We start from the raw sequence: 70,616 nt of genomic DNA on the forward strand, positions 1-70,616 counted from the left end.
TTAAGGCTACGGAGGTAGAAATCAAGAAGGAGCATCAAGTGTTGATGGTTAACAAGACCACTAGTTTCAAGAAAAAGGGCAAGGGAAAGAAAGAGAACTTCAAGAAGAATGGCAATCAAGTTGCCACTCCGGGGAAGAAGCCCAAAGCTGGACCCAAGCCTGAAACTGAGTGCTTCTACTTCAAAGGGACTGGTCACTGGAAGCGGAACTGCCCCAAGTATTTGGCGGATAAGAAGGATGGCAAAGTGAACAAAGGTATATTTGATATACATGTTATTGATGTGTGTACCTTACTAATGCTCGTAGTAGCGCCTGGGTATTTGATACTGGTTCGGTTGCTCATTTTTGTAACTCGAAACAGGAGCTACGGATTAAACGAAGATTGGCTAAGGACGAGGTGACGATGCGCGTCGGGAATGGTTCCAAGGTCGATGTGATCGCCGTCGGCACGCTACCTCTACATCTACCTTCGGGATTAGTTTTAGACCTGAATAATTGTTATTTGGTGCCAGCGTTGAGCATGACCATTATATCTGGATCTTGTTTATTGCGAGCCGGTTATTCATTTAAGTCAGAGAATAATGGTTGGTCTATTTATATGAATAATATCTTTTATGTTCATGCACCCTTGTAGAGTGGTCTATTTTTGTTGAATCTCGATTGTGGTGATACAGATATTCATAATATTGATGCCAAAATATGCAAAGTTGATAATGATAGTGCAACATATTTGTGGCACTGCCGTTTAGGTCATATTGATGTAAAGCGCATGAAGAAACTCCATGCAGATGGGCTTTTGGAATCACTTGATTTATGAATCTTTTGATACTTGTGAACCATGCCTCATGGGCAAGATGACTAAAACTCCGTTCTCCGGAACAATGGAGCGAGCCAATGACTTATTGGAAATAATACATACCGATGTATGCAGTCCGATGAGTGTTGAGGCACGCGGCGGGTATCGTTATTTTCTGACATTCACAGATGATTTGAGCAGTTATGGGTATATCTACTTAATGAAAACATTTGAAAAGTTCAAAGAATTTCAGAGTGAAGTGGAGAATCATCGTAACAAGAAAATAAAGTTTCTACGATCTGATCGTGGAGGCGAATATTTGAGTTATGAGTTTGGCCTTCATTTAAAAAATGTGGAAATGTTTCACAACTCACGCCACCTGGAACACCACAGCGTAACGGTGTGTCCGAACAACGTAACCGTACTTTATTAGATATGGTGCGATCTATGATGTCTCTTACCGATTTACAACTATCGTTTTGGCCTTATGCATTAGAGATAGATGCATTCAAGGTAAATAGGGCACCGTCTAAATCCGTTGAGATGACACCGTATGAACTGTGGTTTGGCAAGAAACCTAAGTTGTCGTTTCTTAAAGTTTGGGGTTGCGAAACTTATGTCAAAAGGCTTCAGCCTGATAAGCTCGAACCCAAATCGGGGAAGTGCGTCTTCATAGGATACCCTAAGGAAACAATTGGTACACCTTCTACCATAGATCTGAAGGCAAGGTCTTTGTTGCCAAGAATGAGACCTTTCTAGAGGAGGAGTTTCTCTCGAAAGAAGTGAGTGGGAGGAAAGTAGAACTTGATGAGGTAATTGTACCTTCTCTTGAATTGGAAAGTAGCACATCTTAGAAATTTGTTCCCCTGATGCGTACACCAACTAGAGAGGAAGCAAATGATAATGATCAAGAAATTTCAGATCAAGTTGCTACTGAACCTCGTAGGTCAACCAGAGTATGATCCGCACCAGAGTGGTACGCTAATCTTGTTCTAGAAGTCATGTTACTAGACCATGGCAAACTATGAACTATGAAGAAGCTATGATGAGCCCAGATTCCGACAGATGGCTTGAGGCCATGAAATTTGAGATAGGATTCATGTATGAGAACAAAGTGTGGACTTTGGTGGACTTGCCCGATGATCGACAAGCCATAGAGAATAAATGGATCTTTAAGAAGAAGACTGACGTTGATGGTAATGTTACTGTCTACAAAGCTCGACTTGTCACAAAAGGTTTTCGCCAAGTTCAAGGGGTTGACTACGATGAGACTTTCTTGCCCGTAGTGATGCTTAAGTCCGTCCGAATCATGTTAGCGATTGCTGCATTTTATGATTATGAAATCTGGCAAATGGACGTCAAAACTGCATTCCTTAATGGCTTTCTTAAAGAAGAGTTGTATATGATGCAACCAGAAGGTTTTGTCGATCCTAAAGGTGTTAACAAAGTGTGCAAGCTCCAGCGATCCATCTATGGACTGGTGCAAGCATCTCGGAGTTGGAATATACGCTTTGATGAGGTGATCAAAGCATATGGTTTTATACAGACTTTCGGTGAAGCCTGTATTTACAAGAAAGTGAGTGGGTGCTCTGTAGCATTTCTAATATTATATGTGGATGACATACTGTTGATTGGAAATGATATAGAAATTTCTGGATGGCATAAAAGGATACTTGAATAAGAATTTTTCGATGAAAGACCTCGGTGAAGCTGCTTATATATTAGGCATCAAGATCTATAGGGATAGATCGAGACGCTTAATAGGACTTTCACAAAGCACATACCTTGATAAAGTTTTGAAGAAGTTCAAAATGGATCAGTCAAAGAAAGGGTTCTTGCCTGTGTTACAAGGTGTGAAGTTGAGTCAGACTCAATGCCCGACCACTACAGAAGATAGAAAGAAAATGAAAGTCATTCCCTATGCCTCAGCCATAGGTTCTATCATGTATGCTATGATGTGTAGTAGACCTGATGTGTGCCTTGCCATAAGTTTGGCAGGGAGGTACCAAAGTAATCCAGGAGTGGATCACTGGACAGCGGTCAAGAACATCCTAAAGTACCTTAAAAGGACCAAGGATATATTTCTCATTTATGGAGGTGACAAAGAGCTCGTCGTAAATGGTTACGTCGATTCTAGCTTTCATACTGATCCGGATGACTCTAAGTCACAAACCGGATACGTATTTATATTGAATGGTGGAGCTGTCAGTTGGTGCAGTTCCAAGCAGAGCGTCGTGGCGGGATCTATGTGTGAAGCGGAGTACATAGCTGCTTCGGAAGCAGCAAATGAAGGAGTCTGGATGAAGCAGTTCATATCCGATCTGGGTGTAATACCTAGTGCATCGGGTCCAATGAAAATCTTTTGTGACAACACTGGAGCAATTGCCTTGGCAAAAGAATCCAGGTTTCACAAGAGAACCAAACACATCAAGAGACACTTCAACTCCATTCGTGAACAAGTCAAGGATGGAGACATAGAAATTTGCAAGATACATACGGATCTGAATGTAACAGACCCATTAACTAAGCCTCTTCCACGAGCAAAACATGATCAACACCAAGACTCCATGGGTGTTACATTCATTACAATGTAATCTAGATTATTGACTCTAGTGCAAGTGGGAGACCGGAGGAAATATGCCCTAGAGGCAATAATAAAGTTGTTATTTTATATTTCTTTATTCATGATAAAGGTTTATTATTCATGATAGAATTGTATTGATCGGAAACCTAAATACATGTGTGAATACATAAACAAACACTGTGTCCCTAGTGAGCCTCTACTTGACTAGCTCGTTGATCAAAGATGGTTAAGGTTTCCTGACCATGGACATGAGTTGTCATTTGATAACGGGATCACATCATTAGGAGAATGATGTGATGGATAAGACCCACCCATTAGCTTAGCATAATGATCGTTCAGTTTTATTGCTATTGCTTTCTTCATGTCAAATACATATTCCTTCGACTATGAGATTATGCAACTCCCGGATACTAGAGGAATGCCTTGTGTGATATCAAACGTCACAACATAACTGGGTGATTATAAAGATGCTCTAGAGGTATCTCTGAAGGTGTATGTTGAGTTGGCATAGATCGACATTAGGATTTGTCACTCCAAGTATTGGAGAGGTATCTCTGAGCCCTCTCGGTAATACACATCATAAGCGTGCAAGCAAATGACTAAGGAGTTGGTCACAAGGTGATGTATTACGGAACGAGTAAAGAGACTTGCCGGTAATGAGATTGAACTAGGTATGAAGATACCGACGATCGAATCTTGGGCAAGTAACATACCGATGGACAAAGGGAATTACGTATGTTGTCATAACGGTTCGACCGATAAAGATCTTCGTAGAATATGTAGGAGCCAATATGAGCATCTAGGTTCCGCTATTGGTTATTGACCAGAGAGATGTCTCAGTCATGTCTACATAGTTCTCGAACCCGTAGGGTCCGCACGCTTAACGTTCGATGACGATATAGTATTATATGAGTTATGTGATTTGGTGACCGAATGTTGTTTGGAGTCCCGGATGAGATCACGGACATGACGAGGAGTCTCGAAATGGTCAAGAGGTAAAGATTGATATATAGGACGATGGTATTCGGACATCGGAAGTGTTCCGGAGGGTACCGGGTACATATCGGGTCACTGGAAGGGGTTCCGGGCACCCCCGGCAAAAGATATGGGCCTTATGGGCCAAGAGGGGAAACGCACCAGCCACCAGGGACTGGTGCACCCCCATATGGGCCGAACCAGGGGTAGAAGGAAAGAGGGGAAGAGAAAGGAATCCTTCCCTTTCTCCCCTCCTCTTTCCTTCCCCCTCCGACACTTATGGCAGGGGGGCGCGGCCAAGGAGGAACCCAAGTAGGATTCGGTCCTACTTGGGGTGCCTCCTGGCCTCTCCTCTCCCCCTCCCACATATATATATATATGTGGGGGGCCTAGCACACCCAGACAATTGCCTAGCCGTGTGCGGCGCCCCCCTCCACCGTTTACTACCTGGGTCATTTTTTCGTAGTGCTTAGGCGAAGCCCTCGGAGGTCACTTCACCATCACCGTCACCACACCGTCGTACTGACGGAACTCATCTACTACCTCGATGTCTTGCTCCATCAAGAAGGCGAGGGATGTCACCGAGCTGAACGTGTGCAAAACTCGGAGGTGTCGTACGTTCGGTACTCGATCGGTGGAGCGCGAAGAAAGTTTGACTACATCAACCGCGTTGTGAAACGCTTCCGCTTACGGTCTATGAGGGTACGTAGACACACTCTCCCCCTTGTTGCTATGCATCTCCATGGATAGATCATTGCGTGTGTGTAGAAGTTTTTTTGTTTTCCATGCAACGATTCCCAACACACACCAGCCCACAAGGGGCTGGTGCACCCCTATAGAGGCCGACCCTATGAGGAGGAGAAGGAAAGAGGGGAGGGAAAGGAAAGTGTGGAGTAGGACTCCCCCTTCCTTCCCTCTCCCCCCCCCTCTTTCCTCCCCCTCGTTTATATATGGCAGGGGGGCACGGCTTGGGAGGGACTCCAAGTAGGATTCCTCCTACTTGGGTGCCTCCTTTGGCTGCTCCTCCCTCCCTCCCACCTATATATATGTGGGAGGGGGGTGCCTAGCACACAACAGACAATTGTCTAGCCGTGTGTTGCCCCCCTCCACCGTTTACACCCCCGGCCATATTTTTGTAGTGCTTAGGCGAAGCCCTGCGGAGATAACTTCACCGTCACCACGCCGTCGTGTTGTCGGAACTCATCCACTACCTCGCCGTCTTGCTGGATCAAGAAGGCGCGGACGTCACCGAGTTGAACATGTGCTGAACGTGGGTGTTGTACGTTCGGTACTCGATTGGTTGGATCGCGAAGAAAGATCTACTACATCAATCACGTTGTGAAACGCTTCCGCTTACGATCTACGAGGGTACGTAGACACACTCTTCCCCCTCATTGCTATGCATCTCCATGGATGGATCATTGCGTGTGCGTAGAATTTTTTTTGTTTTCCATGCAACGTTCCCCAACAGTTGCTCTTACTACTCCTCTAGTCCATTTTAGTCAAGTTATCCTTGGTTAGGATCATCCTCGGCATAAGAACCAAACAAAAAACTTTAATCTTGATGGCACTTCTGATTTTCAAAGCCATTTTTTTACAAGTGGAGTGATCTTATACATGCCTACCCCAACTTGTTTGTTACTAAAGGCTTTGTTGTTGTTGTTGTTGTTGTTGTTGTTTAGTGATCTTATCCATCATCGCATCATGCATAGACTTGACAAAGACATGTCATTCTGATGTAAGTGCCACATGGACACATTCCTCTCGTGAGGTTTCAATATGTAACAAGCTAGATTCAATTGGTGAATAGCCAAGATATATTTCTTCCACATGATGTGATCTTAAGAAGGCTTGGTGATCCACTTGGACAACATGGTGGTTGTTGGGGGGAGACTTGTATGAGATCTCACATTTAGGTGAAATCGTGAGATCAACCCCAAAAATCGATATCTGAAATTATTTGACGATATCCATGTGGGGTATGTCTACAACTCCAAAAAAATAGCTCAAAACTTGATGTACATTTACAGATTCAAAAAAGACAAATTTGAATGTAAATAGTGGTAGATTTAGGTGAATAGTACTTTGACACTATTCACATCTGGTTTTGTCTTTTCTATTTCTATTAATGCAAGTCGAATTAGGAGCTGAAACTTTTTGAGTTGTACATCAAACATTGATGTATGTCTATAAATTTTTTGAGAATGTTTGAACATGTATTTTTTTCAAAAAAACCGATCTCATTGATCTCATCTAATGTGATATCTCACACAAGTCCTGCCTGGTTATCGAGGTTATGAAAAGAGCGAACTATATTGGAGCTACTACTGCTATTTTTTTATGATTGCTATCACCTGTTGTGTGATTTTCCTCGAGCTTTGTATGAGCATTGTCCTAGAGAGGCAAATAATGTAGCCCATGAGCTAGCTAGATTAGAAAAATTTACTATTCCTAGTGTTTGGATGGATGAGCCACCTAATGGCATTATTACAAAAAATTTGGATATCATCATTTTGTTCTGACTAGCAAGATGCCTGTGCATTGCACGGAACACCAAGATGCATTATTTTACAAAAAATCTATTGTGATTGACCCATGCGGGAGTAATCTCATGTGTAAAAACTAACGACATCTGCAGGTTTACATAATTCAACATGTACACCGCTGATGCAGATCCTCTCCGACACTGACCTTCGCAAGCACGCCGACGCCGCCGCCCGTGTCCCAACAGCTCAGACTGAGCGGAGTAGGAGAGACGAGAAAGAGGAGAGATAATGTGAGGAGGAGTGGGGCATGGTGGTGGTAGGTAGTCGAACTGAGCGGAGGCACGCATGGGGATGGACGACGCCGGCAGCAGCCACCATGCCAGATTGTTCTGAAGGTTTCCTTTTTTAATTGCTCAACAATGAGGTTGTGGGAGATAAGGATGAACGAGGGAAGGCCTTATATGCAATTGTGAAGAGAGATGTGGGTATATTTTTTCAAAATTGCTATAGTTTGCTTTCTATCCGCTAGATATAGATCAAACGGTCTATATTGTAGGATGACAGACATACCATCATCACCAATTCGTTTTTTTATAAGAGTAGAGATGCTTACCAAGTGACCTTTTGTGTTTCCTATCTGGAAATTTCTCGCTGCACTTGTATAGTTGTGTATGCGAGGACAGAGCGTTGAAAATGACCTCTTTAACAGAAGTGTGCAGACTAACCTGTTACGATATCTTTAACAGAAGTCACGTGCTTGTGTTATTTTTCAATGCAGATCACTGGGTGGAAGTGGGCTTTTTATTTCCACATTTGATGCAAGTTGAGGTTACTGATGATAGGCTTATTGCTAATGAATTTGCAATGTTGATTGTCGATTGACCTACTATTGACATCTGCCAAATAGTTGTTACTCATTACGAGTAGTTAACTGAAAGGAGGATAAGAAGTGAGACGGGTGGTTTGTTTCTCGAGTTAGGGACGTGTGATGCAAAGTGAGACGGGTGCTTTGTTCCTCTCAAATTAGGGGCGTGTTATTTTATTTTCTTACTTTGCAACGCGGGATATTTGCTAGTGGTACTCTCAGACTAGCAGCTCCGTTCACCGATCCAGGTCGCCACCGGGCGAAGCCCGTGTGTGGACGGCGGCGGCGAGGCGTCCTCCCTCCATGGTGGCGATGGGTACACCCTCCAGCGTTGGCTCGTGGGTTAAATACGGGCTGCGGAGGGATCCGGTGAAGCCGGTGGCTCAACATCGACGATGGACGGAGGGATCCGGCGCTCTTGGCTGGGATGTTGTGGTCGTTGCAGCCACGCGCTGCGAGCCGATGGGCTCGGGCGGGCCTGTGGAGCACCGGTTGTAGCGGCTGGCGGCGCGGCGGTGGTGGTTCCCTGCTGCTGCGTGATTGCATGGTGGTGGCGGCAGGCAGCCAGGCGACGGCGGCTGGACCCTTTCATCTAGTCTCCGTCAGAGAAGGCGGCAATCCGTGCACAAGACGCTTGAAGGAGATTCTTCGAACTGATCTGGATGAAATTCTGCTCTTGGCTAGCTGGCAAGGCCGGCGACGGCGACGCTCTTCAGTGTCGTTACCTAAGGCATCGCCGTTGAGAAGTTCCAGACCACTACTATTTACTAGTAGAAAAAGGGCTTTGGTTCAGCCAGAAAAGAGCATTAATACCGGTTGCATTACGAACCGGGACTAATGTAAGCATTAGTCCCAGTTCGAGCGGCGAGGGCACTGTACATGCATTACTCCCGGTTCAAATGGGACCTTTAGTCCCGGTTGGTGCCACGAACTGGTACTAAAGGGTGCGGTGCCCATTAGTATCGGTTCGTGGCACGAACCGGTACTAAAGGTCGTGCCACGAACCGGTACTAATGGTGCAATTTTCAAATCCTACCCCCTGTATCGCCTTTTCAGTTTTGTAAAAAGCAAAAGAAAATGATAAAAATTTCAAAAGTTAAAATCCTTCGAGATGTAGTTATGTTACCACATCTACTAGTTAGGAAAATTTAAAAACTTAAATTTGGACATGTTTTGCAAAAAGTGTAGGAAAAATGTAAAACGGCTATAACTTTTGCATACGATGTCAGAAAAAAAAACGTATAATATATCAAAATGTTCAGCACGAAAATGCGCATCCGATTTTGACGGCCTATGGCCTGTTTGCAAATTTTTAGAATCCTCAAATTCCAAAAGGAAAAAAAGTTATGCTCAAATTTCAGTTTAAAAAAAATCATTAAATCTGGTCAAACTACTTATTCAAGAAGCATTAGTGTTACTAAATAATTATTCAAGAATATTAGTGTTACTAAATAAGTATTTCAGTTTTTTTTGAATTTTGGTCAAATCTGGTCAAACTGTGGTCAAACAATGGTCAAACTACTTATTCAAGAAATATTAGTGTTACTAAATAATTATTGTTTTTTAGAACAATAGTTTCAAACTCAAACAGTGAAATGTGTGACTTCATGCTCAAGCTAAACTCCTGAGGGTTAATAGGATTGACATCTTACTATTGTCAGGAAAACAACAAGTGTAGATTTGAAAACGAGGGACAATAGAACCCGGAAGTTAAGTGTGCTCAGGCTGGGGGAGTGGGAGGATGGGTGACCGTTCGGGAAGTTAGATGATTTGGAATGATGAGGGGTGATTAGAGATTAAATTGAGCAGTGATGAGGGGTGATTAGAGATTAGAGGTTAAAATAATTCAGAAATTTGAAAATCAGGAAAAAAATTCAATTTTTTTTTTATTTAAAAAAAAAAATCCTTTAGTACCGGTTGGTGTTACCAACCGGGACTAAAGGTGGACCTCCAGGCAACAACCATGTGGAGGGCCTTTAGTCCCGGTTCGTATAAGAACCGGGACTAAAAGGGGACCTTTAGTAACGACCCTTTAGTCCCGGTTCCAGAACCGGGACTAAAGGCCCTCTAGAACCGGGACAAAATGCCCTTTTCTACTAGTGCTAGTACCTAAGGGGGCGTTATTCTTGGAGGTGTTCATGGGCTCGAGGGACCAGTGGACGGTATCATTGGTGAAGCGGTGATTCATCCTACACATTGATGGCGGCGGATCTCAGCGGCGTGGCGTAGTGGAGACTCGGTGTTTGATGTGTGGTGATAGACTCGCGCCGGAGGACGACGCCGTCTGGCGTCGTGGTGGCGTTGGTGGTAGAGAGGACTGGCAAGACCGATGCGTCAGTATCTGCTTTGAAGATGGATCGTTAGAAGATGGTGGTGACGGCCCTTGCAGTGTGCGCATGTGATGTCCACTGAGAGTGCGCCGGATTGGTGTGTGACCCAATCCCGGCATTGTGGCTTGGGTGGGATAACCGGCTTTAGGTGTTAGGATTTTGTGCGATGTCTGTTTGGTATTAGGCTCGCACATTCAGCACCCCTTTATCAAATGGATAGGAGTAGCGACACGTATTGCTAAGATGGAGACTTCAGGCTTACTCCCCCCGTTTCTAAATATTTGTCCTTTTAGACATCTCAAATGAACTACTATATACGAAGTATATAGACATATTTTATAGTGTAGATTCACTCATTTTACTTCATATAGAGTTACTGTTGAAATCTTTAGAAAGACAAATATTTAAAAACGGAGAAGTACTTTGCAAGGTTTTTGTGAATAATTAATAAACAGGCTGCATGCATCGTCCAGAGGCCGGGATACATCCTTCTTTTCTACGGTAATTTTTTTTGCTAGTGATAGTCTCATGACTTTTTGCTAGTGGTAGTCTCATGACAGTCTACATGCATCGCCCAGAGGCCGGGATACATCCTTCTTTTCTACAGTAATTTTTTTGCTAGTAGTAGTCTCATGATTCATCGTGAAGATTAGAAGTAGCGTGCGGTACCTTTTTTTTTTTGAGCTTGTGCGGTAACCTTCTTGCTCGTACATGCTGACTAGACCCAAGAGCGTCTGTGGTCGGCAAACCGACACGAGCCGAGCGGCCGAGCCGGTCCAAGCGTTCAACCCCGACTGTCCAGCCCGCTCGTCCCGCACGCTTTCCCCTCCTCCAAGCCACCACCCGCCTCCTCCGTCTCCTCCCCCCACCCAATCCGCCGCTGACCCCCCTTCCAGAACCTCCGAGAAGCGAACGAGAGAGCCCGCAGGGGCATGGCGATGGCGACGCACACGGGGGTCGCCGCCTCCAAGGTCCTCATCCTCGTCGGCGCAGGTCGCAATCAATCCCCCCGTCCCCAAATCTATCAATTTGCGATGTCGAAATTCGAATTGGCTGCTTCTCTTGATCCTGAAATGGTGATTTTGCGTCGCCGCAGGCCTGACGGGATCGATCGTGCTTCGGAATGGCCGCCTGTCGGATGTATTGGCGGAGCTCCAGGTCGGTGGATTTCCAGCTCATACCTTGTTAATTTTCTCGCCTTTATTCATCATCAGAGGTGGGGAGAAATCTTTGGATGTTTTTTATGATGAGAAGACAATAGGATAATAGGAGCGTTACCGCTGACCTGTCTGAATAGAGCATGATTGTAAATTTGCATACACATGCTCATAAGAGCAGCACAGATTGTCACCCAATCTTACAATTAAATCCGCTTTGCCGCACACATATATGTATGGAAAGTATTGGACAGCGCTTTTGATGATCTCATTTTCATTTTCTGCGTAACAAGTGAAGGCACCAATGGGTACTCCAAATCATCCATAGTGTACCCTGCAGAAAAAATAATCAGCCATAGTGTTTGCCAAGCATGTGTCAGTGGTTTAGATTGTATGTTCTTCATCTTGTAGTAAGTTATGTCAACCTTCAAATCTTTGAGGGACATGTTGTGTTTTTCTGTTTTTATTAGGAGCTCATGAAGGGCGTAAATCAAGGAGAAGGCTCCAGCGCATATGACATGGCTCTTATCCAAGCTCAGGTGTGCAGTTGTTTATACTTGCACCAACAGTTGCATAAATATGAGATATTACACTAATGTCTTTCATTTGCTGTAAAATAACGTCTCTGTTGTTGTTTGTGCATTCCACGTGCTGGTATTTGATACCAGATTCGGCATTTAGCCCAAGAAGTCAGAGATTTAACTTTGTCAAAGCCCATTACCATATTGAGTGGCAAATCGGACTCGGGAGGTATGTACCTGTCTGATGCCCCCCTTGCTATGTTTCAGCTTTTCTCTCTAAGCGACCTATGCAAAAAACCTAATCCACATGCTAAATAAGCCTTCATTATGAATTTGCTTGTATTATCCAAAAATGCTCAGATAGATAGTTACTCACTTAAGCCTGACTCTCCTACAATATCTGCAGCTGAAAGAAGGCCTATTTTTTTGGCATGTGCATCTCCAATCTGACAATGAATGATTCATGAGTTTGAATCGCTTCGAAACTTGTAATTTGGAACATGTAGATAAGCTAATGAACAATATATTGGTACATTCAATTGTTTCGCCACGATATTTATGAACCTTTGAGAAAAGCTACTTACCTCATTCATTTTAGAGAAAAGTATATTTTTGGTCCTTCAACTCTTCGTGGAGTCTAGATTTAGTCCTTCAACTTGAAAACCGGACAACTTGCACCCCTAACTTTTAAAACCGGACAAGTTTAGTCCCTGAGGTTGTTTCTGTGCCGAGTCAACCCGGTTTTGGCTAGTCGTAAGTCTAACACAACGTCCACCTCATCATCTTCTTCTTACTCGTGTCGGGCGTTTCATCGAACACTTCGTAGGCAGGCGATGCTTCCGGTGCTCGTCATCTCGTTCATCCCGCATGTCATGCTGCTCTACCCCCGCATGTCCAGCGGCGGCGTTCGAATATCCTGCGGGGGCGGCGGCGACGGTTGAAAAGCTGGTCTGCAGGGCATGGATACGGCGGGCCGGCCGCATACAGCAGCCTGAACCATGCCGCCATTGGGCCTCCTGAGCAACGTTCTGGAGCTCGACGCCCGGGTGCTCAAGGAGGCATCGAGGTGAGGACCGTGAGGTGCACCAACCCAGCCATAGAAGCCTCCTGCACCTCAAATACGCGGCCTCGTCCTTGCCCCAGCACGTGCGCACCAACGCGGTCCCGGACGCGAGCGCTGCAAGCTCGAGGGCAAGCACCACCGGTGGCAAGGAACGCGTCGCTGCACGTCGGAAGCAGCTGGAGCCGTCATACAGGCCCTCGGCGAGCATTCCGCGGACAACATCGAGGAAGTACACCACAGGTCCATCAGCAAACGCAGGCCGTCGAGCTCGATGCGTACCGAGCTTGAGTATCTCATCGGCGACCAGGCGGTAAGCTTGGTCACCTTGCCTGTATGGCCGGCGCACTCGTGTCACTCCTACTGGTGCAGCTAGCGGCAGTGCGCGCAGAGGTTGCCAGGCAGCCGGGAGCTGCGCCATGGCGAGGTGCACGGGGCCAGCAGTGCGTGCTGGAGCAGGGCTGCTGCACTTGGCCAGCGGTGAGGAGGCAGCGGCGGCTTGGAGCTGCCAGTAGGCAGCCCACGATGCGGCCACGGCGGCTTGTGGTAGCCAGCAGGGCCATCGATGGTAGGCGCGCATCATTTGTTTGATGAAATGCCCAAACAGAGATAGAGAGAAGAAAGAAGAGATATGCCCAAGTAGGGGAGAAATACCGCCGCGTGGACGAAAACAAGTCAAAACCACAATGAGTCAGCAATCATACCTGGCCAATCAAGACGAGGGACTAAACTTGTCCGGTTTTGAGAGTTAGGGGTGCAAGTTGTCCGGTTTTAGAGTTAAAGGACTAAATCTAGACTTCACCAAAAATTGAGGGACGAAAAGTATACTTTTCTCTTCATTTTATTACACTTACTTGCTAGTTCTTGTAGCATTTTATTTACCTGCATGCGCATTTCTCTTCAGGCAGTTTATCGTCCTACATACTGCCAGCAGCTGCAGTTGGAGCATTAGGTTATTGCTATATGTGGTGTAAGGTAAGATAAGCATACACACAAAAATATATTCGAGTTATTGTCAAATTCTCTGTCTGCAATTTTTTGACTAAGGATCATGAATTGTGTCCTGGTCTTCTTTCTCCAGAAATGTTCTTCTTACAACATTCATATAGAATCAGTAACTGAAGAAAGAGAAAATAGAACCCTTTTTCTTCCCCTTTTTTAATTTGCTTTCTGCCTTGTTTCTCGCATATACCAGAAATCTCTTGGGAATCATGTTTTTTGTGTCTGTGTGTGTGTGGATCCAACTGTAAGTAGATAAATGGAGCACCTCTAAGTTAATCTTACTCTGTAAAGAAATATTCCTGATATGGTGACAATTCTGATAATAGTTTCAAATTGACTGTTGCATTGTTTCCTATGGATTCACTATGGTTTATGTAAAATCCTTGGATCTTTCTTATGCTAATGACGTCTCCAAGTTGTTGTTTTAATACAAAACTTGCAATGTAGATTACATATATAAATTATGTGTGTAAACTTCTATCTGTCATGCTTTTGCTTTCTTAATATAAATATCCTTATGCAGGGATGGTCCTTCTCAGATGTCATGTTTGTCACAAAACGCAATATGGCCAGTGCTGTTGATAGCATGTCGAAGCAATTGGAGCAAGTTTCGTCAGCACTAGCAGTATGCTTTACACATTATTATTTCAGATTCAGTGTTATCTTTCTTTTCATATCTACTGACTAATGACTGACATTCAATTAATTTCAGGCGACGAAAAGACATCTAACAAAACGCCTTGAGAATTTGGATGGCAAAATGGACGAACAAGTGGAGGTCTCCAAACAAATCCGGAATGAGGTTTGTTGATTTGCTATGATGTTAGTCCTGAGCAGTGATATACTGATATGATGACAAGTTGAATGATTCCTGAGACCTTATGAAGTTTGTTCTTGTGGAACAGCAACAATTGTTCTTCTGTTTTCATTCTTACATTACCTAATCAACACCTTCAGCTACCATAATTGAATTAATTGAATTGTTCACTACAAGTAGGTGTTTCCATCATACTGTAGTTCATCCGGAAAGGTGGGTCAGGATTTTTTTTTAGAACAGCCGCCGTCTAGGGGTGCAAGTGGCGAACCCATGTAAGCCCACTCAATAAGGGGTAGTACAAGCTGAACTAATTCCCTAATACAAAGCTCCAACTAATATGGACGATTTTGACTACGGTGCAAGCACAAGTGACGTGCCGCTTGCATCCCTGGTGCCATCACATAACAACATACAAGTACTAGTCGTGGCCTGCTTGTGATTGTTTTTGTTGTTAATGTTCATAATCCATAGTCATATACTGGCTAGCATGTCAAGATTGGCTCAAATCCAGAAACTGTGCAACACTTCAAATGACTGGTTAAGGGAATACACTAGTCTGGTGTTTACAACCATTAACTGCAGCCTACTCAAGTACTTTTGTCCATATACCATAAAATATTATTGTGTAGAATAATAATACGTATGAGCACAAACATAACCAGAGTGATCTTCCTAAATTGTCTATGGAGAATCTGATTTTGTTTATTATGTCTTTTTGATAAGCTATTGCTAGTCTTTCACTTGCATGCATGGAGCACATAGTTTTCCAGCCTTTTTCTTCAAAATAATTCTGTAAGAGCACCAAAGGTGTACTCTGCTTTCTGTTCTTTTCAATGTCGCGAAAGCTGTTAAGCTAATTTGTTTAGTAGGCACTCCATATTTCTTTACAGAGGGAGTACATGCTGTATATACTTGTAATGCTATGCTATCCTATGAAAATTCAGTTTTCTTCTCAGTTCAAGCATTCATGTTCTGTTCAATATGCACAGGTCACGGATGTTAAAACTGATCTGTCTCAAATTGGCTTTGACGTTGAAGCAATTCAACAGATGGTAGCTGGACTGGTGAGTTTGAGCATCCTGGAACCCTTGCACATGAATTTTTGCTCGAAGTCTATTTGATTGTTCTGACTTTGTTTGTGTACGATTATCAGGAAGAGAAGATTGAGTTGCTTGACAATAAACAGGTGACCAGCATACTCACGAGCCTCTGAGTCTTGGCATGCTGAAATTCTGTTTGTCCTAACCTCTTATATTTTAATGGCAGGATGCGGCTAATGCTGGTATATGGTATCTCTGCCGAATGGCAGGAGGTATAAAAGAGGGAATAAATGCCAAGTTTTTCCAAGTAAGCAGATAATTGGTACAGGGTTATGAGTCTGCGCTGTCCTGTTTAAGGCCTGTTCATTAGGTGTTCTTATCGCGTAGATTCAACTATCTTTGTCGTGACCCATATCTGAGCTTATCATGTAGATTGAGCTATCTTCGTGATGATTCATACCTGTTCTTCATTTGACAGGAAGCGGATGAAAAACTCAAGCTCTTGGACCTGGCTCATACTGAAAAGAAGCCGGTGAAGGTAAGTCGAGTGCCTTTCTCTCAGATGTTTGCCCTCCTTCCAGGCAGTTTCAGTTTCTTGATGCAGAATCACCAACTTTATGCTGTGCATACTGTAGGGTCTGGAGTTGTTTCTGGAGAGCACCAAGGAAGCCAAGGCACTCGACTCCAAGCCTAAGACCATCGTGCAGAACGATGCCAAGAAACCGATGAAGGCGTTCGACGTGCCTGTGAAGAGTGCTGCGGTGCACAGGTCAAACAGGTTCTTAATTCGCAAGGAAGGCCTCGCGCTGTGATCAGCGCCTGACCGTGTTGCTCGTGATGTACATTGCGTTATTGGTTGCTTTGTTTGATAGAAAATATAGAAGAAGAATAACCTGCATCCCGAGTGGTGATTTTCCAGGATAGACAGGTTTATACGTCTTTACGACAATTTGTATTGGTTTCTTTGTATTTTTTTTTTGAGTCATTTCATGTTCTGGTATGAAGTTGTTCGCTTGTAAACAAGTGGAGGAATAAATATTTAAAACACGTTTTTTTTTCTTATCGCTTACATATTTTCTCCGTTCTCTTGCTGCACCACGTGCATGCATGAAATGTGCGGAGTCGCCTAGCAGCAGGGTCTAGAACAGAGATGACTTGCATATATTCCTCCGTTTCAGAATATAGTGTATTGGTTTCCGTGCAAGTCAACCATTTCAATATTTGACCAAGATTATAGAATAAAATAACAACATCTACAATGCCTAATAGATAAAATATAAAATTGCTTTTCATGATGGATCAAACGATATAAATTTTGTATTGTGGATATTGATATATTTTTCTAAAAAGTTGGTCAAACATGGGCTCGTTTGACTTTTGAAAAAACAAATGCACATACACCTTATATAAAGAAACGGAGGGAGTATGAATTGAGCTGAAAAGAAGTGCACGAACCAGGGTGCGCTCAGCTGCAGAAGAGGTGGCGCTCTGAAGCTGGAAATCATCTTCAATCGTATGCAGACAGACACTGGTTTCGTTCTGAATAATGAAATCGTCGCCTCGCCTCCCCTCCCCATTTATTGATTTAAAAAACAAGTGCATGGACCGAAGTTACTCAAATAGTCTTAAATTTTCGAAATCGATGTGCCAAAATTTAATGTTAAAACTCGCAGATCAACCAAGAAGTACAGAAGAGAAACTTACATATCGGAAGTAATCAAGTGCGTATTGTACTATTCGCTAGCTCGGTTTGTCTATTCTTAATATGTGATGATGTGAATCAGATTTTAGGTTTAGAATTTCGTGTTAGCTCACTTGGGGAAGTGGAAGTCTGGAAACGGCGTGGTGACGGTGTCGACGGACGAAACGTCCCTCTCTCTGTGTGTTTGTGCGGCCGCCTCGGCGACGGCTCGCCGGCGGGCGTTGAGGCCCCCCCAGCGACCCAGCGGCTAGGCGGCCCCTCCGGCAGCGAGGTGAGCCCATCGGTTCCGTTTTCTGCCACCTCATTTCCTCCCCCTGAACCCTATGTTTTGATTTTAGGTGCAATGTAGTAAACCCTAGTTCTGTGAGATGGATTTGGGTTGGAATCTGGGTGCGTTGAGGAGTAGCAGAAAAACCACGTACCCGATATCATTGTCGTGGATCAAATCATTTGAAGAAAAAGAATATAGAAAGAGATGGCAAGAGGTGAGCTCCAGAGAGAGCACCCAGCACCCGTCCGTCTCTGCTCAGGAGAGGGGGAAAAAGCAGGGGCAAAGCTCCATTTCCATTGCAGTGCGAATTACGTGATGTTGTTTTCTAAACATCAGCTCAGGGCATTTTATCAAGAGGGTCATCAACTCTAAGCCATTTGATCATAGGTCAACCAACTTGACGGCAATACACCAATTGTTCCTATAGCCCAACATCACTAATCAACATAAGCTCAGATTACAAAAATGTGAGAACAGAGCACTCCGTGGCCGCAATTCGGGGTGTCTCATCTCCTCCCAGCCCTTTATTTTTTTATTCAGATTACAAACCGTGTCATGTACATCGGAGTTGCACAGTATACACATTTACTCTGGGTATCAAATACTGTGTTTACACATATATAAGTACATAACAAATAGTAGCGACATAAACCTATAAGCACAATTGACAGTTTGTCGGTATCAGGTCAGTAGCTTGCAGGAGAGACCTGTACACCTTTCGAAGATATCCGTTCCACCAGGCCCCAGCATGTAAGATGGCAGTGAATTTAAATTGCTTCCGCTCCCCATTGTCCACTCCTTACATGTCATACTTGCTGCAGGAGAGGAACATACTAGAGTAGCTTAGTCATAAGTGTTCACTTCAGAATTAAAACAGTGGTGCTTTGAATAGCATGCTAAATGTTAAAACTGAACAGTATTGCATCAGTGAATTATAGCTGTCGTTACTTTGAGGTTCTCCGTGCCACCGTTATTTCTGTCCTCTCTCTTGAAATTTAATTTTTCTGTATGTGTATTTAACTCAGGTGAAACGAGTTAAGTACCAGCTCACGATGGATTTAATGGCATTGTTCTACCAGCTGAAAATGGAGGCATGTAGCAGAGTGTGTACTTACGGGATCTGTACATGCTCAAAGTCCTCCTCACTCGACCTGAGGACAACCTCGCGTCCGGCCTTGTGGAGCAGGTAGCATAATACTTGATCCAACTCGGGCATCGCTATCACTTTCAGCTTCTTAAGTTCCTTCAGATGCTGCAATCCTTGTGGAAGTGTCTTCAGCTTGGTGCACTTGCAGAGAGTTAGTATCCTGAGCCTTGGCATGGCACCATCCTCCAATATCCACTCCTCGATATCCAGATCGTGGAGCACCAAATTGTGCAGGTCTGGAAACCCACCAGAAGGGCAGGTCATGGTCGCGCCAGTGTATGACTTGACCCCTATTTCCAACACATTCAGGAACGTCAGCCAGCTCCCAAGTAATGGCATGGGGTCTTCATCATTCAGCAGATTAGGACAACTAATTTTCAGCCGTCTGAGGTTGTGCGGGAGGAGGTGCAGATCAGGAAGATGCAGGTCGTTGGGCACCCCGAACTCGTCCTCGCACGCCCCGACAATTTCCAGCTGTTTGACGCTCCGGTAGTGCTTCCCAAAGCACCAGGAGGGGTTCTCTTCCATTCTGTCAATTGCTCCTTCCCATTGCTTTGGGGTGTTGGCTGCCAGGAATATGAAGAGAGACTTCAGGTTGCTCTGGATGGTAGTCTTCCACACGGACCATGACTCGACCTTGTAGATATGAACATGCTTCAGTGTCGAGATGCTCAAGAGATCAATAGGGAGCGCTTCCACTACGGCATCTCTTGCATCAAAAGTATGCAAGTTTGTGAGATTACTGACGGAAGCAGGAAGTACATATGTGCCACCTTTCAAGCCAAGGTACCTCAGATGTACCATCTGGCCGATCTCTGCAGGTAGCTGCCATCTCCCTCTCATGCCATCAAAGTAGAGTATCCGCAGGTAATTCAAGCCTCGGAAAGAGAAGACGTTCCTTTCTAGCCGAGCTGCATTGAAGATCAGCAAGGTGTGCAGATTTGGCATAGCAACACCGACCTTCACGCAAACAGAGTCATAGAGAACCACTCTGTAAGCTCTCATTTCATTGGAATATGAGGTCTCCACTTCATCTCTGGAACTGCAGTCTTTCAAGAACCCTTCTCTTCGAGCTCGCCCAATTCCCCAGTCGCGCAACACGTCATGTACCTTAACGGTCCTGATGCACCTGGAGCTCTTCTTTTCAATTAGGATCAAGCAGCGCTGGGCCAGTTCTTCCACATACCCGAGCGCAGTTTCTTCAAGGGAGCGTCCACGCACGTTCGGTATGAAACCCTCTGAAATCCACAACTTTGTAAGAAGGCCTACCGGGACTGCATAGTCTTCTGGGAATGATGTGATGTACAAAAAGCACACCTTCAGATTACTTGACAGATCATAGTAACTTAGGTCCAGTATGGCTCTGATGTCACCCTCGTTCTTCATTGCATCCCAGTTTATGCTGGCAACCATTCTTCTCCACTCGGTGATCCTGAGATTCTTTGAAAGGAAACCTCCCATGACTACAATTGCAAGAGGCAAGCCATTACCTTTTAATGCAAGGGCCTTGCCTAGTTCTCTGAAGCTATCCAGATCATCTCTGCCATGGAGGACATAGGAAGGGAATGCCTTTCTATTGAATAACTCTATACTTTCGTCGTTGTTAAGGAGCTTTACCTCCTGGATTATTTTTCTTGCATTGGGGTGATTGGAAACTGCTGAGTTGCGAGTTGTCAGAGCAATTCTGCTTCCATTTTTCACATCAGGAAAGGCAGCTTGGACCATATCCCAGTCTTCGATTCTCCAGACATCATCTAAGACTACCAGGTACCTTTTATCCTTGAGAAAACTGTGGATCTTCTTTATAATTTCCATCTCGCTCATTGTTCCTAGTTCTTCGAAGTCTTGACTCCCCATGGCCCCTTTAACGATATCCTTCAGTGCACCATAGACTGTAAATTGCTGTGAGATGCATATCCATGCGCAGGAGTTGAAATGCTTTTTGGCGACAAGATTATAGACCTTCCTGGCAATGGTTGATTTCCCTGCCCCCCCTGGACCAACAAGGGAGATGACAGTGAGGTCCTTGTTCTCCGAGTCAAGCAGTTCATCCTTGACCTGGTTGATTTCGCTGTCAAAGCCAATGACATCGACGTCGTCCCCAAAATCTGGGAGCGTCAGTCTTCTTGCGCGCATACTCTCGTTCTCATCCATACTGTGTCTCGTCTCATTCAGGCCAGTACTAGAAGAAATGCTGTATTTCGCGAACTCTCTGAAGATTGCCCCAACTCTCGCTGTCACCTGATCGATTCTTTTCCCAATGCTGTACAGACGCTTGCAGTGGACGGGGTAACAGGCGCCCTTGGATATGGCGCCGAGGAGGGACGGCGGTCTGCTGGTCTCCCTGGCCAAGATGTTGGCCGTGTCGATGATGATCTCGACGCTGTAGGCGACGTCCCTGACCTCCGACACCAGTTGGCTGAGCATCTCGTTCTCGCCCCTCTCCATCCTCGCGTCGGCGTCCCTGAGGAAGCACTGCATGCGCTTGAGCTCGGACTTGAGGGCCTCCACCTTGGCAGGAACCTGGCCCAGAGAAGCGACTTCTTGGATCACCGTGGCGCCTGCCCTCTGCAGCACGGCGGCAACCGCGTGCTCGGCCATGCCTCAAAACGATTTCTGCTGCGTCTGAAAGCACAGGATCACGCAGACTCGCAGATGATCGGAGGCAATATTTCTACACTGAAGTTGATATGATGATATGATCCTCGCTCCGAGTAAAAGGACGAGAGGAACCTAGCTAATTTGCTGCTGCGTTTACCCTACTCACTGCAGACAGAAGCAGAAGCCAAGATGCAAGCAAATAGGAGCAATTAGACATTTATGTGGTGCGAACAGAAGAGGATTGAAGAGCATGAGGGAGGGGATTGGAGTGTACCTGATGGATCTGTTGGCTATCCGCCGAGGCCGAGCAGAGGACGACGACACTGGACCATCCAGAACAGAATGAAGAGCATGAGGGAGGGGATTGGATTCTGCTGGATCTGGGTTGTTGTGCGTGGCGTGGTTTGTTGGATCATCTCATCCAAAGTCCAGACATTATTCTCAAGTCAGCTCATGCTGCTGCCTGCGTCAGTGAGGGAGATGATATATGTTTCAATACTGTGGAGGGCGTGGACGTTGACCTGTCGGTTTGTGTCTCCGGCTGGGGCTGGACGACCTCATGGCTAGCTTTGTCCTCACCCTTGTCAGTTTGTGCAGCTCGTTTTTTGTTCCAAGACAGACACTCGGCGACCATACGCATGGCTCTTGAGCGAGTCGTTTTTCGTCCACCCAAGGCCAAGCTCGGTCGGTTGGTTCCCGACCCGCGGGATCAGCGCTGCATTTCTACCCATGGCTTCAGCTTTGTCGTCGACGCCCTTGGGCCCTTGCGGCCTTGCCGGAGGGAGGATGAGGCCAAGGCCAAGGCCAAGAATAAAATACGAGCTCGATCCGGCGGGTCACGCACTGTGTTGTCAAGGTTTTTGAGCAGTAAAATCTAGCTTTACCCCTAAAAAACAGACAACACTCTGAATTCTCAAAAAAGAAAAAGAAAAACAGACAACACTCTGAAACCCAAGCAGGAGAGCTTCCTTAAATAAACGAAGGGGCACCCAAGCAGCTTCGCGATGCGGCGGCCCGGCGGGGCGACGGCTCGGTAAATCCGTGCTGTAGGGCCTGGTGGCTGGAGGCTAGGCATGTACTGTAGATAATCAGCTCAGGATCCACTGGCACGCCCGTCACCTTCCTCTGGCCCCGCAGTTCCCAGCGAGGGCGAGGCAACCCGGCGAAGCGGCGGCCCGGACCCCCGGAATCTGATGAATAATTAGGCATTTTTCCATTTAGTTTAATCCAGAAAAATAATGGATAAAACATGAATAACAATATATGGATGAAACTAGAAACTAGCAGCAATTCGTTGAGACTAGTTATGCAATCAAAATCATATGCATGTCAATTGCTATTAGCAATAAACCAAATGCTAGCCCTAACAATGAGGATAAGATGGCATACGGCGCAGTAGCAGAAGGTGCAGATGTCCCGATCGTCATGTCGCTGAAGAGGCCGTTGACGTCGGGGAAGAAGTCGTCGTTGGGGAACTCGTCGTCGGTGATGTCGCCGTTCGCAGCCATGATGAACAAGACTCCAGCAGTCGCGTAAGAACGTTCCCCAAAAACCTGATCGCCCCTCTCCCGTACCGGATCACAAGAGGCGGGGTTTCGAAGGCCTGCTGTCTCACTCTCTGGTGCACGCCAGGAAGCGAGATGGAAAAGAGGTAGACGGTGCAATGCTCTGGAACAATGCGAAGAGTTGTGTCTCGTTGGAAAGAGGAGTGACCTCTTATAGGAGCAACGAGATGAAACTGAAATGGACGCACTAATTCTCATTAAGGAGAGGAGAAACAGACACACTGAAAATCCTATTAAGTGGTCAGTTTCGTCTTCCATTAGTAGGCAAATCGTTTCAAGTTCTTGCATGACAAAATATGCTAGTACGCACGGTATGAAGAAACCAATGTACTAATGAAGAAATGAAACCAAAACCAAAATATTGATGCCATCAATGAGGAGATGAATGTCATCATTCACCACCATTCGGTTTCATTTTCCACTAGCGCAAATATTTTAACTTCTTTCTTGTCATGCATGAACGTGCCACATGGGCCTATGGGATTTTCCTAGAAATTATTGGATATAACAGATGGTTTAAATCCCAATAATTCTAACAACCCCCCACCAGATCCCAGAGGCACATCAAGTTTGCCTATGGTTCCAAAACATTGTTTATATACCGGTGTTTCGGTGGAGACTGTTAAGTTGAACTTCCACATAGAACTCCACGCTACACTCGTTCACAACTTGAACAGTGGACTACGCCTTGAACTGCAATGTTTGTGCAAGCAAGTTTCACGTAAAAGCCTTGACCGATACTAGACCGCTGAAAACTTTCCCGCGGGTAGGAGCATATGCGTCATACTCCGGGGCCTCTTCATGAGTTTATTAGAGAACACCCAACTCTCACAGACCGCGACGTTTAACAGTCTAACTCATATATGTGTGTTCTTTCTAGATGTTCTGTAGGACAACATCTTTGCCTACCCAAGCCATTCAAAACACATTAAGATAAATATCAGCCTACCATACAGATTAGGAGAGAATGGCATCATAACGGAGTGGATTTTTGTCAAATAAATATTCTCCTCTCAGTTATCCAATAGTTTGTCTCGCCAATTCTAATTCACGGGATCTCCGATCACAAAGAATGGGTTACCACCATGAACAACTTATGTAGTGGGTCTCAATCCCATCTCCTTCGATGCATTGTCTATCACATTTCATGATAAACCCTTTGTGAAGGGATCTGCCAGTTTCTTCGATGTGTTTATATAGTCCAACGCTATAACTCCGGAGTTTCTCATGAACCTGACAGATTTCAGTCTCCTTCTCACGTGTCTTGATGACTTCTTATTATCCTTAGAACTGTTTACCTTGACGATCACTGTTTGATTATCACAGTTCATTAGAATAGCTGGTATTGGTTTTTCAACCACCGGCAAGTCCATCAAAAGTTCTCGAAGCCATTCTGCTTCAACTGTTGCCGTGTCTAATGCTGTGAGTTCTGCTTCCATTGTTGACCTTGTTAAGATGGTATGCTTGCAAGACTTCCAGGAAACAGCAGCACCACCAAGTGTAAACACATAACCACTTGTCGCTTTAAGTTCATCAACATTAGATATCCAATTTGCATCACTATAACCTTCAAGTACTCTTGGATACCCGGTATAGTGAAGCCCATAACTCGCAGTACCTTTCAGATAGCGCATTATTCTCTCAAGTGCATGCCAATGAACATCTCCCGGGTTTGAAACAAACCGGCTTAGTTTACTCACAGAAAACGAGATGTCAGGCCTCGTAGCACTAGCTAAATACATAAGCGAGCCAATGATTTGAGAATATCTCAATTTATCCTTTGTTTCTCCCTCGTTCTTCCGAATTAAAACACTCGGATCATAAGGTGTCGGAGAAGGTTTGCAATCTGAATATCCAAAGCGATCCAGAATCTTCTCCACATAGTGAGACTGCAAGAGAGTGATCCCACCATCACAACCTCTTAAAAGCTTGATGTTCAAGATAACATCAGCTACTCCAAGGTCTTTCATCTCAAAGTTTTGATTCAGAAAATCTTTCACTTCCTGAATGACCTTGAGATTTGTTTCAAATATAAGTATGTCATCAACATACAAACATAATATAACTCCTTCGCCCCCACCATGGCGATAGTACACACACTTGTCGGCTTCGTTTGCAACAAAGCCCGTAGATGTCAAAGTTCTTTCGAACTTCTCGTGCCACTGCTTAGGTGCTTGTCTCAAACCATACAAAGATTTCAACAATTTACACACTTTTTCTTCCTGACCATCTACTACAAAACCATCGGGTTGTTCCATATAAATTTCCTCCTCCAACTCTCCATTTAGGAAAGCTGTCTTAACGTCCATTTGATGAACGAGAAGATTGTGTGAGGCGGCCAATGAGAGTAGTACTCGAATGGTGGTCAATCTGGCCACAGGCGCATAAGTATCAAAGAAATCTTCACCTTCTTTTTGGGTATAGCCCTTGGCAACTAGTCGTGCCTTGTACTTTTCAATTGTACCATCTGGCCTAAGCTTTTTCTTAAACACCCACTTACACCCTACAGGTTTACACCCATAAGGACGATCAGTGATCTCCCATGTCCCATTAGCCATGATAGAATCCATCTCACTACGCACAGCTTCTTTCCAGTAATCAGCATCATAAGATGCATAAGCTTCTGAAATAGAAGTGGGAGTATCATTCACGAGGTACACAATGAAATCTTCACCAAATGACTTTGTGGTCCTTTGTCTCTTGCTCCTTCTAGGAGCTTCATTGTCATCCTCCTCAGGAATATCTGTGTGTTTCTTCTCGAAATGTTCCAATGGAACAGTAGGTCCAGGAGTTGTCTGTGACCTCTGACTAGATGAGCTAGGCATATCCTTCATAGGAAAAATATCCTCAAAGAAAGTCGCATCATTCGACTCCATGATGGTACCAACATTCATGTCAAGTACCTCAGATTTCACCACTAGAAATCTATAGCCAATGCTACGGAAAGCATAACCCAGGAAAACGCAATCAACTGTTTTTGGCCCAAGCTTACGCTTCTTGGTAATTGGTACATTGACTTTCGCCAAACAACCCCAAGTTCGTAAGTATGAAAGTTTAAGCCTTTTCCTTTCTCATTCTTCAAACGGGGTAATCTCTTTATTCTTCGTAGGAACTCTATTTAGGACATGACTTGCAGTCATCAAAGCCTCCCCCCACCATTCCCTGGAAAGTCCCGCTGTATCTAACATGGCGTCAACCAAATCAGTTAGAGTTCGGTTCTTTTGTTTGGCAACCCCGTTTGACTGGGAGAGTAGGGAGGCGTCCTCTCATGTATTATACCATGTTCCTCACAAAATAAATTGAACTCATTGGAAAAATACTCTCCACCGCGATCCGACCTAAGCCTTTTGATCTTTCGATCGAGTTGATTCTCTGCTTCGGCTTTGTAGATTTTAAAGTAGTGCAAAGCCTCATCTTTTGTTTTCAACAAATATATCATGCAATATCTAGTAGAGTCATCGATTAGAGTCATGAAATATCTTTTTCCACCTTTTGTCAACACATCATTCATCTCACAAAGATCTGAATGTATGAGTTCAAGTGGTGCCAAATTCCTCGCCTCAACAGTCGCATGAGACTTGCGAGGTTGCTTTGCTTGCACACAAATTTGGCACTTAGAACCTTTGACAATTGTAAATTTTGGGATTAAACTCAAATTTGCTAGCCGCGTCATGACACCAAAGTTAATATGACAAAGTCGTGAATGCCAAACATTTGATTCGGTTTCACTGCAAACATGATTAATAACTTTAGTGCAAAAGTCTGACAAAGATAAGCGGAACAAGCCTCCGCTCTCATAGCCCTTCCCAACAAATTGTCCACACTTAGATACTACAACCTTATTGGACTCAAATACCAATTTATAACCATCTCGACACAAACAAGAACCGCTGACAAGATTTTTATTTATGGCAGGGACATGCTGCACGTTCTTCAGTCGCACGATCTTTCCCGAAGTAAACTTCAGATCGACCGTACCAACACCATGAACAGAAGCATGTGTCCCGTTTGTTGGGGAACGTAGTAATTTCAAAAAATTCCTACGCACACGCAAGATCATGGTGATGAATAGCAACGAGAGGGGAGAGTGTTGTCCACGTACCCTCGTAGACCGAAAGCGGAAGCGTTAGCACAACGCGGTTGATGTAGTCGTACGTCTTCACGATCCGACCGATCCAAGTACCGAACGTACGGCACCTCCGAGTTCAGCACACGTTCAGCTCGATGACGTCCCTCGAACTCCGATCCAGCCGAGTTTTGAGGGAGAGTTCGTCAGCACGATGGCGTGGTGACGATGATGATGTTCTACCGACGCAGGGCTTCGCCTAAGCATCAATACGATATTATCGAGGTGGATTATGGTGGAGGGGGCACCGCACACGGCTAAGAGATCAAGAGATCAATTGTTGTGTCTCTGGGGTGCCCCCCTGCCCCCGTATATAAAAGAGCAAGGGGGGAGGCGGCCGGCCAAGGAGGAGGGCGCGCCAAGGGGGGACTCCTCCTTTCCTTGTTGGAGTAGGAGAGAAGGAAAGAGGGGGAGAGGGAGAAGGAAAAGGGGGTTGCACCCCTTGTCCAATTCGGACCAGGGGGGGTGCGCGCCTCCTTCCTTTTGGCCTCTCTCCTCTATTCCCGTATGGCCCAATAAGGCCCAATACTTCTCCCCGGCGAATTCCCGTAACTCTCCGGTACTTCGATAAATACCCGAATCACTCGGAACCTTTCCGAAGTCCGAATATAGTCGTCCAATATATCGATCTTTACGTCTCGGCCATTTCGAGACTCCTCGTCATGTCCCCGATCTCATCCGGGACTCCGAACTACCTTCGGTACATCAAAACACATAAACTCATAATATAACCGTCATCGAACTTTAAGCGTGCGGACCCTACGGGTTCGAGAACTATGTAGACATGACCGAGACACGTGTCCGGTCAATAACCAATAGCGGAACCTGGATGCTCATATTGGCTCCTACATATTCTACGAAGATCTTTATCGATCAGACCACATAACAACATACGTTGTTCCCTTTGTCATCGGTATGTTACTTGCCCGAGATTCGATCGTCGGTATCTCAATACCTAGTTCAATCTCGTTACCGACAAGTCTCTTTACTCGTTCTGTAATACATCATCTCACAACAAACTCATTAGTTGCAATGCTTGCAAGGCTTAAGTGATGTGCATTACCGAGAGGGCCCAGAGATACCTCTCCGACAATCGGAGTGACAAATCCTAATCTCAAAATACGCCAACCCAACAAGTACCTTCGGAGACACCTGTAGAGCACCTTTATAATCACCCAGTTACGTTGTGACGTTTGGTAGCACACAAAGTGTTCCTCCGGTAAACGGGAGTTGCATAATCTCATAGTCATAGGAACATGTATAAGTCATGAAGAAAGAAGTAGCAACATACTAAACGATCGAGTGCTAAGCTAACAGAATGGGTCAAGTCAATCACATCATTCTCCTAATGATGTGATCCCGTTAATCAAATGACAACTCATGTCTATGGCTAGGAAACATAACCATCTTTGATCAACGAGCTAATCAAGTAGAGGCATACTAGTGACACTCTGTTTGTCTATGTATTCACACAAGTATTATGTTTCCGGTTAATACAATTCTAGCATGAATAATAAACATTTATCATGATATAAGGAAATAAATAATAACTTTATTATTATTGCCTCTAGGGCATATTTCCTTCACCGTTTCCCATCAACACGGGTGTAGTTCTTGCGACCTGATAAGAAGAAAACATGTTTATGTCAGAACACACATGTACATTGGCACCGGTGTCAATCCACCAATCTGGAGAATGACATACTGAAAGGATGGTAGGAAATTTACCATACCCGACATCTTTCATGTCAACATCGCCAATAACAACATTAGTAGTCTTGCTATTGTTCTCATTCTGACGCATGTCCCAGCGGTCCTTGCAGGATGAAGCCCAATGTTCTTCACTGCCACATACATGGCACTTTCCTTTCTTCTTACAAGTATCCTTCTTCTTCTTGAAGTTGACAGGTTGTGGGGCTTTGTACTTGCCATCAAATTTTCCTTTGCCCGCATAGTTTTTGTTCTTGGGTTTGTGGGTATGGAAATTTCTCTTTTGTACCAAATTGGCACTGGAATTCCCCTCATGGAAACGAGCACGTGTGTCTTTTACCCTCGCCTTCTCTTCTACATCAAGAGTGCCAATTAGATTGACAACAGTAAACTCTTGCCTCTTATGCTTCAGAGAGGTAGCAAAATTCCTCCATGAAGGAGGAAGCTTGGCAATGATGCCTCCGGCAATGAATTTGTCCGGTAACACACAATTGAGATGCTCAAGTTCTTTAGTGAGCGACTGAATCTCATGAGCCTGCTCAACAACGGAGCGGTCATCAGTCATCTTGTAATCATGGTACTGTTCCATGATATACAACTCACTTCCTGCGTCCGCGACTCCAAACTTGGCTTCGAGCGCATCCCACATATCTTTACCGACCATGATGGTCATGAATGGGTCGACAATCTTGTCGCCAAGAACACTCAAGACAGCACCTCTGAAGAGGGTGTCTGTAGCCTGGAAAGCTTGCTCCTGCTCAGTAGTCAGCTCTCCCTCTGGCTTGCCTTTAGAGGCGTGAAAACAGTTCATGGTGGTAAGCCAAAGAACTGCCCTCGCACGCCACCTCTTATAGTTCACGCCCTCAAATGGTGCGGGCTTGAGAGTTGCAGCAAAAGCAATAGGAGAAAATTGCCTACACAAATCAGGTTTTTGGATTGATGAATAATTAGGCATTTTCCCATTTAGTTTAATCCAGAAAAATAATGGATAAAACATGAATAGCAATATATTGATGAAACTAGAAACTAGCAACAATTCGTTGAGACTAGTCATGCAATCAAAATCATAAGCAAAATGCATCATATCCATGTCAATTGCTATTAGCAATAAACCAAATGCTAGCCCTAACAATGAGGATAAGATGGCATACGGCGCAGTAGCAGAAGGTGCAGATGTCCCGATCGTCATGTCGCTGAAGAGGCCGTTGACGTCGGGGAAGAAGTCGTCGTTGGGCAACTCGTCGTCAGTGATGTCGCCGTCCGCAGCCACGATGAACAAGACTCCAGCAGTCACGTAAGGACGCTCCCCAAAAACCTGATCGCCCCTCTCCCGTACCGGATCACAAGAGGCGGGGTTTCGGAGGCCTGCTGTCTCACTCTCCGGTGCACGCCAGGAAGCGAGATGGAAAAGAGGTAGACGGTGCAATGCTCTGGAACAATGCGAAGAGTTGTGTCTCGTTGGAAAGAGGAGCGACCTCTTATAGGAGCAACGAGATGAAACTGAAATGGACGCACTAATTCTCATTAAGGAGAGGAGAAACAGACGCACTAAAAATCCTATTAAGTGGTCAGTTTCGTCTCCCATTAGTAGGCAAATCGTTTCAAGTTCTTGCATGACAAAATATGCTAGTACGCACGGTATGAAGAAACCAATGTACTAATGAAGAAATGAAACCAAAACCAAAATATTGATGCCATCAATGAGGAGATGAATGTCATCATTCACCACCATTCGGTTTCATTTTCCACTAGCGCAAATATTTTAACTTCTTTCTTGTCATGCATGAACGTGCCACATGGGCCTATGGGATTTTCCTAGAAATTATTGGATATAACAGATGGTTCAAATCCCAATAATTCTAACAGAATCGTGCAGCTCGCAACGCGCGCTGTACGGAGGTACATCTTGCAGAAACACTTGCCACAGACGGTTTTGCTTTTCGAGATGCGCGGCTTATAAAATCTGTTCAATGTGGATGGGTTTTCTCGTCCAAGCTACTATACACTGTCCTTGTTCTAAGAAGATTTTGTGATAGCAGTGGCCCGTATTTACGATACTACTGTACATTTAATCAGTTCATGTTGCTTAGTGTAGCAGTATACTACACTTACTTGTATACCTAAGGATTTCGAATGACCCAGCTGCCGTAGTGGTATCCTGCCCTCGGGAAGCAAAGTAACTGTGAAAATTGAAGTTTCAGTACAGAATTCGTTTTCCTGAAAGAAGAAGAAGGAAAAAAATTACGGAGCACCAACAATATGAGATGAGTTACAAGTACAGAAAGCTTCCGCCAACAATCGTACATTGTTACATACTTGTAAGTCTCCACGAAATGGAATCACTCTTCACACTGGAATATTCTTGTAAACTTAATTATGACTCAGCACATTGTGGAAGCTTGTTCCATGGACATTTTGCTAAACCAGATAGCAGCCTCTAATCTCGAAGAAGTAGAGATAGACCGATATGGAAACTGGACAGTCCTAGCCAAAAAACCTTGATAAGACTAGCTGATCATACTACACCCCTACACCAAAGAATGCGGTGAAGGCAATCGCGAAGGCGGCCTTGTAGTCAGTTTGTTTGGTTGCCATAATGGTTTGGTGGGTGGACGTGTTGAAGCTGGACCACATTTGTGAGTGAGCATAGAGCCACAGAGCTTCGGATTCCCATCGAAGCTAGAATTTTGGAATGTGTTAAACTGACCTCTGGATGGAATAGGACCTTCTAGGTCATTGTTAGAACTGTTGAATGCTGAAAGGAAGTGCGGGCTGTTCAGTGCAGCTGGGATTGCACCAGTGAGATTGTTGTTCAAGAAGTCTAGTACCTGCAGGTTTGTGAGATTGCATACTGATATTGGGATGTGTCCTGTTAGGTCGTTGAAGCTCAAATTGAGTGAGCAAAGGAATTTCAGCCGGGCGATCTCCCGGAGGATCTGACAAGCTATTTTATTGCTGCTTAGATCCAGCACTCCGGCGAAAGCAATGGGTATGCGGTACTGAAGTGATAGACCCTTATAAACTGGTAGTTTGAAGACCCTCGGGTCTAAACTGGCTTTAGTCTTCTCTGACTGCAACATTTGCATATCCGCCAGGTCTGTTCGAATTTCCCCAGTGTGGCTGTTGTTTGATATGTCTAGATAGAAGAGGTGCTTTAGGTTTTTGATCCAGGCTGGTGTTGATCCAGCAAGTTGATTTCCAGATAATATAAACATATCTAATTTTGCTAGCTTCGACATCCAAAGAGGTATTTTACCTAGCAATGAGCAATCATAAGGAAAGAACCTGAAGATTCTCAAAACCATCAATAAAGTCATCCTCTGGCATTAACTCGCCCCTGAAGCTGCTTCCCATGAGCAGTGTGTTAAGCTTGGTGTACCTCTGAAGAATGTGAAGCGCATTTGTGATGTTTGTGAAAGAGTTCATAGCAAGTGAAAGGAAGGTGAGGTGCTTCAGACACCTAATCTTGGTGAGAGCTGCCCATGTAAGTTGTTGCCAGATAGCTGCAATGCAGTCAGATTGCTGCAGGTATACAAACTTTCTGGAACTCTGCCGTTGAAGTTGTTGTACAAAACATCTAGTGTACTTAGCCTAGGCAGGGTGGAGAAGTTGACCTTGCTAAGTTCTCTGCTAAGGTTGTTGCTCTTGAAGTTAATAGTTATCACATTTGTGTAGTAACTCAGGGCTGATGGCAGCTCCCTTGATATGTTGTAGTCCAAATGCAACTCTTCTAGTCTCTCGAGCTCACCAATGGAATCCGGAATCTGCCGCTGAAACCCTTCCAAGGTCTAGTGTCACCAGATTGCTGAGTTTCATTATCTGAGCACCATCAAGCTCTCCATCTAGAATATTGTTAGGAAGTGAGAGGTACTCCAGCAAGGAAGCATTGAAGAGTTCATTTGGGAGATTCCCGCTGAGGTTATTCTGTCCAGCTTTGAGCACTCTGAGCATGGCGCAGTTACCAAGTTCGAGGGGAATGCTGCCTGTAAATATGTTGTAACAGAGATCAAGCACAGCGAGGGATGGTGAGCTGCCGCACAAATGACTTGGTATCTGCCCAGTGAAGCTGTTATTGCTAGTGTTGAGTGTGACCAGATTGTTCGTCGCCTCCCATGTGGTGGATGATGGAAACTGTCCTGTTAACAAGTTGCTCGAGATGTTCAGTACCTGTAGAGGCCAAGCAGGGGTTGAAGATGGCAACTCTTGCATGTCCCCGTTTAGGTTGTTGAAGCTGACATCAAGGACGATGATGCTACCGGCCGGCACCAGTTCTAGTGGCAGGCCATCTCACAGTGAGTTCTGGGACAGGTTGAGGTGCAGAAGGCCAGAAGGTTGCCGAGGGACGGCGTTATGCGCCCCTCAAAGCCCTTCAAAGCCAATGAAACATCTGTGACTGCCCCATCCAGGCCACAGGTGACCCCTTCCCATTCACAGCAGTCTCTGCCGTTCTGCTTCCAGGACGCAGGCGAGGCCACCATCACACGACAGACTACTGAGGAACTGCAGGAGGGATTGCTTCTCCTTCTCTGTGCAAGAACTGGTGGGAGGGACCAAGGAGATCAGCAGCACAAGGGCAAAGAATGTTAATTTTCTGCTTCACATCGTGTATGGAAAATAGAGTGGCTGCATGGTTTTTGTGCTGAAACTAGCGTGGAAATCAGATGCTTAAGCCGTGCTGTAGTTGGGTAAGGCATCAATGGTCTAATAATAAAAGAGCATGAGGGGAAACAAAGAAAATTGGGGTCAACAAAATCGGACACCAGCAGCTTCTAGTTCACACTGATGTTTCAGTGTTTCGCTGTTGGCTGCCTTCTATACTCTAATGCCAAGTCAATCGCCCATTTTTCCTGACAACTGACCGCACAAAACATATCTTTTCTGGTCATCCTTGACCCAATCCTTATTGAGTTTTAACAGCATATCATAATTATGCTTGACCAGACATCACTTCTATTACTACCCTCATGAAACCAATCTAACAATACTGAAAAAAAATTACCACTTCTTGATGCATCCTTTGCTTAACAAGAAAAGACGTGAATCCAAGAAAAGGAAGCTGTTTTTCGGAAAAAGGTTGAGAAAGACGTCAACAACAATTGCTGAAGGTTTGCGAAGATTTGATCAGCAAGATAGTACAGGGAAGCATTATTGCGAAAGGCGCTTTCGGTTAAGAGCAATCATTGGCTTATTTATCAATATGTGAACGACGCCAAGTGGGTGATATGTGTCTCTTCCGTCCTCTTTGACCTGAGGCGTTTAGTTGCCCACTGGCACACTATTATTGCCTGATGTTTACATTTGCTGTTTTTTTTTTTTCATTCTCCTGGCTCCACTTGCGCACTATTATTGTGGATTTGTGGTTTCCATCTGAACTCGGAAGAAGTTCAAAGTAAACTCTGGACAGCGTGTGGGAGTGGCGGATTTTCTTTAGATAATGGCAGTTGAGTGTTTGAATCATTAGTTGCTTGGTTCTGAAGTTCTGGTCCTCGTGTGGACATGGTCTTTAGGGTGGAACCAGCAGGCAATACAGTGCATGAACTGTTAATTAGTAGTTGAATGATTTGTGTTAAGTTAAAAATAAAGTACCACATTTTCATTTCATGCAATTTTTTTTTGTTTTAAGATGGTGTTGTGCTGATTATCAGTCTTAGGTGTAGCTCTACCCATTATTGTTGGGTTTTCTTCTTTATCCCGTGTTCTTGTGTTCAGGTTCAGGTTCAGGCATGGATTGGACAAAAACAAATTCCTGGTTTGGCCGTTCTGGTTCAGGTTCAGGCACGGATTGGATGAAAACAAATTCCTGGTCTGGTACCCTTTTTCTGCGAGATAATAAATTCCTGGTTTGGTACCCCTTTACCATGAGATAGTGAAACTGTCAGGTATGCATGTTCTTTTGAATCTAATCTATGCTGATAAATGGACGAGCAATGTATGAATACCGTGTTCTGCACTGAACAATTAGGACGAGTAACATACTACTACCCCCAAGTCCACGTGTCGTCGATGAACATTTTTCTGTCCCCTGACTTGTCTTTCCGAGGGATTTGTGAGCCTCTTCACCAACATGTTGAGTTTCAGATACATTTCTAATGCTTCAGTACTAACAGTCTCGCATTATTACACCTCCACCAAATGGAATCACCCTCACCCTAGAATATTTTTCTATACATAATGATGACTCACACCTAGATTCTCTGGAATGTTGCTGAATAGTAGCCTAATCTCAACTCTGAGCTAAATAAACCGATATTAAAACTGAACTGGTACTAGCCGAAATACCTTGATAAGACTATCTGGTCATACAACACCCCTACACCAAAGAACGCGCCGAAGGCAATCGCGAAGGTGGCCTTGGAGTCAGTCTGTTTGGTTGATACAATGTTGGCTGGACGTGCTTTAGCTGAACCACATTTGTGAACGAGCATAGCGCCACTGAGCTTGTTGTTCCCGTCGAAGCTAAAAGTCTGAAATGTGTTAAACTGACCTCCAGATGGAATAGAACCTTCAAGGTCGTTGTAAGAAATGTTGAATGCTGAGAGGAATTGCAGGCTGTTCAATGCAGCTGGGATTGCACCAGTGAGATTGTTACTCGAGAAGTCTAGTACCTGCAGGTTTGTGAGATTGCATACTGATATTGGGATCTGTCCTGTTAGGTCGTTGAAGCTCAAATTTAGTGAAAGAAGATATTTCAGCTGGCCGATCCCAAGAGGGATCTCGCCAGTTGTTGCTTAGATCCAACACTTTAGGGTATGCAGTGGGTAAACGGTACTGATGTGATGGACCTTCATAAACAGGTAGTCTGAAGACAATTCGGTCAAAATGGGCTTCAGTTGTTTCTGACTTCAGCATATGCATATCCATCAGTGCTGTTGGAATTTCCCCGGTGAGGCTATTGTTTCTTATGTCTAGATGGAAGAGGAAGTTTAGACTGCTGATCCAGTCAGGTATTGGTCCAGTAAGTTGATTGCCATATAAAAATAGCATTTCCAAGTTTGTTATCTTTGATAGCCAACGAGGTATTTTTCCCAACAATGAGCACCGATCTATCGCAAGAGCCTGAAGATTTGGAAAACCATCAAGTATATCATCCTCTGACATGTGCTCTCCCATGAAATTCCGCCCGATAAGCAGGGTGATAAGGTTCCTGCAGCTCTTAAGGATCCGAAGTGCATCTGTGATGTTTCTAAAAGAATTATGAGCAAGTTATAGGAAGGTGAGGTACTTCAGATCGCCAATTCGTGGTGAAAGCTGCCCATCTAAATGGTTGCTAGACAGCCGCAGTGCAGTCAGGTTGCTGCAAGAGTATATACTTTCTGGAATTGTGCCAGAGAAGCTGTTGTACAGAAGGTCTAATATCTTTAGATTGGGCAGGCTGGAGAAATTGACCTTATTGAGCTGTCCACTGAAGTTGTTTGTCTTGAGGTCGATTATTCTGAGATTCGTGCAGTTGCTTAGAGCATATGGCAGCTCCCCTGACATGTTGTTGTTGTCCATATGGAACTCCTCCAATTTCTTGAGCTGGCCTATGGAATCAGGAATCTTGCCACTGAAAATGTTCCCTCCAAGATCAAGCGTTACTAGATTTCTGAGGTTGGGCAGGTGTGCATCATTAATAGCTCCATTTAAATATTTTTTAGGAAAAGACAGGTATTCCAACAAAGTAGCATTGAAGAGTTCATCTGGGACTTCTCCGCTGATGTTGTTGTACCCGGCCCTGAGCTCTCTCAGCTTGGGGCAATCACCAAGTTGTTTGGGGATGTTGCCACTGAATTTGTTTAAACACAGATTTAGCACGGCTAGGGATGGTGAACTGCTACAGAAATGAGTTGGTATGTGCCCTGTAAAGCTGTTATTACTTGCGTTGAGTGCTATCAGATTCTCCATTGCTTTCCATGTGGTGGATGGAAACTGTCCTGCAAATAGGTTGCTTGAGATGTTCAGTACCTGCAGAGGCCGGGCAGGGGTTGAAGATGACAACTCGTGGAGTGTCCCATTGAGCTGGTTAAAGCTTACATCAAGGAAGATGATGCTGCTGGACGGCACCAATTCCAGCGGCAGACCACCGGACAGCGAGTTGTGAGAGAGGTCAAGGTACTGCAGCCCGGTGAGGATCCCAAGGGACTGTGAGATTTTCCCCTGGAGGCCCTTCGAAGGCAGCAAGATTTCGGTGACCGTCATATCTTTCCTGCAGGTGATCCCTTCCCACTTGCAGCAATCCGTGTTGTTCCGCCATGAGGCTGCAAGGCCACCGTCCTGTGAGAGCTCGGCAAGGAACTGGAGAAGGGAGTTCTTCTCATGCTGTGTGCAGGAACTTGCGGGAGAGGCCAAAGAGATCAGCAGCACAAGAGCGAGGCCGAGGGAAGGTATGTGCATTTTGTTGTTGCGTGTCTTGTTTGAAAATTGGAGGGGCTGCATGGTTTCTGTTGAAACTACTCCCTCCGTGTCTACATATTTTAGAGTGTAGATTCACTCATTTTACTCCGTATGTAGTCACTTGTTAAAATGCCTAGAAAGACAAGTATTTAGGAACGGAGGGAGTAGCATGGAAGCCAGATCCTCAACTTATGCACTGCCTAGATAAGGCATCAATGGTCTTATGGAAAAATAGCATGAGACGAACAAAGAAGCTGCTCTTGCTCCCATTAATTTTTTTGCCCCTTGCAGTCGTAGCCGTTATGAAGAAGTTTGGGTCAAGGATTCCGTTGCTGTTGTTTTCGATTATACTTTCTTGGTGTCTCCACTGGTGCATTATTACGGACCTTGGACTGGGATTTGTGGTTAGCATGGATCCGATCTGGGTAGGACTTGGTAGTGCGTGAGGACTGAGGACTGATGAATAGTAGTGGCAGGCTGACTGGTCACTTGTGTGGACGGTGGACATGGTCTGTCGAACAGAATCCGGTTATGATTCGGGGATCGAAGGTTTGGAGAGCGATTTTTCTACACCCAGGTAGTACATAGCACCACGGTGAACAGTAAAATAAAAAAATGGCAAAAAAATTCTGAAACTTAAGGATCATGTTTAGTTCAATAGTATCGTATCCAGTTTTGATGATCTTTAGTTCTTTACTATATGTGTAGCTGCACTTACTCCTTTGTAGTCTCTCTGTACGAGTATTTGTCATTGATCATCAGTGCAGACGTGTCCGCATTTAACCCGAAGCATATCAGCATCATTATACTTTCATAAAACCACATGTTTAACCAGTATTTTCACTTTGCAACAGATAATCTGAACGCAGTTTGGTCCAGCTCTACCGTCTTGCTCGATCCCAGGACGTCAGGTCACCAGCTGGTCCATGGCAACGTGGACGGCGAGCTCTGCCAAGTGATCGAGAACGTGACATGGGTATGTATGGTCCAACTATGTGATGAATGAACTATGTCGATCATTTTGCTCAATTTGGTGATGAAATTACGATTAGTTTCATGGCATTGCTCCTGATCCCTTTCTGCACGCTTGTGCCTCGCCAAGGAGCAGGCCTAGGCTGCCCGTCGTCTGGTCAGGATCATCTCCTCATTGTCCGACGGGGGCACGACGCGCGACGACTGTCCTCCGGCCGTCGATGCCTACATGGAGGAATACTACCGGCGCTCCGGAGACCCCAAGGAAAAGGACCGGCGAGGAAATGGTTAAGTCCAGCGCCCCTCCATTTATTAGGCTATCTATCTATAGTTTATCTATCGATTGTATCTAGGTGGTGAACTTGCACATTTTGTGACCCGTTGTAAAACTTTATCCCAGATCTTTGTATTGCTACATAGTGTTTATCACATTGTATGGGCAACATGGATTTGGGAGGCCGGATCTCATTTCTCCGCATCCACGGAGGTCTTCCATTTGCATCAAATTTGATATCTATATGTCCTCTCCGGCCAGTAGGCTTGCTCGTTGGCGACGTCCTTCGGGTGGCGGCGGTGCCACTCCGCCATGCCTTGCTCGTCCTCCTCGGCGATGAGGAGGCGGCACTGCCGCCGAGTGTGCTCCGCACGGTCCTGGTCCGTAATAATACGAGGCGGAGGGGCGACGTCCTGCGCCTGCTGGCGCGTGTAGACGTCCTGAAAGTTCATCTGCGCGCGCGGCCTGTCTAGGCGCCACGCCGCCGCGTCGTACGCGCGGGCGGCCTCGTGCGCAGTCTCGAAGGTGCCGAGGCCGAGCCGGACGTCGCCGGACCGGATCTCGGCGTAGTACCAGCCGTTGGGGCGTTGGCGGACGCCGCGGTAGCCCGACGCTCCTTGGTGGCGCGTCGGTGGCGGGGCGCTAGAGCGGCGAGGAAGCAAAGGGAGCTACGAGGAAGCGGTGGAGAGCGCGCGTGGCAGTGTGGATAGCCGCATGGCGAGCGCCGCAATTTATAGGCGCGCCGGAAGCGGTGCGTCAAATCTAGCGTGTGAGCTGCCGCCTTTTCCCGCGCGTGCGCAATCGTTTCTCGCGCGCGCTAGTTTCCCGCCATCGCTGGAGCGCGCGAAAATGTCCTGCGCGCGCTAAAGAGCCAGTTTACCGCGCGCGCGCATCTTTTGGCGCAGCTGTTGGAGATGCTTTTAGATCTTCCTAATGCGCGGAAGGAAAGAAGGGTACATACTGAAATGTAAACACTATCTAATACAATAGGTAGTCGCTCCGGCGCTTTCTGTTTACTTGGACACAATGCAAAGAATGTCGTGCTATTTGGAATTGTCTCAATAAAAGTAAATATCCAGTATAGTTATTCCTATAACCCATAAAAATGTCATAATTTAGAAGGTTCTTTAAAATTGAAGCTTCCAATAGGCATGTTGACTCACGGCTGGACATTATAGATGAATACTTACGCAACATGGTATAACACAATAAGCAGTAGGCATAGACAGCTTTATATTTGCTTTTCACAGATTTCACAAAGAGAACAAATGATTCAAGATTAGCAAAACATAGTAACAATGTCCAGTTCCATGTTTGTGCATTATAAGTGAAGGTTAAATATCCCACTGATTTGTATATGCTTTTCAAAGATTCAATATAGAGGGAGCAAAATAATATTCACTCCCGGCCAACTAAACATGATAACAAAGTACAGTGTCACATATATGCATTATAAGTGAAGATTAAAGAACAGGGTTACAGAACTAAGACTGAGCAACGAGCGGTGGAGGAACGGGAACGCTTGTAAAATCTAGGAAAAGAGATTCACAATCGAAGTGTTACATATGAGTAAGTCCAAGGAAATGACTTGTACATGCCATCACCTCTCTGGATGGCCATGCAAACTCAAATTTTCCATGTGTGGAGCATCCTCGACACTGCAAGACAGGATTGATCATTTCATATTCACGCATGGAAACCTATTTCCAAAACTTGGATCAACAAATTAAGAAGCTGGAGATAAACAGAACAATAGTTACAATATTTAACCATAATACATAACGATTTTCTTTTTGGCTGACTAAGCACACTCAAATAACTGAACTGGAGAAGTATGTTGCATGATCACAAATAACTAAGCTAATATTCAAGATGACACATATGGATGTAGTAAAAATATGGGAATTTGGCACCTTTTGTCGCTGACATAAGGTACAACAATGGTTAAGACTTAAGATAAACGAATGCAAAGGATCGATATAAACTATCTCTACTTATAGATGTGTGTATACAAACTGCTACAGAGACAGCTAAACTGAGGGGTGGCTTAGGAAGAGGATTTATTTAAGGGGTGGCCAGTAATTTAGACAGCAGATTAATTAAACCAGTTTGGCAAACATTTTGGACACACAACAATTCAAATACAAATACTTGGTAATTACCTCTTAAGAGGTCCTTATTTTCAACAGGATAGTTTTTTTTACCTGTATGTTTAGAAAACCACTAAATTTCATTTAAAATACGATATCATTTTTATTACCCTAGAAAACGTTCATATTTCCTTCTACATGTGTCAAGAGCACATGGTAAAACCGAAATTGTCGGGTGGTAGGTGCGACATATGCCAACGGGTGGCTTATCATTGTGGGAGCCAGTAAGACATCGCCGGTGCCTGGAAACGGGATAAGGCGAAGACATGCACGCCGGCGGATCTTACCTAGGTTCGGGGCTCTCCGTGGAGATAACACCCCTAGTCCTGCTCTGCGGGGTCTCCGCATGATCACTAGATCAATACAAGTAGCTACAAGTGCTCCTTGAGCTGTTTGGCTAGGGGAAGAAGAAGGGCAAGGCTAGCTCTCCTTTTCTCTCTATGTGGTGTGTGAAACTATGTGAGATCAACCCTTTGCATGGGTGTCCCGGGGGGTTTATATAGGCCTACCCCCCAGGGGTACAATGGTAATCCGGCTGGGTGCGGGTCCCAGCCGTCAGTGTCTGTACTCGCCGGCTTCTCCGCCGGCCATTGGGGCCCGCCGACTGGTGGGTCCCGCCGGCTGCCAACCTCTTGGCCGACAGGCCAGCCCCACCGCTTGGGGGCCTTGTCGGCGGTTGGTTACTGTTGCCTCGCCTCTGATGACGAGGGCTTTGTCGAGGTAAGCGTGGCTACAGTGCCGCCGCCTTGCGGGCTCTCACTGTAGCCTCACCTCGTCTTGTCTCCTTAATGATGCACATGTTACGAGGGAGGGAGGTAGCCGGCTATTGGGAGCCGGCTACGCCCTTGGCCGACTAGGGGAGGCCGGGCCGCCTTCGAGCGTCTCTCTGGCTAAAGGGGCCCGCCGCCCGCGGGCCGTACTGGCGCCTGTCGTGGGTGACATCGAGGTCAACATGGCTACAGTGCCGCACCGGACGGGGGATGGCTAACCCGTACGACGCCCTGTGGCCATGCCTGTTCCGGGATTCGGGGGTAGTGGGATGTACTGCGGCCACGCCCCGTCTTATCACCGTTATGTGGGTGCAGTCTTGGCCGGCTTCTGGGAGTCGGCTCTCTTCATGGCCGTCTTCTAGGAGTCGGTCCTCTTGGGGCCGGCTTCCTGGAGTCGGCCATCTCGTAGTTTTCTTCGGAAAGGTTTTTGAGGCCGGGTCGCCTTCTGGTAGTCGGCCCTGGGGATAGCCGGCCGGAGGAAGGCGGCCCCATGCTCTGGATGCTTGAAGGCTCGAATGGCCTGATAATTCCTTGAAGAGCCAGGGGGAGTCGGTTAGGCTACCCGTGGCCATTTACTCCGACAGTAGTCCCCGAAGCTGGTTGGGCTTCGAGGCTGAGAGGAGGTCGAGAAGCTCGGTCAGCTTCTTATCTTGACGAGCCAGCAGCTGGGAGCCGGCTTCGGTTGGGCGCGCCGTCTTGGCGAAATTTCTAAAGTCGGAAGGCGGGAGTCAGTTGGTGCGCGCGCCGGGCTGCGGGCCGGCCGCTCGCCGCCCGTGAACCACGTGGCATCCTCCGGCTGAAAAATGCCTGCCAACCCACGCGCGCGACAGGACGTCGCCGCAAGCCGGGGGCCCACCACTCCTAGGCCTAGGCCCAGGCGCGGATTCTCTGTGGCCCAAAGCTGTCCGCACGCCTTCCGGTGGCGGTTTTCGCACGCCGTTAGGGCGCAATAATCGCGGGACGTGGGGGAGTGGGCGCAGTTAATCCCACGTTCCCCCCACGCCTCGCCTCCTCGGCTTCGCCGCACGAGGCTATAAGTAGGGGGAGGAGGGGAAGCGGCAGACGCTCGCACGCTCCTCTTCTCTCCGCCATCTTCTTCCTCCTCCTTTCCATTGCAGCAGCGCCTCGCCGCCGCGCCGTCCCACCAATCTTCACTCCACCCCGCAGCTTTGCCGCCGCTGGGCCGTGCTTTCTCCGCCGCCGCACCCTTCCTCGCCAGCTTCTCGCCATCATGCAGTACGGCGGGGACTGGGACGGCTCCAACGTCCATATGGACCACGTCGACTTCCTCCGCAAGACGCGGCGGTTGCCCGGCAAGGACCAGGTGCGGGTCCGTCTTGCACCGGAGAAGGAGATCACGCCGGCGCTGGAGGAAGGCGAGCGGGTAATCTTTCGCTCGCACTTCCTGCGCGGCCTCGGCCTGCCGGCGAGCGCTTTCTTCCGCTCCTTCCTCGAGTTTTATCAGCTCCAGCCGCACCACCTCACTCCAAACACGGTGGTGCTGCTGTCCGCCTTCGTCACCCTGTGCGAAGGCTTTCTCGGCGTTCTCCCCACCCTCGAGCTCTGGTGGGAATTCTTCCAAACCAAGCTCGGCACCCGCATGCAGGGCGTGCCGGCTCAGAGCGGCGCCTTCATCGCGATGCGGAGGCCGGCAGCCGACAACCCCTTCCCCGTCATCACGTTGATCCAGTCGGTGAAGCGCTGGCAAAAGTCGTACTTCTACGTGAAGAACGTCGCCCCGCAAGGCGACTACATCAACTTGCCGGCTTACGTAGCCGGCCCGCCGGCTGGGAGGTGGCCCCAGTGGTCCTATCGGGCCGTGACGCTGTCGCCGGCTGGAGCCGCGGCCGTCGCCCGACTCCGGGTAATGATCCAGTCGGAGGGCCTAACTGGGTCCGACCTGCTGGCCGCCTTCGTCGCGCGCCGGGTGCTTCCGCTTCAAAGCCGCCCTCATCTGATCTGTCAGATGAGCGGCCAACTCGATCCAAGTCGGATGTGCACCAAGGATATGCCGCACGACGACGTGGCTCATATGGTGAATTATCTTGCGAACTGCAAGCTCTCCGCAGAGTGGCGGTTTGGCAAGGAGCCGTACTCCGGTGCTCATCCCCTGCCTACGGTATGCTTTCTTTATCCTTTCTTCTCTTAGTTTTGTCGCCAAGTTTTTCTTGGCCGACTCTGACTAGTCGGCATGTCTTGGCAGAGCCCTCTCCTTCGACCTCGGCCGGGTCGGGGCCGGATCGCCGATTTCTCCCCGACCGGGCGGAGCATGACTTGGAGGACCACGACTTGGGGGCGGCCGCCATGGACGACAACACCGAGGCGGGAGGCGGCGAAGCAGGCGGCTCCGGGCTTGGAGCCAGCTTCGACGACTGGCCGGATGACGATGAGGCGGAAGTCGTCCCGCGCCGCCAGCCGGCGTCCGGCCATGGCGCCGGTTCCTCCGCCGCGCCGCCTGCTCGGGGCGGCGGGCAGAAGCGCCGGGCCGTGTCGGGCTTGTTCGGCAGTCGGCCGAAGAAGCCCAAGGGCGGGGCGGCGGCGACCAGGCGGGATGAGGCGGCCGCGAAGGCGGCCCGCTTCCGCAAGGTGGTGAAGCAGCCGCAGACGGTGTCGGCGTAAGTGTATATTCTTTTGCATACTCTTTCTTCTTTTCTTGTCGATTTCTGAATCCTTGCCTTGTCTCAAAAAATCAGGGCTCCGCTTTCTCTTGAGCGGGTTGCTGCCGCCTCCGTGGTTGGGTCGCCGGGAGGATCCGGGAGCACCCGCCGTGTGGACCCCCGCCCTGAGCTTCAAGCGGCGACGGAGCGAAATGCGCGCGAGGCGCGGGAGGCGGAGGAGCTGAGGGCGGCTGCCGCCAAGGCGGCACAGGAGGAGGAGGAGTCGGCGAAGGCGCATGCCGACGCGGCGGCCAAGGCCCAGGCAGAGGCTGCAGCCGCAGCGACAGCAGAGGGGGTCTTTCTCATCACCCCCCTTCGTGTCGCGGCGCCCGAGGTCCTGGAGCCCCCGCCGGAGGAAGCCGGCGGCGACTTGCCGGGGTTGGAGAGGGAGGACGACGATCGGAGAGGGAGGCGGCACCGTCCTCGCCGACTGGGGCGGCCCAAGGCAGCCGGCCTAACGTGCCGCCTGCGCAATCGGCTGGGGGCGAGCCGGCTGCGAGGACGGACCTGGTGGTCCAGTCGCCATCGCGCCAGCGCGCGGGGAAGGCCACTTCGGCTCCGGACCCGCAGAAGGCCGCGTGCTCCAGCTCGTCGGCCCAGGACGTGGAGGCGGCTAGCGCCAGCGCGGGGTGGACACCGGGTGGAGGGACGGCCGTGGTGAATGTGGCGGCGCAAGAAGTCCGGAACCGGCTTCAGTCCCAGGCCGCGGCGTTGAGGCAATATAATGACGAGTTCCTCGCGACGCGGGCGGCCATTCGGGTAAGTCTTCCCGTTTTTGCTTTTTGATCTTGGTTTCTTCCGTGGGGGCGCGTGTAACGCCCACGATGCGGCTATATCTCCCACGTGTCGAGGCACGACTTAGAGGCATAACCGCATTGTGGTTTTGTCGCAAGAAGGGTCATCTTCACACAATCCCATGTAATGAACAAGAATGGGATAAAGAGTTGGCTTACAATCGCCACTTCACACAATACATAAATATAATTCATACATCATTCAAAATACACACATAGACCGTCTACGGTCAATAACCAAATGAAAATAAGATAACCCCAAAAGCTAGATCCCCGATCGTCCCAACTGGGCTCCACTACTGATCATCAGGAAAAGATACATAGTAACGACCACGTTCCTCATCGAACTCCCACTTGAGATCGATCCCATCATCTGCACTGGCATCGTCGGCACCTGCAACTGTTTTGGTAGAATCTGTGAGTCACGAGGACTCAGCAATCTCACTCCCGCGAGATCAAGACTATTTAAGCTTATAGGAAAGGATGGTGTAATGAGGTGGAGCTGCAGCAGGCACTAAGCATATATGGTGGCTAACATACGCAAAAGAGAGCGAGAAGAGAAGCAACGGAACGGGCGTCATCTAGAAATGACCAAGAAGTGATCCTGAACTCCTACTTACGCCATTCATAACTCAAACCGTGTTCACTTCCCGGACTCCGCCGAGAAGAGACCATCACGGCTACACACACAGTTGGTGTATTTTAATTGGGTCAAGTGACAGGTTCTCTACAACCGGACATTAACAAATTCCCATCTGCCTCATAACCGCGGGCACGACTTTCGAAAGATAATACCCTGCAGGGGTGTCCCAACTTAGCCCATCATAAGCTCTCACGGTCAATGAAGGATAAACCTTCTCCCGGAAAAACCCGATCAGTCTCGGAATCCCGGTTTACAAGACATTTCGACAATGGTAAAACAAGACCAGCAAAGCCGCCCGAATGTGCCGACAAATCCCGATAGGAGCTGCACATATCTCGTTCTCAGGGCACAACGGATGAGCCAGACGTCGGGTTGGCATAGACCCTGGTTGCCCAGGGGGCGCCGGACATCGCTCGGTTTGGGCCAGCACTCGAAGGAGCACTGGTCCGGGGGTTTAAAATAAAGATGACCCTCAGGCTCGCGAAAACCCGGGGGAAAAGGCTTAGGTGGCAAATGGTAAAACCAAAGTTGGGCCTTGCTGGAGGAGTTTTATTCAAGGCGAACTGTCAAGGGGGTCCCATAAATCACCCAACCGCGTAAGGAACGCAAACTCAAGGAACATAATACCGGTATGACAGAAACTAGGGCGGCAAGACTGGAACAAAACACCAGGCATAAGGCCGAGCCTTCCACCCTTTACCAAATATATAGATGCATTAATTAAACAAGAGATATTGTGATATCCCAACATATCCATGTTCCAACATGGAACAAACTTCAACTTCACCTGCAACTAGCAACGCTATAAGAAGGGCTGAGCAAAAGCGGTAACATAGCCAAACAACGGTTTGCTAGGAAAGGATGGCTAGAGGCTGACATGGCAATATGGGAGGCATGATATAGCAAGTGGTAGGTAGCGCAGCATGGCAAAAGAACGAACAACTAGCAAAGCAAAGATAGAAGTGATTTCGAGGGGTGGTCATCTTGCCTGCAAGGTTCTCAGAGTTGTCGAGAGCTTGATCCTCGTAAGCGTACTCAACAGGTTCCTCGTTCACGAACTCGTCTCCCGGCTCTACCCAAGACAAGAACACAAGCAATGGAACCACAATCAATCACGAGAAATGCACAAGCAATATGATGCAAAACATGAATGATATGCAAGATATGATATGCGGTGCATATGCGTGCTCCGGAAGGAAAATGATGAGCAAGGCAGTAACTTGGCAAACCAAGCATGCCACTGGAAAGATGAGATGATTTCGGTCAAAATCGATATAAAGATCACCGGAAACGAATGCACGGTTTGCAAATGGCAAGCAAAACAAGAATGACACGAATCTGCGATTAACAGCATGATAGCACTTAGAATGCAACAAGTAACAATGCTACAGCACTCCAACATAGCAACAAGGCATATGACAGTAATCTACACGCGCGAAATGGAGCTATATGCAAAGAGTTATGATGCTATGAACAAGACAAGATACTGTGTAAATCTCAGGACTTAGGGCAAAAAAGAGAGGGAGAGATCAACCCTAATCTCGATCGGATCTGGCTCGAGGCTCGGGCCGGCCGGAGTTCGGACGGGGACGCCGGCGGGGTGGCGCCGGAGGGCGGCGCCGGCCGGGGACGGCGGGAGGAGGCGACGGCGTGCGGCGCGCGGCGCCGGAGGAACCGGGCACGGGGCGGCGGCGCTCGGCCCCGGCGGTTGGAGGCGGCGCCGGCAGGGTCCGACGCGGAGGCGCGGCGGCGCGGAGAGGCGATGGCGTCGGCGGCGGGGCGAGGCGCGAGGCGGCGGAGGAGGAGGCGGCGCGGGGATCCGCGGGCGGGAGGCGGCGAACGGGCCCGCGGGCTCGCGACGGGCTTCGCGGGCCGGCGGCGGTGGAGCGGCGGCGGGGACAGGTGGCAGCGTGCGGTTGGCCGGGCGGCGGCGGCGACTTCGTCCGGCGCCGGGCGAACGTGTCCGGCGCGCGGAGGGACGAAGGTTAGGGTTTGATCTGTGGAAAAATTCGGAGGGGGAAGGAGTTTTATAGGTAGAGGGAGCTAGGAGAGTCCAAATGAGGTGCGGTTTTCGCCCACACGATCGTGATCGAACGACCTAGAGCATGGAAGAGAGTTTGGTGGGTTTTGGGCTGGTTTTGAGGGGGGTTTTGCTGCAACACACAGAAGGCATCTGCGGTTAACCGGTTAACCGTTGGAGTACCAAACGACCTTCAAATGGAACGAAACTTGACCGGTGGTCTACTGGTGGTATACCAAGGCCACTTGACAAGCCTCGGTCCATTCCGAGAATGTTTGACACCCGCTCATGAAAGAAAAACAAGAGGGGGCACCGGAGGAGATGGGAGCGCCAGATTGCAAAACGGACAACGGGGAAAATGCTCGGATGCATGAGACGAACACGTATGCCAATGCAATGCACATGATGACATGATATGAAATGCATGACATGGACAAAATGCAATACGAAAGACAAAACCTGACCACGAAGGGAATATCATAACACATAGCCGAAAATGGCAAGAGTTGGAGTTACAAATATGGAAAGTTACATCCGGGGTGTTACAACACTCCACCACTACGAGAGGATCTCGTCCCGAGATCTAGGACTGAAAGAACTCCGGATATTCGGAACGGAGATGGTCCTCATGTTCCCAGGTGGCTTCCCGGTCGGAATGGTGCGACCACTTCACTTTCAGAAATTTGATTGACTTGTTGCGAGTCTTGCGCTCAGTTTCTTCAAGAATAGCAACGGGGTGCTATGATAAGACAAATCTTCTTGGAGGTCGATCTCTTCGAAGTTGATAGTGCGCTCAGGAGTCTTGAAGCACTTGCGAAGCTGTGACACGTGGAACACATCGTGCACGTTCGCGAAGTTGGAAGGAAGCTCAAGTTGATAGGCGAGGTCGCCTCTTTTTCCAATGATCTTGAAAGGACCCACGTATCTAGGGGCAAGCTTCCCTTTGATACCAAAGCGACGAGTGCCTTTCATTGGAGAGACGCGGAGGTAGACATGGTCTCCGATCTCGAAAGCCACATCACGGTGCTTACTATCATAGTAACTCTTCTGGCGCGATTGCGCGGCTTTGAGATTATCACGGATGACTTTACACATTTCTTCAGCTTCAGTGATTAAGTCATTGCCAAGAAGTTGGCGTTCACCAGTCTCTGACCAATTGAGAGGAGTACGGCACTTTCTGCCATAGAGAATCTCGAATGGGGCCTTGCCCGAACTTGCTTGGAAGCTGTTGTTGTAGGAGAATTCGGCATATGGAAGACAATCTTCCCATTTCATGCCAAAGGAAATGACACAAGCCCTGAGCATATCTTCAAGAATTTGATTGACTCGCTCGACTTGGCCACTAGTTTGAGATGGAAAGCTGTGCTGAAGCGAATGTTTGTGCCCATGGCCTTCTGGAAGGAGTCCCAGAACTTAGAGGTGAAGATGCTTCCACGATCAGAAGAAATCAATTGTGGAATGCCGTGCAAGGAGACAATTCTGGAGGTGTATAGCTCTGCCAACTGAGCTGCTGTGATGGATTCTTTGATTGAAAGGAAATGAGCCACTTTAGAAAGCTTGTCAATGACAACGAAGATAGCATCATTTCCGCGCTTGGACTTTGGAATACCAGTCACGAAGTCCATTTCGATATGATCAAACTTCCACTCTGGGATAGCAAGAGGTTGGAGGAGACCAGCTGGTCGTTGGTGTTCTGCTTTCACTCTTCGACAGACATCACATTCATTCACGAATTGAGCAATTTCTCGCTTCATTCGAGTCCACCAATACGACTGCTTGAGGTCATGATACATCTTCGTACTTCCAGGATGAATGGAAAGGAGAGAATTGTGCGCCTCGTTCATTATGACTTTCCTTAGATCACCTTTAGGAACCACAATCCGGTCCTCGAAGAATAAAGTGTCTCTGTCATCAATACGATAGCACTTGTATTTGGAAAGACCTTTGTCGATACCACGTTTCACCTTCTTCACCATGGCATCAAGAAGTTGTGCCTCACGAATTTGATCTTCCAAAGTAGGAGAGACTATGAGGTTGGCAAGAAAGCCTTGAGGAACAACTTGGAGATTCAGCTTGCGGAAAGCTTCACAAAGATCCGGTTGGAATGGCTTGAGAATTAAGCTGTTGCAATAAGCCTTCCTGCTTAAAGCATCTGCAATGACATTGGCCTTGCCTGGAGTATATTCAATACTCGGATTGTACTCTTGAATCATCATTTCGACCCATCGAGTCTGCCTGAGGTTGAGGTTGGGCTGAGTGAAGATATACTTGAGACTCTTGTGATCGGTGAATATGTCCACTTGTCTTCCCAACAAGAGATGTCTCCACGTTATTAATGCATGGACAACTGCCGCCAACTCAAGATCGTGAGTGGGGTAGTTCTTCTCATTGGGCTTCAACTGACGAGAGGTATAGGCCACAACTTTCTTCTCTTGCATTAACACGGCACCGAGACCTTGGAGAGAAGCATCACAGAAAACTTCTAATGGCTTGGATTCGTCAGGAGGAGTTAAGACAGGAGCTGTGACTAGTTTCTCTTTGAGAGTGTTGAAAGCAACGTCACACTCAGGAGACCAGACATACTTCACATGCTTCTGGAGGAGGTTGGAAAGAGGCTTTGCAATCTTAGAGAAATTCTCAACGAATCTTCGGCAATAGCTTGCAAGACCAAGAAAACTGCGGAGCTACTTGACATTCTGAGGAGGTTCCCAATTCACAATTGTGGACACCTTCTCGGGGTTAACAGCGATGCCCTTGGCAGAGATGATGTGACCAAGGAAAAGAACTTCATCAAGCCAAAACTCACATTTGAAGAACTTCGCATAGAATTGATACTCTGTGAGCTTGTCGAGCACCAATCGCAAATGTTTGGCATGATCCTTCTTATTCTTGGAGAAGACCAATATATCATCGAGATACACCAGGACGAATTCATTGGTATAGGGGTTTGAATTTGAAATTCATCATCCAAGAGAATACCGGAGGAGCATTGACAAGGCCGAAAGACACGACAGTATATTCATAAGAACCAAAGCTTGTTCTGAATGCTGTCTTGGGAATATCTTCTTCACGAATGCGAATTTGATGATAACCCATACGAAGGTCAAGCTTCGAGAATACTTTAGCACCTTTGAGTTGCTCGAATAGCTCATTGATGTTGGGAAGTGGATACTTGTTCTTGATTGTCTTCTTGTTCAATGGACGGTAGTCGACACAAAGTCGGTCCGTGCCATCCTTCTTCTTTACAAAAAGAACACCACAACCCCATGGAGATGAACTCGGTCTAATCAAACCCAGATGCTCTTGTTCATCGAGCTGTATCTTCAATTCCTTCAGCTCGTTGGGTCCAAGCTTGTATGGACGCTTGTTCAAGCCCGCCTCCAGCCGGCTCACCGCATGCTCCGCCGGCTTCAGCGTGTTGGGGTGCAGGTGCTGGCCGCTCTCTGGCCCGGCGAGGTGATTCCCCGCACACCCACTGGCTGGAGGTAGCGGCCGGCCGCTTCGAGGCCTGGAAGGCTTCTGCGGCTCGGTCAGGCGCCAGGCGGGCGCTGGAGTTCGTCAAGGCCTGGTATCCTGAGCTGAGCTTGGACCAGCTGGCCACCTGGCGGCAGGAGGCCGACACGGAGCTGGAGCCGGTGCAGCCGGCTATCATCCAGCGAGCCTCGGCGATCGCCGACTACACTGACACCAGCGCCTTTGCTCCTGAGGTGGATGACAACGGCGTTGCCCAGTCGGAGGAGTGGTTCGGGCTGAACCTGGCAGATGGCGAGGACTCGGCGGAGGAGATCGACTCCAGCGACGAGGGCGAGGAGGAGGAGGGTGAAGGCGCCGCGCCAGATGGTGGAGCAGCCGGTCAGCCTCAGCTTGACCATGCCTCCAGCAACAAGGCGCGTGCGAGCGCACCGCATGCAGCCGGATATGATCAAGCCGAGACTCGCCAGCCGGCCACTCCTCCAGCCGGCGCTGCCGTCTCCACCGACTAGCCCGGCTCCCCTGCTGCGCCCTTAGTCTAATCCGCTGCCTCTACTTTCCTGTTTTATTACTCTTGGAACAGTATTTTGTTAAGTTTGCACAGTTCCACCCACTGGGGGTGTATTTGAACTATATTGACTGTCGGCCTGTTGAAGGCCTTATGTGTAAATATAATCATGCATGTGTTTGGCTTTCCATTGTTCTTTGCTTTTCGTCCTTCGGCTGTTTCCTTTGCCGCCCTCCCTTGGTTGCCGCCTTCCCAGCCGGACAGCTGCTCTGCAGTCTGTGGCTGGAGAAGTGCTTGGCCGGTTGGGAGGGCAAGTACTCTAGCTTTCTTGGATTGTAGCGAAGTGACTGGGAAGCCGGCCAGCCGGCTGTTTTGACAGCCGGTAGGCGTGGTTGGAGGCCGGCTTGTGTTATATAAGTTCGTTAGTCCTTAGCCGTTTTTCGTGTGGGCATCCTTTCTGCCTTTAGCTCTTGCCAGTCGGACAGTCGGTTCTTCGAGCTGCGACTTACAACAAGAGAGGGCTCGGGTGCTGGCACACTACTTGTCTGACTTCAGGTAGAACTTTTAATATAACTTAAGGCGGCCAGTCCCCGGGCCGACTAGTCGAACCCGGTGCCAGATAGAAAATCAAATGTAATAGTACATTCATGGGTATGACACTCGTCATTCATAGATAAAGGAGGGCAGTCCCCGAGTGTGCCTCGGGGGGCCCGTTGTCTTGTACTTAATACAAAAAGGTAGCATGATACATACTGCTTTTAACTGTAAAATCTTCTCAGGAGATTGGCGTTCCATGGTCGTTCCGACTCCTTGCCGGAATCATCCCTCTTGCGTGCTCTTGGCTTCTGTGTGTCGATCAGGTAGTAGGAGTCGTTGCCTAGGGCCTTGCTGATGACGAAAGGGCCTTCCCAAGGGGCCGAGAGCTTGTGTTGGCCGGCTGTTCGCTGGATCAGCCGGAGCACAAGATCGCCCTCTTGGAAGGATCTTGGCTTGACCCTCCGGTTGTGGTAATGGCGCAAACCCTGCTGGTAGATGGCGGACTGGCTGAGTGCTAACAGCCGGCCTTCTTCCAGCAGGTCGACGCCGTCTTCTCACGCTTCCTTGGCCTCCGCCTCCATGTACATGGTGACCCGAGGCGAGTCGAACTCGATGTCAGTTGGGATGACAGCCTCGGCACCATATACAAGGAAGAACGGAGTGAAGCCGGTTGACTTGTTTGGGGTAGTACGCAGACTCCAGAGGACAGCCGGCAGCTCATCGAGCCAGCAGTCGGCCGAACGCTCCAGTGGTACGACTAGTCGGGGCTTGATGCCGGAGAGGATGAGGCCGTTTGCTCGCTCGACCTGGCCGTTTGACTGCGGGTGGGCAACGGACGCTAAGTCCAGTCGGATGCCCTGTGTCGCACAGAAACGTGCCAGTGCTCCCTTGGCAAAATTCGTGTCGTTGTCGGTGATGATGCTGTGTGGTACACCATACCGAGTAGTGATGTCTGCGATGAATGTCACGGCAGTCGGCCCGTTCAGCTTCTTGATTGGCTTCGCTTCAATCCACTTGGTAAATTTGTCCATGGCGACAAGCAGATGTGTCATGCCGCCGCGGGCTGTCTTGAATGGGCCCACCATGTCCAGCCCCCAAACGGCAAAGGGCCAGGTGAGGGGGATGGTCTTGAGTGCAGAAGCCGGCAGGTGTTGCTTGGAGCTGAAGACTTGGCATCCTTTGCAGCATTTGACTAGTTCCTTGGCGTCTTCCAAGGCAGTCGGCCAGAAGAAACCATGGCGGAAAGCTTTGGCGACAAGTGATCTTGAGGCCGCGTGGTGGCCGCATTCGCCTTGGTGGATATCCTTGAGGATTGCTATGCCCTTCTCTGGCTCGACGCAGCGCTGGAAGACTCCAGTGACGCTACGCTTAACAAGTTCTCTGTTTATTATTGCGTATGCTCCGGCTCGGCGTTGCACTAGTCTTGCCGAGATCTCATTAGTCGGCAGCTCTCTGTTGACTAGGAAGTTGAGGATGGGCTGGGCCCATGATGGAGCTGTGACTTCTTCTGTTGTCAGTACGGCCACTGTGACCCGGGTGGGTGGGTTGGGTGGTGGAGAGTTGGAGTCGGCCACCGCCTCTTGTGTCGCTGCAGTCCCCGGGCCGACTGCTGCAGTCCCCGGGCCGGGTTCTGAAGTCCCCGAGCCAGGTGCGACTACGGCAGTCCCCGGGCCGCTTGTCGAAGTCCCCGAGCCGCCTGCTGGGTTCCCCCAGTCGGATCCGACTGCATCAGGGGCAGGCGGTATGAAGATAGAGTCCGATTCTGGAGACGACTTGATAGACGGTTTGAGGAGGCGCCGGAGAGAGACACCGGTTGGTATAGCTTGTCGGGTGGAGCCGATCCGTGCCAGGGCATCTGCTTGGTCGTTGTCGGCCCGTGGCACATGGAGGAACTCGCACCCTTCAAAGTTTCCACTGATCTGCTGGACAAGGAATCGATAGCTCGGCATGTTTGCGTCCTTGGCGTCCCAGTCGCCAGATGACTGCTGGACCACCAAGTCCGAGTCGCCATAACACAAGATCCGGCGTATGCCGAGCTCTTTGGCTAGCCGGAGCCCGTGTATGAGCGCCTCGTACTCAGCTACATTGTTGGAGGCGGCAAAATGGATTTGCAATGTGTATCTGAGCTTATCGCCTTTGGGAGAGGTGAGGACGATGCCGGCACCCAAGCCGGTGCGCACCTTGGACCCGTCGAAGTGCATCCGCCAATGAGTGGAGTCGGGAGCCGGCGGTAGGTACTGGGTCTCGGCCCAGTCGACAAGGAAGTCGGCCAATGCTTGGGACTTGATGGCGGTGCGGGGCTGGTAGAAGATTGTGTAAGGAGCCAGCGCAATGGCCCACTTAGCCACCCGGCCGGATGCATCCCGGCTGCCTATGATCTCGGCAAGCGGGGCGGTGCATAAGACCGTGATGGGATGCTCTTGAAAGTAGGGCTTCAGCTTCTTGGCGGCGAAGGACACTCCATAGCACATCTTCTGGTAATGCGGGTAGTTTTGCTTCGAGGTGGACAGTACTTCGCTTAAATAATATACCGGCCTCTGAACCAACTGAGCTCGGCCTTCTTCTGGGCGCTGGACCACAATGACTGTACTGACCACTCGGCTAGTCGCAGCAATGTAGAGGAGCATGGGCTCCTTCTCAGTCGGCGCTGCCAGGACAGGTGGAGTGGTTAGCATCTTCTTCAACTCGTGGAAAGCTTGGTCTGCTTGGTCATTCCACTCGAAGTGGGTGGATTTCTTCATGAGTCGGTACAGGGGGAGAGCCTTCTCCCCTAGCCGGCTGATAAAGCGGTTTAGGGAGGCCAGGCACTCGGTGAACTTCTGAACATCTCGCAACTTGGTGGGAATCTCCATTCTCTCAATGGCCTTGATCTTCACAGGGTTGCACTCAATGCTGTGTTCGGAGACCAAAAAGCCTAGAAGCTGGCCGGCTGGTACTCCAAACACGCATTTCTCGGGGTTGAGCTTGATCTGGAATCGGCGCAAGTTGGCAAATGTTTCTTTGAGGTCTTCCAGCAGGGTGCCGCGCTTCTCCGTCTTCACCACAATATCGTCTACATAGACGTGGTCATTTCTGCCGAGTTGCTTGAGGAGGCATTTCTGCATGCAATGCTGAAAAGTGGCACCGGCATTCCTCAAGCCGAATGTCATAGTCAGGTAGCAGAAAGCTCCGAATGGTGTGATGAAGGCGGTCTTCAGGCGGTCGGCTGGGTCCAACTTGATCTGGTGGTATCCTGAGTAGGCATCCAAGAAACTCAACAGCTCGCATCCGGCTGTGGAGTCTATCACTTGATCAATCCGTGGTAGGGCAAACGGATCTTTGGGGCAGGCTTTGTTGAGGCTAGTGTAATCTATACACATACGCCATGTGTTGTTCTTCTTCAACACCAAGACCGGGTTGGCAAGCCACTCTAGGAAAAACACTTCCATAATGAAGCCGGCGGCCAAGAGCCGGGCTATCTCCTCTCCTACGATCCTTCTTTTCTCCTCTGACAGTCGGCGGAGAGGCTGCTTGACTGGTTTCGCGTCCGCTCGGACGTGTAGCTTGTGCTCGGCGAAATCCTTTGGAACACCCGGCATGTCCTTTGGGGACCATGCAAAGATGTCTCGATTCTCACTGAGGAAGTCGACGAGCTCGCCTTCCTATTTACTGTCCAGGTTTGCACCAATGACAGCAAACCTCTCCGGGTTCTCCGGGTCCAGAGGTATCTTCTTCGTCTCCTTGGCCGGCTGGAAGGAGCCCTGAGCATCATATTCCTTGGGGTTGGGGGACAGGGCCGGCTGCTTGCCGGCCATGGCCACAACTCGCTCCAGCATCTTATTCTCTTCAGCAACCACGAGGGACTCAGCCAGTCGGCTGCTGGCTGCAGCGCACTCGATGGACTTCTTGTAGTCGCCGGCTACAGTGATGATCCCCTTCGAGCTCGGCGTCTTCATCTTGAGGTAGGCGTAGTGGGGCACAGCCATGAACTTGGCCAGGGCAGGTCGGCCAAGCAAGGCGTGGTAAGGGCTTTCTAGGTCCACTACTTCGAACCAGATCGCTTCTCGGCGAAAGTGATCCTTGTCTCCGAAGAGAACATCCATCTTGATCTTGCCGATTGGGGAACAGGACGGGCCGGGTACGATGCCATGGAACACAGTCCGTCTTGGCATGAGCTGCTTCGCCTTGAGGTTCAACTTCTCCATGGTGTCGCGGTACAGTATGTTGATACTGCTTCCGCCATCAATTAGCACGCGGGGGAAACGGGCAGCTCGCCTTTCCGTCGCGAGGGTGACGTCCAACACCAATGCGTAGGAGTCGGGAGACGGCATCACCTCTGTGTAACGCCCACGATGCGGCTATATCTCCCACGTGTCGAGGCACGACTTAGAGGCATAACCGCATAGTGGTTTTGTCGCAAGAAGGGTCATCTTCACACAATCCCATGTAATGAACAAGAAAGGGATAAAGAGTTGGCTTACAATCGCCACTTCACACAATACATAAATATCATCATACATCATCCAAAATACAATCATATAGACCGACTACGGTCAAAATCTAGATGAAAATAAGACAACCCCAAATGCTAGATCCCCGACCGTCCCAACTGGGCTCCACTACTGATCATCAGGAAAAGACACATAGTAACGACCACGTTCCTCGTCGAACTCCCACTTGAGATCGAAGCCATCGTCTGCACTGGCATCGTCGGCACCTGCAACTGTTTGGAGGTATCTGTGAGTCACGGGGACTCAGCAATCTCACACCCGCGAGATCAAGACTATTTAAGCTTGTAGGACAAGGAGGTGCAAAGAGGTGGAGCTGCAGCGGCAAAAGCATATATGGTGGCTAACTTGCGCAAATGAGAGCGAGAAGAGAAGCAACGGAACGGACGTCATCTAGCAATGACCAAGAAGAGGTCCTGAACGCCTACTTACATCATACATAACACTGACCGTGTTCACTTCCCGGACTCCGCCGAGAAGAGACCATGACGGTTACACACGCACTTGGTGTATTTTAATTGGGTCAAGTGACAAGTTATCTACAACCGGACATTAACAAATTCCCATCTGCCTCATAACCGCGGGCACGGCTTTCGAAAGATAATACCCTGCAGGGGTGTCCCAACTTAGCCCATCATAAGCTCTCACGGTCAACGAAGGATAAACCTTCTCCCGGAAAGACCCGATCAGTCTCGGCATCCCGGTTTACAAGACATCTCGACAATGGTAAAACAAGACCAGCAAAGCCGCCCGAATGTGCCGACAAATCCCGACAGGAGCTGCACATATCTCGTTCTCAGGGCACACCAGATTGTCCAAGCTTCCGATAGGCCAGACCAGAGTTGCCCCTGGTGGCCACCGGCGACTGACAGTTTGGACCAATACTCAGAGGAGCACTGGCCCGGGGGTTTAAAATAAAGATGACCCTCGGGCTGTAGAAAACCCGGGGGAAAAAGGTATAGGTCGCAAATGGTAAAACCAAGGTTGGGCCTTGCTGGAGGATTTTTCTTCAAGGCGAACTGTCATGGGGGTCCCATAAATCACCCGACCGCGTAAGGAACGCAAACTCAAGGAACATAATCCCGGTATAACAGTAACTAGGGCGGCAAGAGTGGAACAAAACACCAGGCATAAGGCCGAGCCTTCCACCCTTTACCAAAATAAATAGATGTATTAATTAAATAAGAGATATTGTGATATCCCAACATATCCATGTTCCGCCATGGAACAAACTTCAACTTCACCTGCAACTAGCAACGCTATAAGAGGGGCTGAGCAAAAGCGGTAACATAGCCAAACAACGGTTTGCTAGGAAAGGATGGTTAGGGCTGACATGGCTAAAATGGGAGACATGATATAGCAAGTGATAGGTAGCGAGCATGGCAATAGAGCGAACAACTAGCATAGCAAAGATAGAAGTGATTTCGAGGGGTGGTCATCTTGCCTGCAAGATTCTCAGAGTTGTCGAAAGCTTGATCCTCGTAAGCGTACTCGACAGGTTCCTCGTTCACGAACTCGTCTCCCGGCTCTACCCAAGACAAGAACACAAACAAACGGAACCACAATCAACAACGAGGAATGCGCAAGCAACATGATACAAAACATGTATGATATGCAAGAAATGATATGCGATGCATATGCGTGCTCCGGAAGGAAAATGATGAACATGGCAGTAACTTGGCAAACCAAGCATGCCACTGGAAATATGAGATGATTTCGGTCGAAATCTATATAAAGATCACCGGAATCGGATGCACGGTTTGCAAATGGCAAGCAAAACAAGAATGACACTGATCTGCGATAAACAGCAAGATAGCACTTAAAATGCAACAAGCAACAATGCTACAGCACCCCAACATAGCAACAAAGCACATGGCAGTAATCTACAGGAGATGCTTGATAAAAGATGAGCACTAATCTACGGCTAGTTCACAACATATCAAGCTCAAACAAGCATGGCAAAAGTGCAAAAGATTACAGGTTCACAGACTTAGTGAAAAACTGGACATGGCAGAAATCAGCATCAGGTAGCAATGTTCAGAGCACGAAATCAACATGCTACAGGAACTTAACATAGCAAAGCAAAGCATGGTAGTGTTATAATAAATGCACATAACAAAAGTCCCTTACTGACCATAAGCCAAAAAGGAACAGAAGATATGATGGCAAGCATGTAAACATAGCAAGTTTCGTTATCAGGTTCCAGACTTAGCAGAAAACAGAGCATGGCAGAAATATTAATATGTAGGCCTCTTTGTGAGCTTGATGCACTCACTATAGAGCAATGCATGACAAACCAAGTATACCTACAGCAAGATGGCATGTTTATGAAGCTATCCATGGCAAGAACAATTGCATAGCATATATGGATCAACTACAATAAGCTTGGCAAAAATGCATATCATGTTAAGAATCTGCCAGAAATAATTTATAGCAAAAGTAGAGCAAGATTGAGTCATGCTATGTTACTCTAAAATTGCAACCAATTGTAGGAATGGATCAATTACAACTATAGCTACAAACCATCCTTACTGAACATCTCCAAAATATGCATGGATCTCTCTGTAGCATCAAGTTTACATGGCAACAAAATTACAGCAGACAAAGAAATCACTAAGTCCCTGAAATCAGAAATATTACGGGGCCTACTTTGCATGCTTGTGCTAGTCACCACGTAGATCACAAAAATACATGGAGTACACCACTGGAAAGATGGCATGGCCTATTTCAAAACACATGTAGAGCTCATGCTCAAAAGATGCACATAATAAATGATACAAAAAAGACAAATCTCCAAGTTCTGCTAAGAACCAGAGAATAACAGCAACTAGCCCTCTTCCAACGAAGATTTGGGCATCACGATGACCTCTAATGAACATGGTGCAATTGAACAAAATGAAGAGCATCACGATAGGAACAATTTGACATATTACACGCGCGAATCGGAGCTACATGCAAGAAGTTATCGCATCGGGAACAAGTGCATATGCTGATAAATTCCAGGACTTGGAAGAAAAAAGGGGACGAAGAAGTCAACGGGAACAGTACCAGATCCGATCCGATAGGGCTCCCGAGCTCGTGCTCGATGGCGACGGCGAGGCAGGGCCGTCGGGGCGGCGGACGGCGAGGGGAACCGGGGCCGGAGGAGGGCACCGGCCGGAGGCGGCGGTCGCCGGTGGGCGCGGCGGCGCCGGAGGGAGCGCGCGGTGGCGGCGGCGGCCGGCCGGCGCGGCGGCGGCGGGGATGCGCCGGCGGGTCGGCGGGGCGGCGCGGAGGCGCGGACCGGCGAGGATGCGCTCGGGCAGGCGCGGGCGGCGGCGAACGGGCCGGCGGGCCCGCGGCGGGCTTCGCGGGCCGGCGCGGCGGCGGGGGCAGCGGTGACAGGTGGCGGGCGCTGGTTCGCCGGGCGCGGCGGCGCGTTTGTCCGGCGGGCGCTGGACGCGTCCGCCCGCGGAGAGGGGAAATTAGGGTTACGGGAGACTGCGATTTCGTTTTCGGGATGCCCACATATAAATAGGTAGAGGGAGCTAGGAGACTCCAAATGAGGTGCGGTTTTCGCCCACACGATCGTGATCGAAAGACCTAGAGCATGGAAGAGAGTTTGGTGGGTTTTGGGCTGGTTTTGGAGGGGGTTTTTGCTGGACACTCAAATGGACTTTGCGGATGCCCGGTTAACCGTTGGAGTACCAAACGACCTCCGAATGGAACGAAACTTGACCGGTAGTCTCCGGGTGGTATATTAAGACCACTTGACAAGCCTCGGTCCATTCCGAGAAAGTTTGACACACACACACACGAAAGAAAACAAGAGGGGTGCACCGGAGGAGATAGGAGCGCCGGATTGGAAAACAGACAACGGGGAAAATGCTCGGATGCATGAGACGAACACGTATGCGAATGCAATGCACATGATGACATGATATGAAAATGCATGACAAGACAAAATAAAAAACGAAAAACAAAACCCGGCAACGGAGGGAAAATCATATCACATAGCCGGAAATGGCAAGAGTCGGAGTTCCAAATATGGCAAGTTACATGCGGGGTGTTACAACACTCCACCACTACGAGAGGATCTCGTCCCGAGATCTAGGACTGAAAGAACTCCGGATATTCGGAACGGAGATGGTCCTCGCGTTTCCAGGTGGCTTCCCGGTCGGAATGGTGCGACCACTTCACTTTCAGGAATTTGATCGACTTGTTGCGAGTCTTGCGCTCAGTTTCTTCAAGAATAGCAACTGGGTGCTCATGATAAGACAAATCTTCTTGGAGGTCGATCTCTTCGAAGTTGATAGTGCGCTCAGGAGTCTTGAAGCACTTGCGAAGCTGTGACACGTGGAACACATCGTGCACGTTCGCGAAGTTGGAAGGAAGCTCAAGTTGATAGGCGAGGTCGCCTCTTTTGCCAATGATCTTGAAAGGACCCACGTATCTAGGGGCAAGCTTCCCTTTGATACCGAAGCGACGAGTGCCTTTCATTGGAGAGACGCGGAGGTAGACATGGTCTCCGATCTCGAAAGCCAAATCACGATGCTTACTATCATCGTAACTCTTCTGACGCGATTGCGCGGCTTTGAGATTATCACGGATGACTTTACACATTTCTTCAGCTTCTGTGATTAGGTCATTGCCAAGAAGTTAGCGTTCACCAGTCTCTGACCAATTGAGAGGAGTACGGCACTTTCTGCCATAGAGAATCTCGAATGGGGCCTTGCCCGAACTCGCTTGGAAGCTGTTGTTGTAGGAGAATTCGGCATAAGGAAGACAATCTTCCCATTTCATGCCAAAGGAAATGACACAAGCCCTGAGCATATCTTCAAGAATTTGATTGACTCGCTCGACTTGGCCACTAGTTTGAGGATGGAAAGCTATGCTGAAGCGAATGTTTGTGCCCATGGCCTTCTGGAAGGAGTCCCAGAACTTAGAGGTGAAGATGCTTCCACGATCTGAAGAAATCAATTGTGGAATGCCGTGCAAGGAGACAATTCTGGAGGTGTAGAGCTCTGCCAGCTGAGCTGCTGTGATGGATTCTTTGATAGGAAGGAAATGAGCCACTTTAGAAAGCTTGTCAATGACAACGAAGCTAGCATCATTTCCGCGCTTGGACTTTGGAAATCCAGTCACGAAGTCCATTTCAATATGATCAAACTTCCATTCCGGAATAGCAAGAGGTTGGAGGAGACCAGCTGGTCGTTGGTGTTCTGCTTTCACTCTTCGACAGACATCACATTCATTCACGAATTGAGCAATTTCTCGCTTCATTCGAGTCCACCAATACGACTGCTTGAGGTCATGATACATCTTCGTACTTCCAGGATGAATGGAAAGGAGAGAATTGTGCGCCTCGTTCATTATGACTTTCCTTAGATCACCTTTAGGAACCACAATCCGGTCCTCGAAGAATAAAGTGTCTCTGTCATCAATGCGATAGCACTTGTATTTGGAAAGACCTTTGTCGATACCACGTTTCACCTTCTTCACCATGGCATCAAGAAGTTGTGCCTCACGAATTTGATCTTCCAAAGTAGGAGAGACTATGAGGTTGGCAAGAAAGCCTTGAGGAACAACTTGGAGATTCAGCTTGCGGAAAGCTTCACAAAGATCCGGTTGGAATGGCTTGAGAATTAAGCTGTTGCAATAAGCCTTCCTGCTTAAAGCATCTGCAATGACATTGGCCTTGCCTGGAGTATATTCAATACTCGGATTGTACTCTTGAATCATCATTTCGACCCATCGAGTCTGCCTGAGGTTGAGGTTGGGCTGAGTGAAGATATACTTGAGACTCTTGTGATCGGTGAATATGTCCACTTGTCTTCCCAACAAGAGATGTCTCCACGTTATTAATGCATGGACAACTGCCGCCAACTCAAGATCGTGAGTGGGGTAGTTCTTCTCATTGGGCTTCAACTGACGAGAGGTATAGGCCACAACTTTCTTCTCTTGCATTAACACGGCACCGAGACCTTGGAGAGAAGCATCACAGAAAACTTCATACGGCTTGGATTCATCAGGAGGCGTCAAGACAGGAGCTGTGACTAGTTTCTGTTTGAGAGTTTTGAAAGCAACGTCACACTCAGGAGACCAGACATATTTCACATGCTTCTGTAGGAGGTTGGAAAGAGGCTTTGCAATCTTGGAGAAATTCTCAACGAATCTTCGGCAATAGCTTGCAAGACCCAGAAAACTGCGGAGCTGCTTGACATTTTGAGGAGGTTCCCAATCCAGAACTGCGGACACCTTCTCGGGGTTAACAGCGATGCCTTTGGCAGAGATGATGTGACCAAGGAAAAGAACTTCATCAAGCCAAAACTCACATTTGGAGAACTTCGCATAGAATTGATACTCTCTGAGCTTGTCGAGCACCAATCGCAAATGTTTGGCATGATCCTGCTTGTTCTTGGAGAAGACCAAGATATCATCGAGATACACCAGAACGAATTCATTGGTATAGGGTTGAAGATGAAATTCATCATCCGAGAGAACACCGGAGGAGCATTGACAAGGCCGAAAGACACGACAGTATATTCATAAGAACCAAAGCTTGTTCTGAAAGCTGTCTTGGGAATATCTTCTTCACGAATGCGAATCTGATGATAACCCATACGAAGGTCAAGCTTCGAGAATACTTTAGCACCTTTGAGTTGCTCAAATAGCTCATTGATGTTGGGAAGTGGATACTTGTTCTTGATTGTCTTCTTGTTCAATGGACGATAGTCGACACAAAGTCGGTCCGTGCCATCCTTCTTCTTGACAAAAAGAACACCACAACCCCATGAAGAAGAACTCGGTCTGATCAAACCCAGACGCTCTTGTTCATCGAGCTGCTTCTTCAATTCCTTCAGCTCGTTTGGTCCAAGCTTGTATGGACGCTTGCAAACAGGTACAGTACCAGGCTCTAGTTCGATAACGAACTCAACTGGCCGGTGCGGAGGCATACCCGGAAGCTCTTCTGGAAAGACATCTTGATACTCGCAAACGACTGGAATTTGAGAGATGGCATCCAATTCGCCCTTCTCATTGAGAGAGAAAAACCGAATGGTTTCATCACGAGCGGCAAAAATAATCACATCCTCAGACGAGTGTGTCAATTGAATTTCCCTGGCAGCACAATCAAGTTTAGCCTTGTGCTTAGAAAGCCAGTCCATCCCGAGAATAAGATCAATATCCGAGTCACCAAGAACAATTGGAGAAGACTGAAATTTATAGTCGCCCATCTTGATGGTAACATTCGGAACCATGGAACTTGCATTCATGCATTTGCCCGGAGAGACCACTGCTAACGGCCTAGGTAATCCTTGGAAATGCAATTCATGCTTGGATGCAAAAGGTCTTGATATGAAAGAAAGCGATGCACCAGTATCAAAAAGAACTTTTGCAGGAATATCGTTAACAGGAAGATTACCCATTATCACATCAGTAGAATCCTCCGCTTGAGCTGCATTCATCATGTTCACCTTTGCAAACTTTGGATTATGCTTGACCACTGCATTGCTGGAAGATCTGACAGGAGGAGGAGGAGGAAGACGCCTCTGGTTGAAGCACTTGTTAGCATAGTGACCTTTCTGCTGACATTTGTTGCAAGTCACCTCTGAGAGTGGACGGTGATAAGGAGCATTGGACTTTGGAGCTTGATTCTGAGACTTGTTCTGATAGCCAGAGTTGGAAGAGTTGGACGGACCATGGCCACCTTTGTTCTTCTGCTGGTAAGGCTGACGAAACGGAGGAGGAGGAGGCAACCAGAACTTCTGTTGCTTAGCTGTCACAAGTGAGGAAGAAGAAGACTGAACTGCGTCTCTGACTCTCTTCTTAGAAGCCTCACACTTGAGCTGAGCAGCCTCTTGCTTCAGTGCCATATTGTAGAATTGATCAAACTGAGTAGGCTCAACAAGAACGAGAGCTAACTGCAGATCCTCTTTAAGGCCACCTCTGAAGTGATAGATCATGCTCTTCTCATCAGGAACGTCTTGTTTAGCGAAGCGAGCAAGTTTCTGAAACTGAATGTTGTATTGATACACAGACATGTTTCCTTGCTTGAGATTGCGGAACTCCTCACGCTTGCTCTCAACAACACTTTGTGTAATGTGGTGCGCCTTGAAGTCCCGACAGAAGTCAGTCCAAGTGATCACACGACCTCCTCTGGAATCTTTGTATTGCTGAAACCAATCAGCAGCTTGGTCCTTGAGCTGGAAAGAAGCGAACTTGACATAGTCCTTAGGCCTGACATTGCTACATTCAAAATGCTTGTTGATGTCCACGAGCCAATCATCGGCATCCGTGGCCTCGGCACAGTAGCTGAAAGACTTGGGCTGATTTGCGAGAAACTGGTTGAGAGTGGCAAAGTGAAACTGATTGTTGCCTTGACCTTGATTGCCTTGATTGCCTTGCCCTTGAGTACATTCTTGCAAGAGTTGCAGAATCATATGAGCATTGGCGTTGGTGGCTGCCATGATTGCTTGCCATGCCTCCGGAGGTGGAGGTGGTGGCGGAGGGTTCGCTTGACTCCCTTCATTGCGATCCGGATTCTGACGCGTTGGCGGAGCCATCCTGAAGAGGGTGACATCCGTTAGCATCTTGATAGACAAATAGATTAGTAGGATCAACGGATAGAAATTGCAACATATAGTCTTCACAATAAACATTCGAACGAAGATGAACGAATGAATTCCGTAGTAAATCATCACACTTTCATAAGTTGAGAAGCCACTTGAAAAAGATATGGAATGATCATATGAATTCGAAGTAACTCGAATACCACAATACAAAATAAAACAAAGTATTGGCTTGCAGAATAAGCCGGAACAAACATATGATAGATATTTCGTCCGAAGTTTTCGTGGTGGGGCCCACACGGGCTCAATCGTACAGCACCATCATGTGCAAGGCTGTGCACATGACATACGAAGCGTCCCCGAGTCGGCAAAGCCATGGACTCTTTAAGACACAACGAGACCACTGTAAAATCAACCGTATACAGGCGGACCACTAGACGTCGAACCCCAATCTCATATCATGCATCTGTCGGAAAGAAATCCTAAGGCTACTTGAATTCCCACTTATAAACTCCCGAAACTTTCTGGTTATGCAATCTGGTGTAGGGGATACAGGGGACACAAATATATATCACCCAAACTAGCAATCCCTAGATCCAGCTGTATCCATCCGTCAACACATAACCAAGAAACCTTCGGAAATCGTTTACCTCAACCTTCGAAAAACATCCGTTATACAAGTTATGGCAATACTCCCGAACTCCCGCCCCAGTACTGGGTGGCGTCGAGGTGATCTCACCAACAACTGCATAAAAGAGATTTCGATGTCGGCGAAACTCAGGTATTCCAGAACCGCAACGATAAAATTGTGACGACAACACCTCGGAGCTCAACTCCCCGGGACACTGCCACAACCCCTAAATGACAGGAGGCACCAAGAACAATGTTCTCGTCACAAATCGATCAGAACGATTCCAAGATACCCGCGTGATCCTAAAAAAAATTTAGTGAAATTTGAGGAGAGAGTAGTCAAAACTTCTACGTCAGGAGACCTCACCAGAGCGATGAAGGGACTGAGGAGTAAAAAGAATCCTACTCTCCGATATATATAATCCTAAGACTCAAAACATTTTTATTCTAGACTCAACAACGCCAGCGATTCGATCAAGCAGGGGGCTCCTAAGTCGGGGATGGCTCTGATTACCAACTTGTAACGCCCACGATGCGGCTATATCTCCCACGTGTCGAGGCACGACTTAGAGGCATAACCGCATAGTGGTTTTGTCGCAAGAAGGGTCATCTTCACACAATCCCATGTAATGAACAAGAAAGGGATAAAGAGTTGGCTTACAATCGCCACTTCACACAATACATAAATATCATCATACATCATCCAAAATACAATCATATAGACCGACTACGGTCAAAATCCAGATGAAAATAAGACAACCCCAAATGCTAGATCCCCGACCGTCCCAACTGGGCTCCACTACTGATCATCAGGAAAAGACACATAGTAACGACCACGTTCCTCGTCGAACTCCCACTTGAGATTGACGCCATCGTCTGCACTGGCATCGTCGGCACCTGCAACTGTTTGGAAGTATCTGTGAGTCACGGGGACTCAGCAATCTCACACCCGCGAGATCAAGACTATTTAAGCTTGTAGGACAAGGAGGTGCAAAGAGGTGGAGCTGCAGCGGCAAAAGCATATATGGTGGCTAACTTGCGCAAATGAGAGCGAGAAGAGAAGCAACGGAACGGACGTCATCTAGCAATGACCAAGAAGAGGTCCTGAACGCCTACTTACATCATACATAACACTGACCGTGTTCACTTCCCGGACTCCGCCGAGAAGAGACCATCACGGTTACACACGCACATGGTGTATTTTAATTGGGTCAAGTGACAAGTTATCTACAACCGGACATTAACAAATTCCCATCTGCCTCATAACCGCGGGCACGGCTTTCGAAAGATAATACCCTGCAGGGGTGTCCCAACTTAGCCCATCATAAGCTCTCACGGTCAACGAAGGATAAACCTTCTCCCGGAAAGACCCGATCAGTCTCGGCATCCCGGTTTACAAGACATCTCGACAATGGTAAAACAAGACCAGCAAAGCCGCCCGAATGTGCCGACAAATCCCGACAGGAGCTGCACATATCTCGTTCTCAGGGCACACCAGATTGTCCAAGCTTCCGATAGGCCAGACCAGAGTTGCCCCTGGTGGCCACCGGCGACTGACAGTTTGGACCAATACTCAGAGGAGCACTGGCCCGGGGGTTTAAAATAAAGATGACCCTCGGGCTGTAGAAAACCCGGGGGAAAAAGGTATAGGTCGCAAATGGTAAAACCAAGGTTGGGCCTTGCTGGAGGAGTTTTATTCAAGGCGAACTGTCAAGGGGGTCCCATAAATCACCCAACCGCGTAAGGAAAGCAAACTCAAGGAACATAATCCCGGTATAACAGTAACTAGGGCGGCAAGAGTGGAACAAAACACCAGGCATAAGGCCGAGCCTTCCACCCTTTACCAAAATAAATAGATGTATTAATTAAATAAGAGATATTGTGATATCCCAACATATCCATGTTCCGCCATGGAACAAACTTCAACTTCACCTGCAACTAGCAACGCTATAAGAGGGGCTGAGCAAAAGCGGTAACATAGCCAAACAACGGTTTGCTAGGAAAGGATGGTTAGGGCTGACATGGCTAAAATGGGAGACATGATATAGCAAGTGATAGGTAGCGAGCATGGCAATAGAGCGAACAACTAGCATAGCAAAGATAGAAGTGATTTCGAGGGGTGGTCATCTTGCCTGCAAGATTCTCAGAGTTGTCGAAAGCTTGATCCTCGTAAGCGTACTCGACAGGTTCCTCGTTCACGAACTCGTCTCCCGGCTCTACCCAAGACAAGAACACAAACAAACGGAACCACAATCAACAACGAGGAATGCGCAAGCAACATGATACAAAACATGTATGATATGCAAGAAATGATATGCGATGCATATGCGTGCTCCGGAAGGAAAATGATGAACATGGCAGTAACTTGGCAAACCAAGCATGCCACTGGAAAGATGAGATGATTTCGGTCGAAATCTATATAAAGATCACCGGAATCGGATGCACGGTTTGCAAATGGCAAGCAAAACAAGAATGACACTGATCTGCGATAAACAGCAAGATAGCACTTAAAATGCAACAAGCAACAATGCTACAGCACCCCAACATAGCAACAAAGCACATGGCAGTAATCTACAGGAGATGCTTGACAAAAGATGAGCAGTGAGCTACGGCTAGTTCACAACATATCAAGCTCAAACAAGCATGGCAAAAGTGCAAAAGATTACAGGTTCACAGACTTAGTGAAAAACTGGACATGGCAGAAATCAGCATCAGGTAGCAATGTTCAGAGCACGAAATCAACATGCTACAGGAACTTAAAATAGCAAAACAAAGCATGGTAGTGTTGTACTAAATGCACATGACAAAAGTCCCTTATTGACCATAAGCCAAAAAGGACCAGAAGATATGATGGCAAGTATGTAAACATAGCAAGTTCCGTTATCAGGTTTCAGACTTAGCAGAAAACAGAGCATGGCAGAAATATTAATATGTAGGCCTCTTTGTGAGCTTGATGCACTCACTATAGAGCAATGAATGACAAACCAAGCATACCTACAGCAATATGGCATGTTTATGAAGCTATCCATGACAAGAACAATTGCATAGCATGTATGGATCAACTACAATAAGCTTGGCAAAAATGCATATTATGTTAAGAATCTGCCAGAAATAATTTATAGCAAAAGTAGAGCAAGATTGAGTCATGCTATGGTACTCTAAAATTGCAACCAATTGTAGGAATGGATCAATTACAACTATATCTACAAACCATCCTTACTGAACATCTCCAAAATATGCATGGATCTCTCTGTAGCATCACGTTTACATGGCAACAAAATTACATCAGACAAAGACTTAGAGAAATCACTGTCCCTGAAATCAGAAATATTACGGGGCCTACTTTGCATGCTTGTGCTAGTCACCACAGAGATCACAAAAATACATGGACTACACCACTGGAAAGAAGGCATGGCATACTTCAAAACACATGTAGAGCTCATGCTCAAAAGATGCACGGAATAAATGATACAAAAAAGACAAATCTCCAAGTTCTGCTAATAACCAGAGAATAACAGCAACTAGCCCTCTTCCAACGAAGATTTGGGCATCAAGATGACCTCCAATGAACATGGTTCAATTAAACAAAATGAAGAGCATTACGAGATGAACAATTTGACATATTACACGCGCGAATCGGAGCTACATGCAAGAAGTTATCGTATCGGGAATAAGTGCATATGCTGATGAATTCCAGGACTTGGAAGAAAAAAAGGGGGACGAAGAAGTCAACGGGAACAGTACCAGATCCGATCGGATCGGGCTCCCGAGCTCGTGCTCGATGGCGACGGCGAGGCAGGGCCGTCGGGGCGGCGGACGGCGAGGGGAACCGGGGCCGGAGGAGGGCACCGGCCGGAGGCGGCGGTCGCCGGTGGGCGCGGCGGCGCCGGAGGGAGCGCGCGGTGGTGGCGGCGGCGGCCGGCCGGCGCGGCGGCGGGTCAGCGGGGCGGCGCCGGCGGGTCGGCGGGGCGGCGCGGAGGCGCGGACCGGCTAGGAGGCGCTCGGGCAGGCGCGGGCGGCGGCGAACGGGCCGGCGGGCCCACGGCGGGCTTCGCGGGCCGGCGCGGCGGCGGGGGCGGCGGTGACAGGTGGCGGGCGCTGGTTCGCCGGGCGCGGCGGCGCGTTTGTCCGGCGGGCGCTGGACGCGTCCGCCCGCGGAGAGGGGAAATTAGGGTTACGGGAGACTGCGATTTCGTTTTCGGGATGCCCACATATAAATAGGTAGAGGGAGCTAGGAGACTCCAAATGAGGTGCGGTTTTCGCCCACACGATCGTGATCGAACGACCTAGAGCATGGAAAAGAGTTTGGTAGGTTTTGGGCTGGTTTTGGAGGGGGTTTTGCTGGACACTCAAATGGACTTTGCGGATGCCCGGTTAACCGTTGGAGTACCAAACGACCTCCGAATGGAACGAAACTTGACCGGTAGTCTCCGGGTGGTATATTAAGACCACTTGACAAGCCTCGGTCCATTCCGAGAAAGTTTGACACACGCACACGAAAGAAAACAAGAGGGGTGCATCGGAGGAGATAGGAGCGCCGGATTGGAAAACGGACAACGGGGAAAATGCTCGGATGCATGAGACGAACACGTATGCGAATGCAATGCACATGATGACATGATATGAAAATGCATGACAAGACAAAATACAAAACGAAAAACAAAACACGACAACGGAGGGAAAATCATATCACATAGCCGGAAATGGCAAGAGTCGGAGTTTCAAATATGGCAAGTTACATGCGGGGTGTTACACTCTGGGTGATCGGCCCGGCTCCAGCTGATAGGCCTTTTAGACCAATGCATGAACTCGGGGTTGCTGGAGGCGACCGCGTTGACCTCTTGGTGCTGTCGGCGCCGACTGCGCTTGTCTTCACTCTGGCTCGTGAAGACGACGTAGGCGGCGTGCTCATCTGGGAACTCATCCTGAATGGCTCCGACTGCTGGTCGAGCAGCCGGCTGCTGGGGGGCTGGAGGCGGCGGGCCGGGAGGCGAAGGCGGCACCAGCCCCTCGCCCTTGGAGATCC

At 48.0% G+C, this 70,616-nt stretch overlaps 4 protein-coding genes, 1 long non-coding RNA gene and 1 pseudogene across 7 annotated transcripts; 2 read left to right on the top strand and 4 right to left on the bottom strand.

The window, feature by feature from the left end:
* Positions 1 to 10,747: 10,747 nt before the first annotated feature.
* Positions 10,748 to 16,702, top strand: LOC109751002 (uncharacterized). Its single transcript, XM_020309915.3, has 12 exons — positions 10,748 to 11,029; positions 11,133 to 11,194; positions 11,664 to 11,732; positions 11,862 to 11,943; positions 13,679 to 13,749; positions 14,300 to 14,401; positions 14,489 to 14,578; positions 15,583 to 15,657; positions 15,747 to 15,779; positions 15,860 to 15,940; positions 16,112 to 16,171; positions 16,269 to 16,702. The coding sequence occupies exons 1-12, from the start codon at positions 10,969 to 10,971 to the stop codon at positions 16,443 to 16,445; spliced, it is 963 nt and encodes a 320-aa protein (XP_020165504.1). The 5' UTR covers positions 10,748 to 10,968; the 3' UTR covers positions 16,446 to 16,702.
* A 768-nt stretch (positions 16,703 to 17,470) lies between these two features.
* On the top strand, positions 17,471 to 38,529 carry LOC141023446 (uncharacterized). Of its 2 annotated transcripts, none has more exons than XR_012184955.1 (3): positions 17,471 to 17,606; positions 37,983 to 38,104; positions 38,237 to 38,529. It is a non-coding gene; the product is annotated as an uncharacterized lncRNA (long non-coding RNA). The 2 variants fall into 2 exon arrangements; XR_012184954.1 differs by lacking the exon at positions 17,471 to 17,606 and adding an exon at positions 36,980 to 37,118.
* LOC109750995 (putative disease resistance protein At1g50180) lies at positions 18,096 to 22,281 on the bottom strand. Of its 2 annotated transcripts, XM_020309910.4 has the most exons (3): positions 21,629 to 22,281; positions 18,722 to 21,519; positions 18,096 to 18,421 (listed from the first exon to the last, which is right to left on the bottom strand). In XM_020309910.4, the coding sequence occupies exons 2-3, from the start codon at positions 21,352 to 21,354 to the stop codon at positions 18,406 to 18,408; spliced, it is 2,649 nt and encodes an 882-aa protein (XP_020165499.1). In that variant the 5' UTR covers positions 21,355 to 21,519; positions 21,629 to 22,281; the 3' UTR covers positions 18,096 to 18,405. The 2 variants fall into 2 exon arrangements, with proteins under 2 accessions (XP_020165499.1, XP_040246461.1); XM_040390527.3 differs by having other exon boundaries at positions 18,722 to 22,281.
* LOC141022228 (uncharacterized) lies at positions 23,796 to 29,944 on the bottom strand. Its single transcript, XM_073498550.1, has 4 exons — positions 28,774 to 29,944; positions 28,633 to 28,666; positions 25,327 to 25,856; positions 23,796 to 23,824 (listed from the first exon to the last, which is right to left on the bottom strand). Exons 1-4 carry the CDS (start codon positions 29,942 to 29,944, stop codon positions 23,796 to 23,798), a joined length of 1,764 nt encoding a protein of 587 aa, XP_073354651.1.
* On the bottom strand, positions 30,778 to 37,170 carry LOC109750997 (receptor-like protein 2; annotated as a pseudogene).
* A 72-nt stretch (positions 38,530 to 38,601) lies between the features above and the next one.
* On the bottom strand, positions 38,602 to 39,994 carry LOC120964827 (ethylene-responsive transcription factor ERF110-like). Its single transcript, XM_040389801.1, has 2 exons — positions 39,938 to 39,994; positions 38,602 to 39,042 (listed from the first exon to the last, which is right to left on the bottom strand). The coding sequence occupies exons 1-2, from the start codon at positions 39,992 to 39,994 to the stop codon at positions 38,602 to 38,604; spliced, it is 498 nt and encodes a 165-aa protein (XP_040245735.1).
* Between the last annotated feature and the right edge of the window lie 30,622 nt (positions 39,995 to 70,616).

The sequence above is a fragment of the Aegilops tauschii genome, chromosome 5, assembly GCF_002575655.3.
Source record: "Aegilops tauschii subsp. strangulata cultivar AL8/78 chromosome 5, Aet v6.0, whole genome shotgun sequence".
Taxonomy (NCBI): Eukaryota; Viridiplantae; Streptophyta; class Magnoliopsida; order Poales; family Poaceae; genus Aegilops; species Aegilops tauschii.

What these genes read in the sequence shown, in the direction of transcription:
- LOC120964827 (XM_040389801.1), bottom strand. Translation starts at nt 39,994, where the DNA reads ATGGCCATCCAGAGAGGTGATGGCATGTACAAGTCATTTCCTTGGACT. An exon ending in TTCCTTGGACTTACTCATAT is followed by an intron (nt 39,043 to 39,937) that starts GTAACACTTCGA and finishes GCTTCCTCGTAG; the next exon opens with CTCCCTTTGCTTCCTCGCCG.
- LOC141022228 (XM_073498550.1), bottom strand. Translation starts at nt 29,944, where the DNA reads ATGACGATCGGGACATCTGCACCTTCTGCTACTGCGCCGTATGCCATC. An exon ending in ACCCGTGTTGATGGGAAACG is followed by an intron (nt 25,857 to 28,632) that starts GTGAAGGAAATA and finishes TGCTTTCCGTAG; the next exon opens with CATTGGCTATAGATTTCTAG. An exon ending in GGGCTATACCCAAAAAGAAG is followed by an intron (nt 23,825 to 25,326) that starts GTGAAGATTTCT and finishes TGGCTTGGGTAG; the next exon opens with GCAAAGATGTTGTCCTACAG.
- LOC109751002 (XM_020309915.3), top strand. Translation starts at nt 10,969, where the DNA reads ATGGCGATGGCGACGCACACGGGGGTCGCCGCCTCCAAGGTCCTCATC. An exon ending in ATGTATTGGCGGAGCTCCAG is followed by an intron (nt 11,195 to 11,663) that starts GTCGGTGGATTT and finishes TGTTTTTATTAG; the next exon opens with GAGCTCATGAAGGGCGTAAA. An exon ending in AGTTGCTTGACAATAAACAG is followed by an intron (nt 15,780 to 15,859) that starts GTGACCAGCATA and finishes TTTTAATGGCAG; the next exon opens with GATGCGGCTAATGCTGGTAT.
- LOC109750995 (XM_020309910.4), bottom strand. Translation starts at nt 21,354, where the DNA reads ATGGCCGAGCACGCGGTTGCCGCCGTGCTGCAGAGGGCAGGCGCCACG.